This window comes from Tiliqua scincoides, chromosome 2 (genome assembly GCF_035046505.1).
Source record: "Tiliqua scincoides isolate rTilSci1 chromosome 2, rTilSci1.hap2, whole genome shotgun sequence".
NCBI classification, from domain to species: domain Eukaryota; kingdom Metazoa; phylum Chordata; class Lepidosauria; order Squamata; family Scincidae; genus Tiliqua; species Tiliqua scincoides.
The window spans coordinates 249,606,613-249,668,310 of NC_089822.1; the positions used below are offsets into that span (position 1 = coordinate 249,606,613).

General features: G+C 44.7%; 7 protein-coding genes across 7 annotated transcripts; 3 read left to right on the forward strand and 4 right to left on the reverse strand.

The window, feature by feature from the left end:
* Positions 1 to 4,237: 4,237 nt before the first annotated feature.
* LOC136639010 (olfactory receptor 2T10-like) lies at positions 4,238 to 5,089 on the reverse strand. Its single transcript, XM_066613037.1, has one exon. It carries the CDS (start codon positions 5,087 to 5,089, stop codon positions 4,238 to 4,240), a length of 852 nt encoding a protein of 283 aa, XP_066469134.1.
* Positions 5,090 to 15,533: 10,444 nt separating this feature from the next.
* On the reverse strand, positions 15,534 to 16,406 carry LOC136639011 (olfactory receptor 2T11-like). Its single transcript, XM_066613038.1, has one exon. It carries the CDS (start codon positions 16,404 to 16,406, stop codon positions 15,534 to 15,536), a length of 873 nt encoding a protein of 290 aa, XP_066469135.1.
* Positions 16,407 to 18,448: 2,042 nt separating this feature from the next.
* On the forward strand, positions 18,449 to 21,663 carry LOC136639012 (zinc finger protein with KRAB and SCAN domains 8-like). The gene is given in 4 exon segments (XM_066613040.1): positions 18,449 to 18,538; positions 20,053 to 20,126; positions 21,026 to 21,346; positions 21,348 to 21,663. Coding segments are annotated over 4 exon segments (801 nt in total).
* A 10,252-nt stretch (positions 21,664 to 31,915) lies between these two features.
* LOC136639013 (olfactory receptor 2AJ1-like) lies at positions 31,916 to 34,708 on the forward strand. The gene is made up of 2 exons (XM_066613041.1): positions 31,916 to 31,955; positions 33,921 to 34,708. Exons 1-2 carry the CDS (start codon positions 31,916 to 31,918, stop codon positions 34,706 to 34,708), a joined length of 828 nt encoding a protein of 275 aa, XP_066469138.1.
* A 10,705-nt stretch (positions 34,709 to 45,413) lies between these two features.
* Positions 45,414 to 46,352, forward strand: LOC136639014 (olfactory receptor 2A1/2A42-like). The gene has a single exon (XM_066613042.1). The coding sequence runs from the start codon at positions 45,414 to 45,416 to the stop codon at positions 46,350 to 46,352; it is 939 nt and encodes a 312-aa protein (XP_066469139.1).
* Positions 46,353 to 52,766: 6,414 nt separating this feature from the next.
* LOC136639015 (olfactory receptor 2V1-like) lies at positions 52,767 to 53,647 on the reverse strand. Its single transcript, XM_066613043.1, is given in 2 exon segments — positions 52,767 to 53,456; positions 53,459 to 53,647. Coding segments are annotated over 2 exon segments (879 nt in total).
* Positions 53,648 to 60,963: 7,316 nt separating this feature from the next.
* LOC136641902 (olfactory receptor 2Z1-like) lies at positions 60,964 to 61,515 on the reverse strand. The gene has a single exon (XM_066618003.1). It carries the CDS (start codon positions 61,498 to 61,500, stop codon positions 60,964 to 60,966), a length of 537 nt encoding a protein of 178 aa, XP_066474100.1. The 5' UTR covers positions 61,501 to 61,515.
* Between the last annotated feature and the right edge of the window lie 183 nt (positions 61,516 to 61,698).

A 61,698-nucleotide genomic window follows, 5' to 3' on the forward strand; every position in this document is an offset into this window, starting at 1 on the left:
AGGGGAGGCCAGGATTGGGCTGCCCCAGAGCCATTCTATGCATATTTACTCAGAAGTAAGTCCCAGAGTATTCAATGGAGCTAATTCTCAGGAAAGTGTGCATAGGACTACAGTCTTAATTTATATAAATGAATGGCTTGCCTATTCCACTAATCTATTCTTGCAATCAGCTTTGCACAGCACACTGAAGGCCTAATCCTAGCCAACTTTCTGGCACCAATGCAGTCACAATGCAGCCCCAAGGAACAGGAACTAATGTTCCCTTACCTTGAGGAGGCCTCAAGGCTCTGTTTGCATGGCTGCATCTGTGCTGGAAAGTTGCACAGGATTGGGCCCTGAATATTTTTCATGAGAAATGGTATATGCTGTCATGACGCCCTGTGGAATGGGCTCTGCCAGCTTCTAGGAAGGAACTGAAACTGCGATCCTATGTGTACTTTCCTGGGAGTAAGCTCCACTCTAAAAATGGGACTTACTTCTGAGTATATCTGCATAGGATTGCAGTGTAAGTATCCCTCCCAATGTTTCCTTTCCGCTTACATATTCAGTGAAGGTCAAAGGGCTTTTGAGATCTGTGGTACCATCTCCAGTTTTTTCATCGACAATATTTTCAAAGTCCCATCACCTACATGTCCCGGACATGAGCAGAACACAAATAAACTGAGTGCTTAATGAGCTAAGTCTCCAGTCAGAAATGGATAAATAATACCCAGGATACTTTATTTCCAATTAGTAAAAGTTTTGCACCAGTGAAAATATATGGACCAAACTCGTATTAGTGAAATGACAGCTATTTGCATCAGTCACTGAGTTTGTTCTGTCTTTATTCTCTGGGGTGTGAACTTTTCAGACAATTAAACAACACAAGCTGAACAAACAAAATAAGTTGTGCTTCCTTATTGGGCAGCCCAATGCTACCTAAATCTCCATGCAGTGATGAAGCTGCACTGGTGTGGCTTTGCTGCATCTTTAGGTATGCGCATCTGGTTATCACTGAATACAACATCATCTCCAAAGCTTTTATAACTGTTTTTTAACAAGCAGTACACATGTGGAAACCCAGATGAAACAAAATAAGCAAGGGTGGTATCAGTGGCATCACTAGGGTTCAAGTCACCAGGTGCGGGATGCCAGCGTGTCAACCCCCCCATGCAGTGGGTGGGGCAACACCCCAGGTGGTGGGTGTGGTGATGTACCATCACTCCGCCCCAACTGGTTTTTTGACTGTACCTTTTGATACAACAAAGATAGAACACATTCTGCATGAAATTATGCATTGATTGATATATAACATGATGGTATTATTCCTCCAAACTGTGATTTTGGTCACTAGTAGTGTCACACACACCCCGGGTGTCAACTTACTATCAACTTATTGCAGCAGTTCTCAAACTTTTAGCACTGGGACCAACTTTTTAGAATGACAATCTGTCCAAGACCCACCAGAAGTGATATCATGGTGGAAGTGACATCATCAGGCAAAAATCAGGCAAATTAAAATAAATAAGTATAAATAATTAAAGTAAAACAAATAATTAAATAAGTAGAAGCCAGCCCTGTTCCACCAAGTGAAGTTCCTCTGTAGCCTGCCTGCAATAACACCCCCCCCCCCCAAAAAAAAAATCAGTAAGGTTTTCAGCCCTACCCAGTGCCCAGTTCAATTTAAGAACTTCTGTTTAAACCAGATCATTGTCAGGATCCACCTGGCTTTGCAAGTCTCAAAAAAGGTTCACCTTATGAGCTGAAGCCTCTGTTTTGATCCTTTTTAGTGGGGGGGGACGGGGACTGCCTTCTGGAGCACTTGTTTAGCTGCAGGTGCATAGGATCAGGACCATTCTGGTAGTCTTGCACTCTCCTTCACCTGATTTTCCACACCAGCCAAGGCACTGGTGTTTGCTTACTCACGAGTAAACATGACCGTGAGGCTTAGTTTTGTCTTCCATAAGGCTCAAAACATTCATCTACTTGGAGGGAGGGACTTTCTTCTCAGGTGTTTTTGGGGGCTGCATTCATTGGATCAGGACCATTCTGGTGTTGTTGGATTCCTCTCAGCCTGCCCTTTCCAACGGACTAAGGCTGTAGTACTCAAACTTTTCTGGCCAGTGGCTCCGTTGACCCCCGTGGCTATTGGCCATGACTCCCCATCATGTTCCTGAGGGCTGGAAGTGACATCATTAAACAGGAAGCGGCCAGAAATACTAACTATATTAATATTAATTATATTAATCATATCATTAATTAAATGCAGATCTTAAAAATATGTTATTAATACACAGCAATATACACGCTTTATAAATGATCAGCTACTGATCACTGTTGGAGACAGGATACTGGAGTAGGCAGATTTTGTCTGGTTTGGGAAGACTCATTTTTTTTAACTTTGTGAGCATACCAATAGAATTGTTTTATCAAATGAACTTTGTGAACAATCAGTCTGACCAACATTACACACACACACACACACACACACACACACACACACACACACACACACACACACCCCGTGGACCCCAATCCAACTAGTCATTTCTCCCATTCTCCTTGGATAGGATTGAACCCTTTATTAATTAAATTAAATAAAATTTTTCCAGCAGCTGGTGGGGAAAACAAAAATAGACCCTGAAAATATATCAGAGCTGATAAGGGTTTGGTTATGAGGCTGATTTGTCTCCTATACTAGGAGATGCACAGCTCAAGCCTATGCATGTCTACTCAGAAGCAAGTCCTATTAGAGTCAATGGGGCTTACTCCCAGGAAAGTGTGGATAGGATTGGGCTGGCAATCACTTCATCAATGGCTGATAAGTATTCCCTTCAAATAGTAAGATTCATCACTTTGAAAGTACAGCCTCTCCTCTTCAGTCAAACAACAAGATTAATAAATCACTTTAAAAACAGTACCCTTTTTCTGCTCCTGGCCAAGTAAAGCGTGTGCTTGTTTCTCCCCTCCCCCTTTGCCAACTGCATGGAAACAACTTTAAGGGGAGGGGGAGGAAGGTGGGAAGGTTTGGAGATCAAAAAGGGGGAGTGGAAGAGGGAGGGGGTTGAAAACAGAGATTTCACTCTGATGAGAAGGCGATCCCAGGCTGGGAACTAGGAACCAACCAGACAAGGATCAAGGAGGGTTTCTTTCTGACGGTCAGCAAGGACAAGGACTGCAAAATGAGCATGCTTGGTACTTGCCAGATGGGGGCTGGAGTGGAAGAGCTTTGCAAACAACATGCAGCAAACACAGAAGGTGGCAGCCTCTGAGTGGAGGGAGAAGAGGGCGGGGCAGTAGCAGCCACTCTCGCAGCTGAGCAACTCCTGATTCTTCTGCTTTAAAAAAAAGCACAGAGACGGGCAGAAGACAGGCTCGTATTCTGCCCAGGGGTGTGACTGTATCGCTGCGAGAGGACATCCCGCGCCTCCCCTTTCAGTTCCTGGCGCCTCCCTAACGAGCCGCGCCTCACAGTTTGAATAACACTGGACTAAGGCAAGTTCGCCTGCGCGATACGGCTCACTTTCACTTTCCATAGGGCTCTATGCATTTTTTGTTCTCCAGCTTTTTGGCCATAACTTTTGATAGAAAGGAGATATTTCATTCAGGTGTTTTGCATTGCATTCCGCTGAAAATTCCGCATACAATGGTATATAACATGATGGGGTTACTCCTAACCAACGCGATTTTAGCATGTCACCCCTCCAGTGCGCGTCATTCCCCGTGTGTGTCACCTGCTGCGGCCCGCAACTCCCGCACCCCCTACTGACGCCACTGGGTGGCATGTGCTTAAAATTAAGCTGACTTGATTCCTCGCTCTTCCAGCCTGCTACCTCCACCGCCTTACAGTCTGCCTTGCCTACTTTGTCACCCGGTATGTTGCTGGCCAGCTGCTGCAGCTGCTTCTCCACTTGCTTGGCTGGCAGCCCAAATTCTGCTGAATGTCACCGAATGTGCTGCTCTCTGTTAAGAGATTTCATGTCACTGCATATGACCTCGAACAAAATGCTTCTGACTGGGGCAGGTTCAGCTTCACATCATACAGTGGAATCTAGAAACAGCAACTAAAGGGACATTGAGAGTTCTGTTCTGTATGAAGAAGATCAAAATCTCTTCCTGGGAAATCAACAGTGTTCTTCCTGAAAGGAGTTCCGTTGTTTTGAATTGGCTCAGTGCGTGTCTGATGATGAAGGTGATTATTCATGTTTCTGTTAGGGTACAACCAGGGGAATCTTTGTCAAATTTCCTATGACATTCTTTACGTAATATTTTTCTTGAACAATTTCTTCAGTGCTGTTAACACATCCCGATTCCTTAGGCTGTAGATGATCGGGTTCAGCACAGGAGTGACAATGACACAAAACAATGAAACCATATCATTTTGATAAGATGTTTGGTAGGATCTGGGCCTCAAATACTTGAATAAAGCTGCCCCATAGAAGAGTCCCACCACAGTCAAGTGAGACAAGCAAGTGCTGAGTGCCTTGTGACTCCTCTCAGTTGAGCGCACCCACAAGACAGTCACAAGAATGTAAATGTAGGAGGTCATGATGATTGCAGAAGGACTGATAAGCAAGATAAAGCCACTCAATATCAATGTCTTTTCAAAGTGAGATGTATCCGTACAGGACAACTTCAGTATTGATGGAAGGTCACAGAAGATATGGTGAATCATGTTGGAGTTGCAATAGGACAGGGGCAACACATAAACACTGGGCACCAAGGCAAGTAGGAAGGCACCAAACCAAACCACTGCTGTCAGGTTGAGACAGATATTCCTCCTCAGAAGGACTGGATACCGCAAAGGGTGGCATATAGCCACATACCTGTCATATGACATTGCAGCAAGAAGGAGGCATTCTGCTTCACCCATTATCAGTATAAAAAAAATCTGGGCTGAACATCCTGTCAGAGAAATGGTGCTCCTCTTCATGAAAAAGTCCACAGTCATTTTTGGGCCAATGGCGAAAGTTTGACACATATCCATGAATGACAATTGGCTAAGAAAAAAATACATTGGGGAATGAAGACCAGAGTCCACATGGATCAAATAGAGCAGGAGACCATTTTCAGAAAGGGCCATAAGGAACATAAAGATGAGCAGAGTCATCACAACGTTGGGTGTCTTTGATTGGTTTAGAAATCCCACAATAATAAATTCCTTCCATGAAACGGAATTGTTCCTTCCCATTTTCTCTTCAGCTGGCTTGACTGGATCTAAAGAAACATGGATACATTTATTGGAACGGGGAAGGAATTGAATTTGATGGGGCAGGGCAAAGTGGACCCCTAAAAGGTGGGGTAGAAAACTTTTAAATGAATGAATGAAGAATCACCATTTAGCCATGAAGTTCACTGGATGACCCTTGTCCAGGCATTATCTCTAAACCAACCACACAGAATTGCTATGATAAATGTGGGCAGACATACTATCTATTCAAACCTGTACTTCTTTGCAGAAGGATGGGATTAAAAATAAATAAATGTAAGAAGATGATCTTAGGATGCCCTGCTTGCACGGAGCTTTTCTCTTTGAAAGGCTGGGTTTCTGATTATTGACTTTCTGCATGAGAGAGAGAATAATGAGTTGTGGATTTGAAAATTAGATTGAAAGGGATAGAGAACATTAATCTGAAATAATAATCTTAGATGGTCTTCTTTTCTTCAAACAGATGAAAAGAGAAAATATGTGATGAATACATGAAGTCTGAGAGGAGGTGAGGGCTTGTATTATTACAAACATTTTTGTAGGGAGGGCACCAGGATGCAGGTCTCTTGTTATCTGGTGTGCTCCCTTGTTATCTGGTGTGGCCAGCTCTCCGCAGAGTGATTGAAGTCCAAGTACTTGGTGAGTAGAGGTCTGATATCAGAATCACACCATAACACACGTGGGTGGGGTGTGATGTATATTTGTATGTGAGACTGAAAATTTGTGGCGCCTGAAGTGTCAATCTCGGAAAGAGTTCAAGACACCCCTTCATCCTCTGTCTGAGGGTTGCAAAGAAAGCAAGTGGGGCTCTTCCCATTGAGGCACTTTCTACAGGTCCAGAGTGACAGAGGCTGACCTAGGCATGTAGCAGCACTATGCTACTTTGGGAAGCACACATTGCTTAGAATCTTGTTGCTTGAGGGAGTGCAGAGAGCAGAAGCACTGAAGGGGGTTGAGAGTTAGAAAGGGGGCTTTTCCGGGGGCTACATTGGCTGCCCATTCATTTCCGGGCCCAATTCAAGGTGCTGGTTTTGACCTTTAAAGCCCTATACTGCTCTGGGCCAGGATATCTTAGAGACCGCCTACTCCCGTACAATCCGGCTCGCCATCTCAGGTCATCAGAGAAGGCCTTTTTGCAAGTGCCGCCACCCAAGGAGGTCCGGGGGGGGGGGGTGGCTGCAAGAAATAGGGCCTTCTCGGTAGTGGCACCAACATTATGGAACTCCCTTCCCCTTGATTTGAGAATGGCTCCCTCTCTTGAGAGTTTTCGGCGAGGCCTGAAAACACTGTTGTTTAAACAAGCCTTCTGATTTCTGGCCTTCTTAACATTTTTATACATCTTTTAGTTTTTTACAGGCTTGATTCCTCGGTGACTTGCTCTTTTATTCTGTCTTTTAATCTGACTACTGTTTTTATGGCCTCTGTAATGTGTTTTTAAATGTTTTTATCTGCTATGTATTAATGTTTTTAAAATCTGTTTTTTTTAAATATGTTGTTAGCCGCCCTGGGTCCCGTTAGGGAGAAGGGCGGGATAAAAATAAAGTTTTATTATTATTATTATTATTATTATTATTATTATTATTATTATTATTATTATTATTAGAACTGGAGCAGCAAGGAGTTAGAGCAATGAATGAGACCGCAGACTGGTTTTAAATGTAGATGCAGGGAGGAAGCTGGAAGCGGAACGGAGTGAGATCGAGTGAGAGTCCTTTTTATCTAGCTTCCTCCAAGCCTTTATTGACTTTCAAACACATGAAGCAATACTGATAAGCTTCTAGCTACAACTAGCTGACTTTTAGCTAACCACAACACATTCTTAGATAATGACCGCTTAACATCCTGTTGTTTACAGCACTGGGCTTGGACACTCAGCAGAATTCCAAGGCTAGCAGAGTGTGCTCTGCACAGACGCAGATGTGTCTGCCTGTGCTGCCAAGTCTTGCTTAAAGCTTCAAAGCCCAGTGCCTCTGCATATGCTACATAGGCAGTTGGACCCCATGCGTCCAGAACTCCTAAACCAGCAGTCTGAGACTTGTTTCTGTGTTGTCTGTCTCCTAGTGTTAGGTACACAATGGGACAGGGTGGTAGTATACCATAGGACCAAAATCCACTCAAATGTATTTTGCAGAATTTTAGAAAATTTGGTGAAGGCGATCCAACCACAAAGCAGGGATTGATTAGGAGATGTACTGTGGAGTGGGTTTTGTACTATCCAAAGCCAGACTTTCAGTGACCTTAGTCTGGAACACTGGACTATAATACTCTGATGACCCTTTCAGAGTGGTTCCAAGCAGTTGGTAAAGACTTGGACATAGAGTATTTACAGCTCTTTTTTGAACTCAGAAGGAGGCCAGAGGTACGTTGAAAAAACCAAGTGTCCCTGCCTGACCCTGTAAACCCTTCAATGAGACTAAGGGCTACGGCACCCCACACACCAACATCTCCAGATAGTATGCCTGCCCCATCACTCCCTTCATTCCCACCACCTGCCTATGGTGCATCAACAACTCCTCCAATAGACAACCGAACAAAGCCAAGCTTTGCAGTTTATCCCCTAGTCTCTCAAATAATGTACAATGGGACTGGTCCAGTATCAGTTCAAGTGGCATGACCCTGGTCACCTGCAGACCTACTGTCCTTCAAGGAAAAAGCGGGACACTTTGGGACAGATCCGAAGGGAGTCATTTCATTCCTTCGTGCTCTTTTCCAAACCCCTCTTGGGAAGACATTAAAGTAATGCTGCCCCTTGTCTTCAGCAAAGTCCAAATTTCTATGATGGTATAAAAGGCCCATGAAGAGGCTACGCAAAGACACCAAGCAGGAGCCCATCAGAATCCCAATCACATCCCAAACCCCGCTGAAGCATTCCCATGGCCAGATTCACCTCAGTGGGAGTACAATAGCCCACAACAGAGAACATTACTGGAGGGATTCAAAAACTTTGTCCTGTTTGGGCTTGAGGCAACTGGGATAAAGTGGCAGAGGTACATCAGGAGGATAAAGAGGCCCCCATGTCTTATCTTCAAAGGATAAGAAATGCAATTAGGAAGCACACTTCAGTTGATCCAGACAATGCTGAAATCCAAATATTACTGAAACAACACTTCCTAACTCACTTTTGCCAAGCTGAGTAAGATGCAAAGCGGAATAGGGGAACCCCTCCCTTCAGTGTTGGAGGAAGCTATGAAAGTCTATCAGAGATGGCCAGTCGTTAAAGAAAAATGACAGGCAAAAGCCATGGCAGTCGCAATGCAAGGGGACTCTCAAGGCAAGGGAAGGGAAGAGCCCTAATCAGAAACAGAGATTAGGGAAAGATGAATGCTGAAATTGTGGAGAAACTGGACACTGGTTGTTCGAATGTCCTAAAAGGAAAGAGAATGAAAGAGGGGGGAGAGCGATGGAAGTAGAAGACAGTCTGTGAAGGCGTCGGGGCAAGAGGTTGCCCTCACCACCTGAACCCCTGAGTAAAACTTAAGGTGGGGGAACCAGAAAAGGAAAGGTTCATGGACTTTCTAATTGACACAGGAGCCTCATGTACAGCAGTAAATATCCCTTTGGAACTACCCGTTAACAGTGAACTTTCAGTATAGGGAGCCACTGGCACAACCACCACTCGTTCCTATCGGTCAGTTCCCTGTACTATAGGAGAGACTGGCTTTGAAGAAGAACTTGTTTTCTACCAGAGGCTGCCTCAAACCTCTTGGGCCGAGGAACTCTTTGTAAATTAGGAGCTATTATAGCCTGTAATCTAAATGGAACAATAGAAGTGTCCTTTTCTGCTCCAGATGACTTCAGGACACGGAAAATCATGATGACCAAAACTAGTTTGATAGACAGTGAAAAAATAGACCCAACAGTATGGGAAAAGGGTATCCCAGGACTGGCTGTGGGGAACCCACCCATGCAGATCAAACTAAAGCCAGGCATAACACCAGTATTTGTGAAACAATCCCCACTGCCCAAAGCGGCAAGAGAAGAATTAACCCCAGTAATCCAGAGACTGCTTGACAATCACATAATTCGGCCCTACAAATCTCTGTGGAACATCTCTGTGAAATCTTGGGAGTTCCCAAGAAAGATGGAACATACAGACTGGTCCAAGACCTCAATAAATGGTGACATGTTTTCCTCCTTAAGTTTCGTGCCTTTGAGTCTATACGCATCTCACACATTCATAAAGACTAATTTCCCTTTGGGAACAGGTGTGTTAAGCCAGAAGCTCTACATACAACATACAATCCATAACACATAACTGAGAGTGTGCAATTCAATTCACAGCAGAGAGATGCAGCTGCATATATTTGCAACCCTTTTTACTGAGAAGTAGACCGACTGCTTTCCATGGGAGTTATTCTGAAATAATGGTGCACTGAATTGTAGGCTGGGACTTTATTTCTAATGGAAAAGAGGATCCCATCTTGGTGTTGAAAAAAAGGACTTCTGCCAAATGCATGCATTTGCAGAAAGGAACCCGGTTGCAGCAGCATTTGCAAAAGGGGAGAATGAAAGGTTAACTTTGGCTGGAATTTCCCAGGAAAGTTACTCTAGAAACAAATGATCTCTGCTTTGCTTCTCATGAGCCTGCTTTAGCAAGAAAAGTTGAAAGGCTCTGCCCTCTGATTGACCTGGAGATAAGGCGAAGTGAGAATTTGAGCTTGATCACTTGGCAAAAATGTTAGGTACTATAGGCAAGTATCTACAGTACTTCAGCAGAGGGAAAGGATGAAGTTACAAAAGAGCAGCACTTACTCACAGACCTCTGAATCACTCAATCAAAGTAACACATAGCCTGCACACATGCACATGGGTATATGTAGTGGAGGCAGATGGAGGCATATAGGGTTGTATTTAGGTTTATTGCAAATTTCCATGAACTCCTGCATTCTAATTCTTTTTGTATGTTTCCTTGGACAATGCTTCTAACAGAACACCAGTTAGTATATTTAATAAATAACATAAGCAAATATGTAGACTTTTTTGTGGTAATAATATGCACAGGCACTGAGCTTGGCCTTAGTATGTTGGCAACAACGACAACAGTCGTGCCTGCGCAAGAGCAAACTCTTGGCCTTGGTAATATGCTGAGTGTCTGAAGCCCAGTGGAGTAAACAACGGGAAGTCTTTATCTCAAGAATGTTGTGGTTAGCTAGAAAGTCAGCTAGTTATGGCCAGTGTAAATCTCAGCAACCTTCAGTAATTTTCTTTATTGCCTCATGTGTTTTGAGACTCAATAAAAGCCTGAGCAGGCTGGCCGGGGGAAGAACTTCTCTCTTGATCTCACTTCATTCCGCTTCCGGCTCAGCTCTCTTGGCATCTCTACATTTCAAACCTGTCTGCCATGTCTCATTGATTGCTCTGTGCCTCACTGTCCTTGTTTATAGTCTTAACTTTCTCAGTGCACTCTGCACTCCCAAAGCAGTGCAGAACCGCTACACTTTTTGAGTCATTGGAATTAGAGCCAAGTAAGCAAAAAACCTGGTGCCTCAGATACACAGTTTTGAAAACCCCCTTGACCAAAACCACTGACAATACAATCCTAGGCATGTCTACTTAGGAGTAAGTCTCATTCTGTTCAATGGAGCTGACCCCCAGGAAAGTGTGGATAGGACTGCAGTCTGACAAAACTTGTCTTTCTCATTTTGGAGCCATACAAAATTTAAAATAATATACAAAATTCAAAAAAAGAAACTTCATTTGCTCACCTGTATGCAGTGGCGTCACTAGGATCGAGTCACCCAGTGCGGGAGGCCTGCGCATCACCCCATGTAGTGGGTGGGGCAATGCCCCAGGTGGGCATGGTGATGTACCATTGCCCTGCCCCCACCGGTTTTTTGGCTGTACCTTTTGTTATAACACAGATATTTCAATGTGGTTTGTTTCATTGCATTCTGCATGAAATTATGCATTGATTGATATATGACATGATGGTATTATTCCTCCAAACACTGATTTTAGTGATTTTGAGAAATTGTAGAGTCACACACACACACACCCCTGTGTCAGCTTACTAACACCTTATTGCAGCAGCTCTCAGACTTTTAGCACTGGGACCCATTGTCATTTTTAGAATGACAATCTGTCCAGGACCCATTGGAAGTGATGTCATGACCAGAAGTGACAACATCAAGCAAATTAAAATAAATAATTATAAATAATTAAATTAAAATACAATAATTACATAAGGGGGAGCCAGTTCTGTTCCACCATGTGAATCTACTCTGAAGTAAGTCCCATAGTGGTCAATGGGGCTTAGGAAAGTATGGGGAGGATTGCAACCTGTGAACCCAATCCTATGCATGTCTACTCTGAAGTAAGTCCCATAGTGGTCAATGGGGCTTACTCTCAGGAATGTGTGGGTAGGATTGCAGCCTGTGAGCCCAATCCTAGGCATGTCTACTCTGAAGTAAGTTCTATAGTGGTCAATGGAGCTTACTCTGTAGTCTGCCTGCAATAACAACCCCCCCATAAAGAATCAGTGAGATTTCCAGCCTTCCCAGTGCCCAGTTTAAAGTTTTTCTGTTTCAAGCATATCAAGACAAAGACCCCCCTGGCTTTGCAGGTGCAAAATCGAAAACTTCCCCTTACCAGTTCAAGCCACTTTTTTGTCCTTTTTAGTGGGGGGGACGGGGGACTGGACGCTGCCTTCTGGAGCATTTGTTACACTCCAGCTCCATGGATTGGGACCATTCCAGTGTCCTCACATTCCCCTTTGCCTGACCACCAGCCAAGGACGTCTGCCTACTCAACGCAAGGCTGCTTCACTTTCCATAGAGCTCCATAGACTCGCAGCTGGGAGGGGGGACCTCCTTCTCCTGTTTTTGGGGGCTGCATTCATTGGATCAGGACCATTCCAACATCCTTGGAGCCTCTCAGCCTGCCTTGACTAAGGCAAGTCCGCCTACTTGTGAGTAAATGCGACCACATGGCCTTGTTTCGGGCTCAGACTCGGAACTGGAAGGAGGGAGCTTCTCGGGTGTTTTTTGGGGGGCTGCATTCATTGGATGGGGACCATTCTGGTGTCGTTGGATTCCTCTCAGCCTTCCCTTTCCGATGGACTATGGCAAGTATGCCTACTCGCGAGTAAACATGCGCTACGGCTCATTCACTTTCCATAGGGCTCCATGCATTTTTTCCTTCTGGTTTTTTGGCCATAACTTTTGAATGAAAGGAGCTATTTCAATTCTGGTTTTTGCATTGCACTCTGCCAGCCATTCCGCATCCAACAGTGTATGGCATGACAGGGTAGCCTCTGAAGCCGCGATGTTAGCGCGTCTTCCCTGCAGGGCACGTCACCCCCCTGGTGCGTCACCTGGTGTGGCCCACACCCCCCGCAGCCCCTTGTGACGCCAGTGCCTGTACGCTCCTGAGTACACTTCTTTCTTGAAGGATACATAAAGCTTGTTCATCACTAGCATTTTTTTTAATGATTAAGCTTTAAATAACAATCCTAAGGAACAGTCTTAGAAAAACTATGAATGTTGTACCTTCTTCTCCTGGATGGCGATCAAGCAGGAAACATAATTTGGATTAAACATTTTTTCCCAATTGCCTACTACAAATGAACTTTTTCAAAATAAAAGTAGGTCTGACCTCATTTCTGACTGTTAGTACTTGTAACCAATGCTTGGTTACAGAATGATGGGAAACTTTGCTTCAGGTGAACAAGATGAAAAAATACAGATCTGTTGTCCCAGTAATAGTCAGTGAGTCAAATAAAGGCATTAAAATTTAATCTCTAGTAGATGTAATAACTATGTCACCCCACTTTCACTTTGATTAAATTATTAGATGTAAATTTCTAAATGGCTAGATAAATTTACAAAACCTTTACACCAAAAACACAATCCACTTCATGTAGAGGTCAGGTATGAGCAAAAAAAATTAAATCCTTGTGCTGTTTTTTGTCAGTGTGTGCAGGCTCCTGGAACAAAGGCATACCTGTCTCATTTTTAATCCCGAGTACTACCATGTGAACTCCCAACATCACAACAGGTTCCTGGAAATTGTTCCGCTTGGGTGGGGGGGATCGGCTTTACAGCTTTGCTTAAATAATAGCATTCAGCTCCTTGATTCATTGTATCACTGTGTACGGTGTGTTGGTTAGATATGCCAAATTCTGTTTGCATCATCCAAAGGAAAGTTTCACATGCTTTAGGGAATACAGTCCTAAGAGGCTGTAATTTAATTAAGAGGCTGACAGCAGAAGCAAAAGGCCCATGAGCAAAGTTTTGCATGGGCAGGTTTAGCATCTTTGTGTTTCTGGATATTCCTATGCATTTTTCTGAGAAGTTCATATTATTTTGAACTATTATCTTTTATTATTCACTGTGGGCCCAATCCTAAGCTTGTGCTCTGGCTCGCCGCTGGCATGCACTGTTGTAAACATGCCATATGGCACATTTGCAGGTCCTAGCACCAGTGCTCTGCCACTGCTAGCCCAGTGCTGGCTGGTGCGGACTGCCGAGCAGCGGAGAGGTAGGTAGGGGCGTGGGGGGAAGCGGGGAGGAGACATTCTGGGGTGGGGGAGGCAGAGGGAGTGAGGGACAGGGCAGGGAGGGGAAAGGAGTGGTGCGGGGGAGGGAGTGGTGTGGGAGGGAGGTGGGACCAGTAGAGCTTTGCTTCACTGGATCCTGCGCCTGTGTGTTGGGCTGGACAATGTAGAATTGATTAGCACCATTGCGGGGCTACTCAGTTTAGCTGGGGGAAGGGGACAAAAGTCCCCTTTCCCATGGAGGAGGCGGTGACTTCCTGGATTTTAGAAATGGGCTACGTCAGAATACCAGATGCAAGGGAGGGCACCAGGATACAGGTCTCTTGTTGTCTTGCGTGCTCCCTGAGGCATCTGGTGGGCCACTGTGAGATACATGAAGCTGGACTAGATGGGCCTATGGCCTGATCCAGCGGGGCTGTTCTTACATTCTTATAAGCACGCAGGATGTGGCGGCAGCCATTTTTGGTGTGGTTGCAGCCCCGCTTGCTTGGGCAGATCGGGCTGTTATTCATTCACAGTCAGGATGACCAGATGTCATCACTGCAAAAGAGGACAAGGCACCCCAAAATGTAGGGCATCCAAGAAAAATGTAGGGCATGTCTAAATAAAAACCGAAAACACTCGTATATTGATTTCATGTGGTTCTTTCTAGGACATGAGGCTAAAACAGAGGATATATCCTGGAAAAAAGAGGGCGTCTGGTCACTCTGTTCACAGTCTTCTGTTATCAGCATGGGAGTCAATATGTATCTGTGCCTTTAAGAAGAGATTGCCACAGGTCACTCCCTCTTGCTCATGTTGCCCATCTCTTCTTTCTCAGAGGCGGTGTTCTTTTTTTTTAACCTAGAAAAAGTGACGTCTCCAGCATGCTCCTAGCATGCTTCCGGCACATTTATGTTAAAAATGGAAAAATGTCATTCCCTCATTGAAATCTATTGTATGGAGGTTGCCGTGTTGTCACCATACATTGCATACAGCAGCCAGGTTTGTGATGGGTTCCTCCACTCACTTTAATAGAAAATAGGCGGAAGCGACATAAGCACGGTGGCAGCCATCTTTTCCAGCTCCCAGCTCACTCAGAGAAATTCTAGCGTGCCGACCACACCAGAACCTAAAAGGCGCGCTGTAAGCGGAAAAAAAGCTCTCTGGTGCTTCTAGCGCTAGAAACTAAAAAAAGAACTCAGCCAGATGTGAGTATCAGGATGTTGAATCCCTGAAAGAGTGTTCAGTGTAGCGACTGCCCTCCCCTGTCAGCACTTTGGAAGTGGGCTGAGCATATTGATCTCTCGCTCTCTCCTTCAATCAGAATAGCTAAGTTTTTCTGAGCCCAGATTAGATGTCATCATGCGCTGAATTAGATAACTGAGAATGCAGTAGAGGTCTGAACCCCCCCTCCTGTGAACCCCCAAGTCTCTGAATGTTGTCTCTCATTACATGATGTAGCCAAATGCCATTTTTATCAAATATAAGGCATAACATCTAGGGCCCAGTGCTATCCAACTTTGAAGCACTGATGCAGCTGCAACACAGCCCCAAGGTAAGGGAACAAATGTTCCCTATCCTTGAGGAGGCCTTTGTGACTGTCCCCCCACTGCAAGATGCAGCACATGCCCCATTGGCATGGCTGCATCAGCACAGGAAATTTGGATGAGATTTTTCAAGCCCTTTGTCAAGTTATCATCTTCACCAACAGATGGTTCATTTACTGTCCTTATCATGGAAAATTCTTTATAGTAAATACTTAAGAGAGAGGGGATTTAACAACAGGCTAGTGAAGAATTTATTTCATCTTAAAGATTTCCACTTAAATCTGAATCCCATTATCACAGGAAGAGTACAGTTCTTTTGACATCATTTAACAACGGTGTATTTGCAGAACAATTTTTTAAATGCTGCTAAAACATCCTGATTCCTCAAACTGTAAATGAGCGGATTTAGCATGGGAGTGACAATGGTACAAAACACTGAAACAACATCGTCCTGATAAGGTGTGCGATATGACCTGGGCCTCAGATACTTGAGCATAGCTGCCCCATAGAAGAAGATCACCACAGTCAAGTGGGAAAAGCAAGTGCCAAGGGCTTTGTGACTCTTTCCCACAGATTGGAGGGCTGTACGCAGAATGTAACTGTATGAAACCAGAATGATTAACAAAGGGACGAGAAGCATCTGAATGCTGCTAAAGATACCAATTCTTTCAAATACAGAGACGTCAGAGCAGGACAACTTCATCATGGATGGGAGATCACAAAAGAAGTGCTGAATCACGTTTGAGCCACAGTAGTGTAGCAGGAGCACATAAACACCAGGCACGAAAGCTTGCAGAGAGGCTCCCAACCAGACCCACGTAGTCAGAGCAAGCTGGATATTCCTCCTCATCAGGACGGGATACTGCAAAGGCTTACAAATAGCAACGTACCTGTCATATGACATCACGGCCAGGAGGTAGCATTCTGCCATGCCCATCGTCAGTGTGACAAATATTTGGGCCGAACATCCAATCAAAGAGATGATGTTCTGCCTCATTAAAAAATCAGCAATCATTTTGGGGCCAATGGCAAGAGTTTGACAGACATCCATGAAGGACAATTGGCTAAGAAAAAAATACATTGGGGAGTGAAGGCTCGAGTTCACTTGGATCACATAAAGAAGGAAACTGTTTTCAGAGAGGATTGTCAAGAACACCAAGATCAACAGAGCCAAGATAATACTGGGTGTCTTCATGTGGCTTAAAAACCCCACCAGGATAAATTCTGCCCATGAGGTTGAATTGCCCATTTCCATTTTCTCTTCACTTGTCTGACTTGAATCTGAAAAGATAAGGATATATAGACACAGAATGTGGTGTAGTTTCCCTGACCAGTGCTGGTAACAGAAAGGTGATTAGTCTCTTACCCTAACAAAGCTATGTAATTAGCCTTTCAATTGTCAATATCAGAGTTCAGAAAGCCCAAGAACCTATATCGCCAAGTTACACTGTGTTCAAGAAGCACCACCCTCCCTACCAAGACTATGGACATTGATTCATAAATGCTGTTAGCCTCTTTTTAGAGATGCAAAAGCTAATTTGCCTTATTAAAAGGTGAACCTTCAGCTTTGCTCTCCAATGAATTTCTGGGTCCATTACTTCCTTATAGACCACTCAACGTAACTAGCTAGTGTTTTTAAATATAAACTGAGCCTATGTAAAATCCTATTAAACTATGGGGGGGGAGGGGGTAGAGAGAAAAATACTGCTTTTCATTTGCCTAGTACTCTTGAACTTTTCAAAACAGAACATTGGACTGCATTATTTGACCTTATTTTTTATCTCTTGGTCCTCTCAACTACAGCTGAATTATTGGATGATGGAATGAATTACACGAAGATAAGCAAGGTCCCAGCAATACTTACTGACTGAAATAAATTTATTGAAAAATGCATATTTATTAGTCTTCTCACCTTAGTTTTGATAAAGACACAATGTTACAACTCTTACAGGAAAGAGTCAGATCAAAGTCTGATTTTGAACCTGTTCTTCACAAAAGTACACTATAGCAACATGTAATTTGGCCCTGATACTAAGCCATTTTGGGATGGACAGCCATCTTCTCATTCTTTTTCCTACGTAAACAGCTTCAAAAGACTGTTTCTTGCCGAATGATATAAAATTATTCTAAACAATAAAAAGTCCTCATTCTTACGCAAACTAATAGATTTCAAAAGGCTGCATTTCAAAGGCTGTCCGTTTCATTAGAGGAAATTATAAAGGCAAAAAAGAAAAAAAGAAAAAAAGAAATTCTGTTCTTTCTCTGTTCTCTTTTGCAGCAATGTTTGCAGATTCCTGAAACAATCGTACCTGTATCATTGTGGAACCTGAGTGTGACAATGTGAGCATCCAACATCACAATAAGCTCTCTGAAAGTGGTTGTCGTTTTGGGTCTGGTGTTTGCGTCCTTTACATCTCAGTTTTGGTCACGTGATTTAACTCTCTCACTCATGACCTCAGTGTCTAAAGGCAGCTTTAGTTAGTCACCAATTTCAAACTCAGCTTCCATCATCCAAGGGAAAATGTCTCATGCTTTAGGGGAGGTATTCCCAAGGCTAATTAAGTGGCCGATAGCAGAAGCATAGTGTCTGTGGCAGTTCTGCAAAGGCAGGTTCAGCACCTTTGTGCTTCTGACAACTCTGGTGATTCTTTCCAAGAGGTGACAGACTGATAGCCTCCTTTCCCTGGCGGCACTGCTGCTGGGGCAGTGGCACCAAAATGGCTACCACCCCATCCAGCTGCATCACCGGGGCTGCCGGAGATCTCCTTAGGGGAAGGGGACTTTTGTCCAAAGAAGGGGCCCCCAAAATTGGCTGGGATCTTACCAGGTGGAATTTTCCAATCTCACCAGTGCCTAGGAGGGGGAGTGCAGGGGGCAAATCGTACCTGGGCCCATGGTCAAAAAGGGGCTCAGAAGCCAAAAGGGGAGCAGGGATTTTTGTGGGGTCTCAGAAAACATTTGCATGTATTGTCTGAAGACTTTTGTGTAAACCTACATGGTTTTATATATATATTGTAATTTGTGGAAATTCTGATCCAGTGGAGGTGGGAAGGGGCCCAAAAGAAACTTTGTACCCCCTGATAAAATTCCCCTCAGAGGCCTTGCAGTTTCCCATCCCCAAGCAGGGCAGCCTCTTGCAAGGTCTGTGGGTAAAGAGACCTGGAGACAAGGGGCAGACCAGCAGCCTGCTCTGGGGTCACTGGCAACAGAGGCCAAGGCCATCCATTTTTCCATCACATGCCTGCTGGGCTCTGCACCAGGGAGAAGGCAGCCAGGGAGTCACAGCTGAAGGGCTTTGCCGCCAACAGACTCCAGGAGAGCACGGCTGTGCTGGGGCACCCACTCCCAGGAGGAAAGCCCACCAGGCACCCAGAGGGTGGGCAGAGGCATCAATAACAGCTGCTGCTCTCGCAGTGCTCAGGTGGCCCATATATGGGATGGGGGGAGCCTTGGTTCTGTTCCCCCCTCCTTTGCCACTCCTGGGAACCTCTCCCAAGACTTCTCAGGGGAAGGACAGGGCTGAAGGGACCAGGACTGAGCAAAGGCTTCCTGGAATAGGAACTCTCAGCCCCAGGAACTGCATTTCCCAGCAGGCCCTGCGGTGCTCTGGGACTCTGGCCCTGGAAGGGGAGGCCTTGCACAGGCCGGGCAGTGGGAGGCCTGAGCCCAGTGAGGGGCACATGGGAGCAGGTGTGTGGAGGCCCCTCGAGGCCTACAAGTGGCAGTTCCTGCCTGGGGGAGAGAGGGAGAGGCGGAGGAGGCTCTGTGGCTGCACTGGGAGCCCCGCAAAGAAGGGCCTCCTGGACTCTCCTGCAGCTGGGAAGGGGCCTGGCTGGACTGGCAGCCCCAGCGCCTGGCTCAGGACCCCCTGCAGCCCCCTGTGACTGCAGCCCCCCTGCGTGGCTTGGCCCACTGAACCGTCTGTTCTGAGCCATATCTCGGGGGGATTGCTGGACCCCCCAGTGTCAGTGCAGCCAGGCAAAGCTCCTCTCCCAGCCACCTCCCAGCCAAGACTACAGCTGCATTCCTTGTTTGGTTAGATAGAAAATAGCTGGATGGGAAGTCACTAGCAGGCTCCATTTAGCTAATGTTAGCATCCAGCTAATCATATTTAGCTTCTAGGCATCAGGACTGGAGGTGTAGAAAGAGGATGGATGGTCAGGAGGGGGCAGTCCTGAGTGCCGGGCTGCAGGGGGGTGTCCAATAGCCCATCTCAAGATGGCACTGGCAACAGGGGTGACCCTGGCTGAAGCCATGATTTGACTAGCGCTGGCTGCAGCTGCCCACAAGAAAAGAATGTTTATTGGTATGGTTATATATACAGTTACAACTTATATATAAATATTCAAGTACAGGGGGACCTCCGTATCTGCGGATCCTGTATCTGTAGTTTTACTTAACCGCAGGTCGAGTCCGCAGTCCTCCCCCATGTGCATCCCTGTGTGTGCTACCTGTAGAGGTGAGGGGAGCTGGGGTCGCCTTACCTCCGGAGGGTCTTCTGACGCCCGCAGAGGCTGCACAAGACCACCTGTTGCGACTCTGGGCCTCAGAGTGACCTAAAAAGCAAAAAAAAATAATAATAATAAATCCTGCTACTTCTAGTTTCACGATAAAACCAGAAGTGATATTTTAGATGCCTTATAAGGCAAAAAGGTATGTGCCTTGGGTGCCAAATGACCTTGATACGCCACTGCTCAGGACTAACAGCCATGATGTTCTTCTGTGAATCTGCCCAATCCCTCTGTGGCCAATACCTCAAATAGCGGAAAGGAATTCTATGTACGTGAAGCAGGTATACAAGGTTAAGTAACTCATACAGGTCTCCTTTCTGTTCCTGACAGATAGTAGAGAAACTGAATCAAAGCAGAGCAAGCTCTGTTTGGGAAGAGAAATGGCTGCTGCTCCTTCAGGCCAGGTAAGGGGGATTTTCAGCTTGGGCTTCTCCTGCTGTAACATTCCCAGTCGCAGCCTCTTTGTCTCAGTCTGGATTATATGGATTGTCCTTGTTTCCTTCCTACTAACCTCCCTGATGTTCTCCTTTCCCTGGTCCCTAAAATGTTCCCTTCCTTCTTGAGGGATCCTCTGGAAAACCTGGCTCATATACCTACATCTCTTTTCCCCCTTCATTTTCCTCTTCTCTGGACCTCTCCTTCAGAGCAGTTTCTCTCTCTTCCCCTCTCCTTTTCCCCACTTTTTAGCTAATTTCCTTAAGGCTCCACTGTGTGTGCATATTGGTGGTCGGAGACCCCCTGTATAGTTTAAGAGTGAGTGTGTCAGAATAGTGAGTCCCAGATGAAACCCCATTTTGGTTCTTAAGCCCTTTCAGTGGTACACCTTCATTCTTGCTAAAGTACATAAACTGGCCATTATCTTCAACCCCAGATCCCTGCACACCATTGCTTTCTTCCTCATGTTGGATGTGTTTGTAAAAAGTGCTGCTGGTCACATAGTGTATGGGCTCAGGTGGGCAAATACCCACCTGGACAAGCTTCTGCCAGAAAGTGACATCATGTGTTTTTTTAATGTGGGGAAAGTGATGGGGATAGAATGTGTGAAAGTAGCTACACAATGCACAAGGTTCTCAGTCCTGGGTGTGCTTTCCTGGGAATATGCCCTGTTGGAAGCAGTGGGACTTACATCTGGACTTGTGTGCTCAGAATTGTGGTGTCAGTCCTGGGAATATGCCCCATTGGAAGCAGTGGGGCTCAATTCTGGGCTTGTGTGCATAGGACTGTGGTGTCTGTTTGGAAACTGGAATGGAAGGAAATGATCCTCTGAACCTCCTTTCAGGAAACTTGGGAATCTTCTTTGAAGCTGGAAGTCCCGAAGATGGCGATGCAGAGTTAGGGCGGAATGTTCCCACAGAAGCGGGAAGCTCTATAACTGTGGGAAGGCCTTCAGTCAGAGTGATAGTCTTATTATCCACCAGAGAACCCACACAGGGGAGAAAATCTACAAGTGCCAGGAGTGTGGAAAGGCCTTCGGTCACAGAGGTAGTCTCATTAGCCACCTGAGATCCCACACAGGGGAGAAACCTTATAAGTGCCAGGAGTGTGGAAAGGCCTTCAGTCATAGTGGTCATCTTATAAGCCATCATAGAATCCACACAGGAGAGAAACCCTATAATTGCCAGGAGTGGAATGACCTTGAGTGGTCATCTTATTAGACACCAGAGAACCCACACAGGGGAGAAACCCTGCAAGTGCCAGGAGTGTGGAAAGGCCTTCAGTCAGAGTGGTAATCTTATAAGCCATCACAGAACCCACACAGGAGAGAAACCCTATAATTGCCAGGAGTGTGGAATGACTTTCAACTATAATGGTAATCTTATTAGGCACCAGAGAACCCATACAGAGGAGAAACCCCATAAGTGCCAGGAGTGTGGAAAGGCCTTCAGTCACAGTGGTAATCTTATTAGACACCAGAGAACCCACAGGGGAGAAACCCTCTAAGTAGTGTCAGTCCAAATTGGTAAATGTGAAATATCGTAGTTTACCACGAAATGGAGCACTTACAGCAAGTAAAAACCTAATCTTCTTTGATCCACGAAATACCACAAAAGCCCGCTAAATACCGCCTGCAAAGCCTTTTCCCCCCATTCCTCTATAAGATGGAGCTCCAGTGTCTTCTTCCAATGCTCCTGAGTTTGTGACCAGGAAGTGCCTTGCATGTAGCATGAGCACCAGTAAAACGCCTGTGTCTGGCACTCCTCCTCATTTGCAGTATTTATAACCTTTGTTGTTGGAGGCCTCCTGCTTGTTTGCAGCCTATCCTTGTTTGTACTTTACCTATTTGCGTTTTGCTTGTCTCCAGATCGCCTTTGCAGATCGCTATTTGCAGTGCTTCATTGTTTCCCTCCTGGGATCCTGTTGGCACATTTAACCAGCAAGCCTACCTGCAAGGTGTTTAACCCAGTCTAGCCTTAACCCTGCTATGAAGTGCTTGTTTAACGTTTTAATTTGCAATGAATCCTACTTGGAAGTAGAACCAGTTTAGTAAGCCCTTTGTGCTGTTTTGTAATATCCTCCACTGAGCCCTTTTCAGCATTCCTAACCCTTAGGCGCATACCCTAACCTTGGGAGTAATCGCCAGGGTACAACAAATTACAGGGTATGGAAATTCAAACACTTACCATTATTTCTGTATTCCTGTTTCCACGTTTGGAACCAATTCACAAGTCTACTGGATTTGGACTGCACCTGATTCAAATAAGAGTACTTATTTACCCCTCCCTCACAACTTACTTCAGTTCCCAAGCTCCCAGAGAACTTGGAAACCGCTGGGCTACTATGTTTTATGTTTTTAACCGTGATCATCAATGGAGCTTACTCCCGGGTAAGTGTGAATAGGATTGAAGCCTTTGGGCTGTTTAGGGCATTTTAAAAAAAATAAACAGCAACTGCTTGGGAGGTTTCTTCTTTATTTTAAATAAATTCTTTAACTTTACACTTATTGTAAATGTTTACTTAATTGATTTGATTTTTATCGTATGGGTGGTTCTGCTTGATGATGTCACTTCTGACCATATCATCACTTTCAGGTTAATGACATCACTTCCAGTGGGTCCTAACAGATTGTTAGGACAACAGATTGTTGTCCTAACAGATTGTCATTCTAAAGAGTGGTCCCTGAGCTAAAAGGTTTGAGAACCACTGTCCTAGAGTCTATGGACGGGGTTTTGCTCAGTCATTGTCCAAGTTGGGGTCCAGCACTGATCACTATGATACAGTGAACCCTCAATTTACCAGAGCTTCACAGATTTCATAAATGGACACTTTCTGCTCCATGGAAAATGGCTTCTGTACATTTTGCAGACGTGCATCTCCATTTACTTCAATGCATTTGATTTCATTGACTTTCCATGTTAACTGAACCCCTACCTATTATTCCATTACAATGACTGTACTGTACTACCAGCCTCGTTTTCCATCCTTATTAGAAAAAATTATAACATTTCGATATTTGTCTAATAAATACTTGCCTACAATTTTGCTTGGTTTGCACAATCAGAATAACGCTAAACTCTGTAGAAAGTTGAGTTGTAGAAAGGATCACATTTGATCCTTTCCTAAATTATTACGCAAGCAATGCCCCACCCAAGCCAGATTGTACCAGTGCCGTTAATGTCCTTCAGGAAGCATAACAGAAGACATTGACCACAAAGCACAGATGGTGGTCTGGGAATTGTCACCCCAAGTCCATGTCAGTTTGGAATCAGCCAAGTTGGGTAGTTGCCTGTTCAGTAAAGGTATATGGATGAGGGAGGAGGATTTGGAACAAGTTTAGTCATCAGGTACCTATGGTCCAGTACAATTCACTGCTGGTGCACAGAGTGCCAATATAGCAGCCACTTGTATTATGTGTGCTAGCAGAGGACCAATCAGGCTGGGAGAGGTAAGTAAAGAAAAAAATTTACTTACCTCTCTGGTGGCTGCCTGGTTCTCTAGGGGATTTCTCAGATCAACATCAGCTGCTTTGCTGGCATAGATCTGAAGAGTGGCAAGGGGTTTGTTCAGGCCAGGACAGGGAGATAGGATTTGGCAACCGCTGCTCCCAGCAAGATCTCCCTATTCACCCTTGATCCATCCCTGTTGCCAGCTGACACCAGTTGAAGGCCAGTCTGTGGAGTGCTGCTGCTGACGTGAGATTCAGAGGATCTTACACCATCAGCTGCTCCACAGAATGGCAGAGGGGTTGCCACGATGGTGGCCCACAGGATATGCCGGCGGACCTTGTCTTCATCAGTGTATCCATGGATAGTATTGGGCCATTGGTTCTTTTAAAATATATATCCCGCCTTTCCCCTCCACTCTGATGTTGTTCAAGGTGCTAACAACACAAACCAGTGTCAAAATATGACGACCAAACAGCAGCATAACATGCATTGGGAATAGTCCAAATGTAAAAACCAGAGGAAGTCAGAGAGTCCTTTTGTCTGCACACCCCCAAAACTGCATGAGACAAGGTATTGTGGGTGTTTTGCACACAAATCTGTGTGAGGACTGTGTAACCTAAAACTCAGCCCCAGGAAGTGTAGGTTCCTAAACTGTTGGAGTAAACAGCTCCTGTCCCTACGCCTTTTTTCCTACCAGAGGTGATTTCTGGAATTATTTTTTATCATTCCCTTTAATAATCATAGACTGCGTATGCACTTATGCCAAGCAGCACTGTTGAAGTCAGGCCTGCCTGCTTATGCTAGTGTTACAATGCATTCTGGACTATTTGTGAGTCAATGGACACTGTTTGGATTGAGACATTCAAGGCCCCTGACTTCTGCTGCTACCTTGCAAGTTGTACACCCAGAGGAAGAAAAGGCTATGAAACACCAGCTTGTGGGTGCAAGATGGTCGTGCCATCCGACCTGCCAGACCACCCTTTTCAGAGACATTAGTCTATGGCAATATTTCTCAACGAGTGGTGCTCGTCCCACAGGTGGTACTTGAGGTGGTGACTGGTGGTAAGTAGAACCCCCAGCAAGACCAGCAATGCAACATGACGAGCAGCGTACACTTTTCGCACACTCAAAAAGCCTTCCTGTCTGCCCTGAGCCTTCCTGTGTTTGTTGATTGCATCTGGCCTCCCAATTCCACTGATGATGACATCATCACCACTTACTTCCAGTGGCACTTCCAATAGGTGGACCAAGCAAAGTGGTACACTGGGGAACAAACGTTGAGAAACGCTGCTTTATGGGTTTGGGAAAATGAACAGAACATCCTTTACACATCCCCAAATAATCACTGCCAATCTCAGACATGCATCTGGTTAGGATCCCCCAGCTTGCCTCCCCCAGTCAATACCTAAGCATTCTCCCAGCATCCAATAAATACTGGGGGCCAGTCTAAGTGTCTTTGTGACTCCTGGTGACAGGCAGAGACCCCCTTTATCTTTGCTTCATTTTCAGGCCTCCAAAGCACCACATGGAGCTGCGCACCAAGGCTTGGCAAGGTGTCTTCAGGGTGATTGGTATCATTGTCTTTCTTTCCCTTGCAACTTCCCTTTGTCAATCCCTCCTCCCTTCATGGTAGCCTAGGAGAAGGGACCAAAGAATCAAGCACTACTAACCCTCCTTCCCCCCCCCCAAAAAAATAATTCCCTTTTCCTTTCTTATCGGTGCACCAAATACGAGCACATACACACTTCTTGAGCCACTAGTGAAGCACCTTATTTTTCATGTTTGTTTTTTGACAATAAATCTCATGGCCCAATCTTACTGAAGAGTTGAACATTTGTTCTGGAGGCACAACACATTTTCTGGTACTCACAAACATGACTCTCTGGAGAGCGTGGGCTGGCCCCTCTGCCGGACGTGTCGAGTGGCCAGCTCTGTGCTGGCTTACCCAGGTAGGATCACACTGGGGGCTTGAGGGAGGTGGGGAGGGGATGGAACGGGGCTAGGAGGAACAGGAAGGCAACAGAGGCAGGGAGGAGGGTGGATTGGGCCTGGAAAAGAGACCGGATCAGCAGCAATTGTGCCCACCAAATCCTGACTTCTTTCCCAAGCCCAATCTTTGTGGGATCACATGGACTTGCCCCAAGGACATAGCTGGTGCAGGTCTGAGATGACCCATGGATAGAGGTGTTTGTCAAACACCTCTATCCATAGGTAATAAGTAAGGAGCACCGGAATTGTGTAATCAGCTGTGAATAAAAACACAAAACACCACATTTTGCATTTTAATTCAACAATTTAAAAAAACCGTCCCATTTTCAAACACCTCTACCCATTGGACTGGCAGGGACATTGTTGCTCTTTTGTCAGGATCTGCCACTCTACTGCCCCTTCGGTTGGACCTGAGGATCTCTTATGGGCCTTGCAAGGCTTTCTTGCCGAAACTGAGAAACCTAGTCTTCAGTCATGGCAAGGGTTGATTAATGGTTACTGCTTATTGCATGAACTCTTGAACTCAGAAAAGAGTTCCCCACCACCATGGCGGGGGATAGGATAGGACTGGGCTGTTTAAAAAGTCCAGAGTTGCATCATCTCTAGATGTTCTTAACTAATTCTCAAAGCTGCCACAACTCCCTCAACAGCAAATAAGGGATTGGGGTGGGTCATCTGATATCCTGTTTGAGTTGTGGGTCCAAGAGAAGTACCTTCTAAAATCGGCCTTATGGAAGAATGGCAGGATATGAAATGCATACAGAACAATAGTATATAATTTCAGTGTCCATCAAAATGTCCCATTTTAGTAGAGCTTCTGATCCACCACCCATTATTTGTGCACTGTTACAAAAATACTGCACTAATCAGACAACAAAGTATGTCCTCTCATCAGATGTTTTAAACTTTTAAACTTTTAAAACAAGTTTTCATTCACTAATTAGTAATCAGTTTGTTTCTCATTAAAAAGTTCTTTAATTATATCTTAGGAAAAACATCATCTTCAACAAGGCCCATTGGTCCTTGTTAACTAGGCTCATTAAAGTGCTGTTGTTTAAGCAAACAAAAATTATTTTTAAAAGCTCAAGGGGGAAGTTTCAGTTAATGAAGGATTTTGCTTCTGGGAGATGATTATCTTCTGAAAAAAAGTACTTCTGGGAACTCTGAGATATTTTGAGGTCCTCAAAATCTTATCCTTGAAACGTCCAAGGATGAATTCTTAAAAGATTTTGAGTGCAATCCTATGCATGTCTACTCAGAAGTATGTCCTACTGTATATACAATGGGGCTTACTCCCAGGACAGCGTGTATAGGATTGCAGCCTTAGAGTTTGTGTCTCTTTTCTGATTAGATGACTCATTTGTTGTGCAGAGAACCATCATTGGCCTTTCAGAACATGAGATGTATCATGCATACTCTGAAACAGATGAAAATAATCACTTACTCATAGAAACTGATTACATGATTGATAAAATTTGCTGCTGTGTGCCATTTGGGTGCAACTCAGTGTCCACTGTAGTTGCTGCATCCACAGCTGCAACAGGAGCAGACACCTTCCAAGCGACAGTGAACACTGAGGGCAGTGAGAATGTTCCCCATGACTGTTCTCCAAAGGGTAAAGAATATGACCTTAATCAAGAATGTCAGGATGACTGTCCCATCACTGCCAGAAGAATGAAAAGAGAGAGCTTGGGGAGACGTGTCTGAGCTGGCTTCCACACCAGCCACCGTTTCCATTCAAAAGGGATCTACTTCGTTCATTCAGTTTTCAAAGAAAGTCTAGGTAGTGTCTTTACTGCTTTCTAGCATTTTTCATGATGTCTTCCAGTCTTCTGAAAGACCTGATTTATAGTGGTATTTTGGTCTCAAAATTGAGTTGCAGCACCTGAGTTGCAGCCTGTCCAGTGCAGACTGGCAAAGTGTTATTGAGGTTTTTCAGAAGTACTGCCTTTAATTAAGAGCTTCCATTTTTGCTGCTTTCATTGAAAGTCACAACTTGTTGCTTCCTGTCTGTTGCTCTTAGTAAGTCCTTGCAAAGGATGGCAATTTTGTTACTGGTTTCTGTAATGGAAGATCAGAAGATCATCAGGTGGATGTTGTGGTGTTGACAGCGATTCCTATGTTTTGACAGCTGTTTGACAGCTCTGGGAAGGGCAGGGCTGGCTCCACAGCTGTAGTCAATCAAGGCCAATGAAGACTCTGATGGACACCTGAGCTTCATTTGACCTTGATGGGACTTTGAATGGACATGGACTGAAGAGATGGCTCACCTGAGCCTAATTTTGACTTAATGGGACAAACAAGGATAAAAGGCAGCTTCAGAAGGAGCAAAGCTACCTGACCCAGAGGGAACCTGACCAAGAGGCTACCTGACCCCAGACCTACGGGACAGACATATGGGAGAAGGGGACTGCCAGGACTTTGCTGGAGGACACAGAAGAGAGGACTGCCAGGACCCTGCTGGAGAGGAGGGACACTGCTGGAGAGGACACTGCTGGAGAGGAGGGACTCTGCTGCAGAAGACTGGACTGGGAAGATAGGACTGTGCTTTGGAGACTGGATTGGACTTGGACTGGAGGCTTCAGACCTTTACCCACTGAGTTAAGTGGAGTTTTGGGGAGGGAAAGCCTCTGGACAAGAGGACTTGTAGGGAGTGTATGTGTTTGTAGCAATAAATTCTTGTTAATTGCTCAACTGATAAGGAGTTCTGTTCATTTCTTTGCACACCACAGCTGTTGTTTCTGGAGATAAAGAGGGTGTTAATTAGCCAAAAGTGGGCATTGGAAGGGAGTTGGGATATTTGGACGGGACAAATTGGTGTAGTCAGCAGGATTCAACAAATTGGGATAGGACAGTTTCTTCTTTGCAGCCAGAGCAAAGCTTTCTCGCCAGCACCATTTTGCAATGTCATGATTGCGGTCATGAAAACTAAAATAATAAGCAGTTGTCTACCTGCAGAGAGGAAACTAATAAAGAAAGCCCCTCCCTTTTTCCTTGAAACAAAATCAAGTCCATTGAGGGCAGTTCGGGAAGCTTCCCCTCGCCTTTGGAGGCTTCTTATAGCATCAAGCCCTGCTTGACCACAGGGATACCGGTCTGCATCCCTGTCATTAAGTGGCGCATGACTGTACTTATACATAGTGTCTTTTCATGTTTGATGAAGTTTCTGGATTTCATACATCTGTTTTGCTCACCCCGCCTGGAATGACACTGAAAGGGAGGGAGAGGGGACCCTTGCATGCTGCGGTGAGGCTCCCTGCAAGACTAACTACACCCTCTAACCCCCTCTAACTACACCACTGCATCTATATACAGATATGGTACTGTTTATCTCTGGATAAAACTTGCATCTGTTTGAACCAGATCTGTGGCAGTGGCGGAACACGCAATACAAACAGGCCACCAGATCAGATTAATGTCGAGGATAAAGATGCTTTCTGTATGTTCTGCTGGGAAATCTAACGTTGGTTTTCAGAAAGTGCAATCACACTCTCCAGTAAGTGCAGGGACCAGGATTCTTTGAACAAAGTAAATAAAGACTGTAATCCTAAGTAGAGAATTATTTTATTTTTGCTTTGATGTTTTGTTCCTTTCACTCCAAGCCAGCATTCAAACTTTATTGGTTTAGCACCCATAAGAACCCTGCTGGATCAGGCCAAAGGCCCATCTATTACAGCTTCAGCTTCCTGTATCTCACAGTGGCCCACCAAATGCATCTGGGAGCACACGTGACAGCAAGACACAACCTGTGTCCTGGTGCCCTCCCCTGCATCTGGCATTCTAAAGTACGTCTGGCACCCAGAAGCACTGTGGAGGGTTTGTATGCTATGATCTTGGGTAGCGTCCCAGTTCCATCTGCTGGGCATGGTGTGTTCCTGTACCTATTGGGTCAAACTGTGTGTGTGTGTGTGTGTGTGTGTGTGTCCATCTAACCAACAATGTTTATGACTTTGTTCAATTCAACAGCATCGTACCTGAGATTCTGTGTGCCTTCATTCACATCCCCTTGGCAATGGCTTCAACTTCTACAGCCAAACTTTAATTAAGCTTTGGGATTTGAGATTGAAGTCCCCAAAGCCTGGTGCATTGCAGAATATTTCCCCCCCCCCCCAAAGATGTCAGACTTTGAGCTCCCTGGATGATGCAAAATTATAGCCATAGCTTTAAAGTAGCATAATTAATTATCTCCCAACAATTAGTATGGATACCTTGGGGCTAAAACAACTATTTTGCTGCATGGTTGCAGGTATAAAGCTGAGCATCAGAGCAAAAATATAAATCCTATTCCTGCACGTCTGAAGATGCATCCACATGTGACGATAAGAATGATAGGATCTAGGCATGTATTATATTTAAATTTCTAAAAAACACCAGACATGTTGGTGTGAAACCACGTTGTGGTTCATCTCTGGTTATCTTCATGCCAAGCATTTTTTTTTCTCTCAACTTCTTTAGGGAATAAAAATGAAAATTTGTTTTTTAAAGTCTTCATGGCAAATATTCTATTGTCATAATGAGCCCGGCTGCATGAATTAATCCGTTTTCCAAATGCGAGTGTGTGGAGACTGAATACGGAGAAGTTATTAAGTGATAAGAGTCATCACCACATGAAAGAAAATCCAGATTTCCAAAATCGACCTTGTTCGTGTTTGACATCCAGATTTTAGGCTCTTCTGTAAGTATTATGGGATATATTGGGCTACATGACTCTCATTCTGGCTGCTACTTGCTTCTCAAAAATTATTCGGAATCCCCCAAATTGTGCATCTGATCCACTCAGTTCATTCTTTTTTTTCCTGTTCTGGTTGTATCATTGCTAAGTGCATCATCGTTAACCGTAAATTTAGAGTTAATAGGTTGCTTTGAATTATATTGGCAATAATTGTGAATAGCAACAGAAACACTATATCTACACTAACTTCATGATCTTTCGTTGCTAACAAGTATTATCAGGCCCATCAAATTGTTGCTGTTGACTTAAATGTAGTTATTTTGCCATCAAAGCAAAATGTGCTTGCAAAACAATGGGCGGAAGGTAAGAAGAAGAATTAACAATGTGCTTTGAGTTCATTAGGGGCACACATTTTTCCCTGCAGTAAATGCCATAGTGTGTGATTCTATTTCCATTGGCATTTCTTCTGTTATGTTTGTATACTGCTAAAGCACTCTTTCCACATTCTCATTGATACCACTGCCAAAACGGCCCCTCTGGAATAAGGAATTAAGGGCACAGTTCTAACCAACTTTCCCATACCAAGATAAGGGCAGTGCAGTTCTGAGGTAAGGAAATAAACATTGCCCTAGATTAAGGAGGCCTCTGTGACTGACCCCCAACTGCAGGATGCAGCACATGCCCCACTGGCACAGCTATGCCAGTGCTGGAAAGTTGGTTAGGATTACACCTTAAGTCAGAGGTTAAAAGAGAAGACATTACTTTAAAAATCAATGTCACCGGGTCCAGATGGGATCCACACAAGAGTTATTATGGAATTGAAGAATGATGTTGCTGATCTCTTGACTAAAATATGCAACTTGTCCCTTAAAATAGCCACGGTGCCAGAGGACTGAAGGATAGCAAATGTCACAGTGATCTTTAAAAAAGGAAGGAGAGGGGACCTGGGAAACTATACGCCAGTCAGCCTAATGTCTGTTCCAGGTAAGATGGTGGAATGCCTCATCAAAGATAAAACACATAGATGAACAAGCCTTGCTGAGGGAGAATCAGCATGGCTTCTGTACGGGTAAGTCTTGCCTCATGAACCTTTTAGGATTCTTTGAAAAAGTCAACAGGCATGTGGATGCGGGAGAACCTGTGGATATTCTATATCTGGACTTTCAGAAGGCATTTGACATGGTCCCTCACCAAAGGTTGCTGAGGAAACTCCACAGCCAGGAAATAGAGGGCAGGCCCTCTCCTGGATTAGGAACTGACCAGGAAGCAGAGCATAGGTGTCAGTGGACAATTTTCACAATGGAGAGAGGTGAAAAGTGGAGTGCCCCAAGGATCTGTCATGGAACTGGTGCTTTTCAACCTGTTCATAAATGACCTGGAGACAAGGTTAAGCAGAGAGGTGGCCAAGTTTGTGAATGACACCAAACTTTTCTGAGTGGTGAAGACCAAAAGAGATTGTGAAGAGCTCCAAAAGGATCTCTCCAAACTGGGAGACTGGGCAGCAAAATGGCAGATGTGTTTCAATGTAAGTAAATGTAAAGTCAAGCACATTGGGGCAAAGAATCAAAACTTTACCTAAAGGCTAATGGGATCTGAGCTGTCTGTGACAGATCAGGAGAGAGATCTTGGCATACTGGCGGACAACTCGATGAACGAGTTGGCCCAATGTGTGGTGGCAGTGAAGAAGGGTAATTTCATGCTTGGGCTCCTTAGAAAATGTATTGTGAATAAGACAGCTAATATTATAATACTGTTGTACAAATCGATGGTAAGGCCACACCTGGAGTATTGTGTCCAGTTCTGGTAGCCACATCTCAAAAAGGATATAGTGGAAATGGGAAAGATGCAGAAGAGAGTGACCAAATTGATTACTGGACTGCGTTTGGGGCTCTTCAGTCTAGAAAAGAGGTACCTGAGGGGGGATATGATTGAGACATACAAAATCATGCAGGGGATGGACAGAGTGGATAGAAAGATATGCTCTTTTCCCTCTCACATAAAATGAGAACCAGGGGACATCCACTAAAGTTGAGTGTTGGGAGAGTTAGGACAGACAAAAGAAAATATTTCTTTACCCAGTGTGTAATTAGTCTGTGGAACTCTTTGCCACAGGAAGTAGTGATAGCATCTTGCTTGGATGCCTTGGACAAATTTCTGGAGGAAAAGTTCATCACGGGTTACAAGTAATGGTAGGTATGTGCAAGCTCTCAGCTTTAGAAGTAGGGTACCTCAGGTTGCCAGATGCAGGGGAGGGCACCAGGATGCAGGTTGTGTCTTGTTGTCTTGTGTGCTCCCTGGGGCATTTGGTGGGGTATTGTGAGATACAGGAAGCTGGAGTAGATGGGCCTTTGGCCTGTTCCAGTGGGGCATTCTTATATTATGTTCATTGGTTTCTATGGCATTTGAAATTCCTGTTGGATCTTTCAGCAGTGTTTAATTCCTCAGATTTCAACAAAAAATACTGAGGAGGATGTACAAATGCTATGGCTGCAATCCGGCACACATTGCTTTTGTGGTTTCAACTTCAGTACAGGGCCTGGGGGTGGGGGGTAAAGGGGGTAATTTGTACCCAGGCCCAGAAGACAAAGAAGGGTGTCCAGAAATTTCCTGGGATCACACACTTTCCTATCGCACCTGTACTCACTGCCCTCATGGGATGCTGGGTATGCAGCAGCTGCTGCTACCGAAAGCCATACGTGCTGGGCCAAGGAATGCTTACATGACACTCCTGAACACAGTGTGAAATTTGGGAGGAAACTGGCCTGCTACAGTAGCTCCTTGGCTTGTGGATCTGCTTACTATGAAGGAGTATATGGGAGCTCTGGGACACAGCTGCGGGACTACAGCTGCTGCAGAACTAGGTTCTGGTACACAAAGGACACTTTCCATTCTAGAGTGATCCTAAATACTATGATGCTAATTTTCTGCAATCGTTTCCTATATTTAAAAGATTTTAGAGAGACTTATGAATGGTTTTTCATATTAATGTGCATAGCTGCCAACGCAGCAAGGATAGCTACACCTGGGCTCTTCACTGGGAAGCTCAGTAGATCTGGGTTGCAAAGACTTTTCCAGCTGTTGCCACTGTTCCCTACCCTGTTTTTCCCCCTTTGTCGTTACACAACCCCACCTATCCCCTCCAGTCCCTTTTTGGGAAGGGACCCAATGGAAACTGTGTACCACCTGATAAAATCCTCTTGGAGGCCTTGCTTCAGTTTACCATATCATGATTGAGCAGAAGCTGCATGTATGACTCGAATTCTCTTTCAGGTGCTCCTCCCAGGATCTCAGACAAGATGGCAAAATAGGTTTACTGATGACTTTTTAAACCTGATCGCTAGTGGGAACTGCTTCAGCAAGGCCTTTTGAGACACTTGCAGCCTCACCATGTGTGTGTGAACACACATATTCTTCTTGCCTATCTCTTCCCTTGTTGACCCCATCGGTTCTGCTCTCCTCCATCAATTCCATATTTTTTCGACTTTTGGTTGACACTGACATGGAAAGAGTAAATGAAACTTCGTGGACTGAGTTTGTTCTTCTTGGGATACTGCACCACACAACAATACACATGGTTTTCTTTGGTACAATTCTGCTTACCTTCTTTCTTAGCCTTTCTGGGAACTGTCTCTATCTTTTCCTGTTTCACACAGGTTCTTCTGATTTTCAGACCCCCATGTACTTTTTCCTTAGCCAGTTGTCCTTCATGGACATTTGTCAGCTCTTCGCCATTGTCCCCAAGATGTCAATGGACTTCTTATTCAAGAAGAACACAATTTCATTGGCTGGGTGTGGAATCCAGGTTTTTTTCACGTTGACCATGGGAGGAGCAGAATGTCTCCTGCTGACTGTCATGTCATATGACAGGTATGTGGCAATATGCAAGCCTTTGCAATATCCTGTTCTCATGAGCAGGAGGACTTGCCTAGTCATGTCAGCAGGGGTCTGGTTCGGTGCTTCTTTTCATGCTTTGATATACACCATTAGTGTAGTTCAACTGCCCTATTGTCGTTTGAATAGGATTGACCAATTCTTTTGCACGGTCCCAGCTCTGCTGAAGTTGTCATGTTCTGAGACCCACACCTATGAAAATGGATTATTCCTAAGTGGCATTATTTTCTTTCTCTGTCCTTTCTCACTCATCATAGCCTCCTATATTTCCATCCTGTCCATAGTCCTAGGAATGCACTCAGTTGAAGGAAAGCACAAGGCATTTGGTACCTGCTTATCCCATCTCTGTGTTGTGGGGATCTTCTATGGAGCTGCCGGTTTTAAGTATTTGAGACCCAAATCCTACAGAACACCACAACAGGATAAGATAGCCTCAGTGTTCTTTGACATTGTCACCCCTATGCTGAATCCCCTCGTATACAGTCTGAGGAACCAAGATGTGTTACTAATATTGAGAAAATGGATTGTAAAACGTCCACTGACTACATAATACAGAAATCTTCAGCCTGATCAGAGCCACACCACAGGTTGTTCACTGGAGGCTACCGCTGTCCACCACTGAACCCTGATGTGGTCATCAGAGAATGCCACGAGGAAGCCAAAGAGGCATGGGGGATGATAGAATTGGGCAGGCATGTGGTTGCCAAGTGGCTCTCAGAGCCTTTTGTGGGTCCAGGTCAGAATTTTTTGTGGCTTTCTGTGTATAGAATCTGCTGCTGTCGTTTGATTTTAGTTGGTTTGCTCCTTCATCTTCTTATCTTCATATAGTGACACTCAGAGGTGTGGTGGACATCAATAGCCTCCAATCAGTGGAACAGCTATGTCATTTGACACCTGGAGCCCATCGGTTTTTGTCACCCCCTATATGACATAGTTAATTTTTTCACATTTTATAACATCCTTCCTATATGGAGCTCAAGGTGGTTCGTACGGTTCCCCTTACTTTTGTCCTGCCAACAACGCTGTGAGGTAGGTGAGACTGAGAGATAATAATAGACATGACCTGAAATGAATCATGATAATGGTCAGAAAATAAATGCAGTGAATCTTTCCCCACACCAATGGAAGAAATTCTGCATGAAATGGTTTATATCATGATGGTATTATTCCTAAAAGCCACAAATTCCAGAATTTTGGTCACTAGCAGCCCAATCCTATCCACACTTTCCTGGGAGAAAGCCCACTAACACTAATGGGACTTACTTCTAAGTAGATGTGCACAGGATTGGTGCCGTAGGGTGTCACTCCCCAGGATGTCTCATTGGTCCATTTTGAGTTCAGGCAGTGGTTCTCAAACTTTTAGCATTGGGACTCATTTTTTAGAATGACAGTCTTTTCAGGACCCACCGGGACCGGGAAGTGATGTCATGTCAGAAGTGACATCCTCAAGCAAATGAAAATAAGTAATTATAAATAAGTAAATTAAAGAAAAACAAAAAATTAAATAAGGGAAAGCCAGCCCTGTTCCATGAAGTGAATTTTCTCTGTAACCTGCCTGCAATAACACCCTCCCCCCCAAAAAAAAATAATCAGTAAGATTTGCAGCCCTACCCAGTGCCCAGTTCAATTTAGGTTCTTATATTTAAAGCGTATCACTATCACGACCCACCTAGGCTTTAGGCATTACAAGTCTAAAATAGAAAAAATTCACCTTACCAGCTCAAGCCTGTTTTATTCTTTTTATTGGGGGGGGGGGGGCTGTCTTCTGGACATCGATTGAGCTCTACTTTCATCAGATCAAGACCATTCTGGTGATCTTGCATTTCTCTTTGCCTGACCTGAACACAAGCCAAGGCAAATGTGCAGCTGTGTTTCAATTGCCATAAGGCTCAATACATTGGTCACCTTGGAGGGAAGGACTTCCTTCTCGGGTGTTTTGGGGGGCTGTGTTCATTGGGTCCAGACCTTCTCATGTTGTTGGATTTCTCTCAGCCTGCCCCTTCCGATGAACTAAGGCAAGTTTGCCTACTCACGAGTAAACATGTGAAATGGCTCAATTTCACTTTCCAGAGGGCATTTTTGTTTTCTTGTCTTTTGACCATAACTTTTGGTAGAATGGAAATTTCACTCCGTTTTATTTTTCACTGCATTCTGCTGTAAATTCTGCTTCAAATGGTTTATGGCATGCTGGTGGTATTCCTAAAAAATGCGAATTTAGTTATTTTGTTCACTTGTGGTGTTACCCCCACCAGGCTGGCACCTAGGTGGACCACCCATCCCACCCCTCACTTGCTACACCGCTGGCTACAGTATCTGATTTTTCAGTAGCCTCAGGGCTTGAGACAATTAGTTATCTGAACTTTCCATTACCCTTTGGCAACCCACCAAAAATCAAGTTGCGACCCACCAGTGGGTCCCAACCCACAGTTTGGGAACCACTGACTTAGACTGTAAACTTAACTTACCGGAAACCAACACCTCTACTCATGGCAACTCCCCCCTCCATTTAGGCAAACTCCAAAGGGGCAAACTCCAAAGGGGCAACTCCCCCCTCCATTTAGGCATTGCCCTGTTTGGTAGCAGCCCACCTGTGGATTTGTTATGTGAAAATCCCCTTTTGCCTTTTAGTTGTGATTTTCTCTCTATCTGCTTATGTTACTATGGACTAAAATATCATGCAGGCTAAACTTCTCACACAGGTCACATTTCCAAAACTCTGGTCAAGTCGCAGGCTCATGGTTACACAACCACCACCTCCCTATGGTCACACATTATGGGACGAAGTCTGGCATCCTAAATCATCGTTTAAGTGTCTCCTACATTACTGTACTCATTGTATTGTTTTAACCCAATCACTGGTTAAGAACTGTATGCAAACTTGAACTGTCTTCTTGTGTTGCTGATTCATTGTATTGTTTAAGTTCCCCCATCTAGGAAGCCAGCCATAGACCCCATTAAATTTTGCTGATAATGGACATCCTGATCCTTTCAATGTTTTCCCTGCTGTGTGGTAGTAACGAAGCTACTAGCACTGTCTGCAAACCCCTTTTTAAGAGAGGGCTTCCTCTCACATGCTCTCTCTGGCTCTCTCTCCAAGGACCAACACATCTGTGTTGTGTCAGAGGGTCCTCTTTACAGGACTCTCCCCCCGCTCCAACTGCTCTACAGGACAGGTAACTATCTTGCAACTGGAACTCTTTCCCTTCTCCCCCCCTTTTTCTCCCCTTCTCTCCCCATCTTTAGTTAGCAGCTGGGTTTGGCAGACCAGGGACCCCTAAAATCCTTCCCTACAACCTTTCACTTTTCTAATTTCCTTGGATGCACCAAATATTCTTTACACACAACCACCATGGAAGCTAGATACACTAGATTCAAGTATTAGGACCAAGAAACACACACTTATCATTTCTCCATGTGCATTATGTTTACCTTTGTGCTTTTGTAATAAAACTATAATCTTTTATTAGAAGTTATCTTTCTCTCAGCCTCCTCTTTAAGCAAAAGGGAATTTCTCTGCATTACGCCATCTTGTTATCCAGCCTGCGATCCTAAGTTTCCAATAAGGGCAGTGTAATAATTCCCCTAAACAAAACAGCCCTTTTGGTAACAGATTGGCCCTAGGGCAGTGGTGTCCAAACTTGCCATGGTCACAGCGCCCTTCTTTTGTGGTGACCTCTTCTTCCCAGCTCTCCCGAGCACTGCCATCTGGGATCTTCTGAGATCTTGTGCAATCCAAGATGGCAACATCGAGGCTCATGCGATAGATAGATAGATGCATTTTATACATGGTTTATAAAAAACGAATATGTATAAAACTGCCCTGCAAAGGTCAGTGCTGTGCCCCTCTGAGGTCTGTGCCCTAGGGGCTTGCCTAGTTGGCCTAATGACAGCGCCGGCCCTCCTCCTCCCCCATCAAAATGGCCAGAGGTCAGAACTTTGTCACATTCCCTTGGGGTGGGACTTCTCACAAGGCCACATCCAACCTCTTGCTGTTGATTCTTTGCTCTCTTCCCCTTAATCCAGCAACCCTGGTGGGGGGGGGGGGGAGGGAGTTGGAAAAGGAAAACCTCCCTTATGTGATAAGTGTACTGCTGCAGTTTGCACCGGACAGAAGGCCTGAAGGGAATACCCTCAGGGAATACCCACCCTCAGAAACGGCCCAGAGGCCATTGTTCACCCTGCCTCATTCACTGTTTTAGTGAAGGAATGAGCATGGGAAACAATCTACAGCAGTCCACCTCTGGCAGGCAGAGTCTCTCTAGGGCAGTGATTTTCAACCTTTTTCATCTTATGGCACACTGAGAAGATGCTAAAATTCTCCTGGCACCATCAGTTTTTTTGACAATCAACAAGGCTCCCCACATCATTGGCTGGGGACTCACATTCCCAATGGGACTACTAATATATGACCCTTCCCCAAACTCCGGCGGCACGGCAAGGCTCCCCTTAGCAGAAGTGAAAGTGGATCGATCACACTCTATTTCTGGTTTTGCAGAAGTGGAGTGCAATCGCTCCATTTTCACTTCTGCTGACCAGGGGAGCCCTACAGACGCTCATGCAGGGCTCCCCACACCCCAGGACAGCTGCTGCAGGGACTGGTGAGTGCATCCCAGTCCCTGCAGCCCCCTGAGCGGTGCAATCCTGGGGATCACGTCTCTGCCTTCCCCCCGCGCCCGCTGCCTCCCTCCCCACAAGGACCCACTGCGAGTTTCAAACTCTGGGGAGAGTTTGAAAACTGCAGCCTTAGAAGGGATTCTGAGTGTCAGGGAGGCTGCTCACAGCCTCCCAGTGCTTGGAGCACCCTCTGGAGGCAATGGAAGCGCAGGTCCCCTTGTCTCTGGAGGGTTAAAGGCAGGGATGGGAAGGTCCAGCAAGGTGCGACTCAACTCGTGACTAGAGTCTCCAGCCCCTGCAATTTGACTCAAATACTAGTAATAACGGAGGCACTTTCTGAGTTGCTGAGTTACTCTTTTGCAATTCTAAAGGTCTCCAGTTGAGTTACCCCCTTTAAAAAGCCTGCTGTGGGAAAAAATGGGGCTGCTGCCAGGGTGTGTGTATTGAAGTTCACTTTAAACACTTTCCTGATGTCCCCACCCATCTGTAAACAGGGGAGGAAGGGGGTGAGAGGGACAGCGTGAGAGTGCGAACAGAAGCGGCAAGAGGGAGGCAGGTCATGTGCAGCAGCTGCAAGGCTTACCAGGATGATTCAATCCTTGGCAGCTCTACTCAGAAGTAGTCCCACTTCAGTGAGTCATTCAATGAGGGTTCTTCCCCCTCCCCAAGTAACAATGGAGTCATGCCATGCAGGGGAAAGTGTGATCACTATTAACTGCCTCCCCCTTCCATGCCTTCTCTCCCTCCCTGGGCTTCTCCACCCAATAGTAAGGCAAGAACCCCCTTAGCTCCTCCTCCTGTCCTCCTGTCCTCCCTTAGCCAAAGAAAATATCAGAATGCCCAATTATCATTGGTTCCTTCCTTCCTGTCAGAGATGGGGAAAAGAGCTTTCTCCTGCCTCCCTCCCCTTCCCTGGTCTTCTCCAACCAATCGTAAGGCAAGAACGCCCTTGGCTCCTCCTCCTGCCCTCCCTCAGCCAAAGATAATATCAGAATGCCCATCCTTTGTCCAATTAGCATTTGTTCTTTCCTTCCTTTCAGAGATTGGCAAAGCAGCTCACTCCCCCCTCCCCCTTCACACTCCATGCAAAAGGAAAGCATTACCCTTCCCTACCTCCTGCTGGAACCTCCTTGATGCTCACCCAGTCTGAATGATGGCCCTATGAGGCTTTTCATGCCATCAAAACAGTAAGCAAGGGCACTGAGTCATAGGCAAACTTGAGCCTGCATGCGTGTGGACGAGTACCAAGTCAGGGTCAGAATGTTGAACCAGAGTGCCGACTCATGTTTTTCCGAATCTTCCACACATGCGACTTCACAAGTCAGCAAAAAATGTGCATTTTTGCTACTCGAGTCCAAGTCTTCTGAGTCAAGTTCCCAACCCTGGTTAAAGGTGCCTTAAACCGCACGTTTCATTACCCATGAAAGTTTTCTGTATTCGCGGGGGTTCCAGGAATGGAACCCCCATGGATAACAAGGGTCCACCTGTAGTTCACTTCTTTGTTAAAGGAAAAGGGCAGGATTGTCCACACTTGTCCACTGAAATGTTAATCGGTGGATCTTTTGTCCCGAGGGTAAAGGTTTCTTAATCTCAAGGGAAACAGGCAATTAAATTTTTTTTCTCCTATAAACAGTGAATGGAGGGGTGAGCAATCATGATCAGTACTGTGAGGGGGCAAAGTTCTGAAGTCCACTCTGTTCCAAAGTTTCACCACTTCACTTGCACACACGCCCCATGTACCATCACATCTCGTTAAAGCAAAGGCCTTTCACGACTGCCCAGTAAGGCTTAGCAGAGCTTGGAGATGTTCACACATGCTCTGAGATATGCTACCTAATCAACAATGTCAAAAATCTGGTGATGCTCTGGAAGCCTCCATACACATACTCCTGACACAGCTTTTGGCCACCCCCATGGCATTCTGGGCTTCACTGCCCTGCATGGGTGCCTCTAAAATATATTTGGGTTAGTACAATAGACAATATGCTGGAAGCCTCCACCTGTACATTTAGAGGCCTAGTTTTTCAGAATTGGGATGGGCACCTGAGATTCTGCACTCAGGTCTGCTGAAGACAGCCACATTCTTACAATACAATGATGTCAAGCCAATATTTTTCAAGCAATAGAGGAGCACTGTGAACAATTATGTCATAGCTAATGTTCTGGACCAAGGCAAAATTCATCTGAGTCATTCTCCTTACAAGCGTTGGTCACACAATGCAGGGGTGTCAAACATCATGCCCACAGAACAAATGTGGCCCCTGGAAGCTGTTTATCTTGTCCCCCCTTTTATAATTAGGCTCTCCCACCATGATAATTGGGCTCTCATATCTTGAAATTAGGAACAAGATTGGTGCATTGTCTCTTTACTAGCTGCTAATGAGTTTCTCTGAGAGAACAAAGTGCTTAATTCTGGTCATTATCTACTTAATGATGTCACTTCCTGCTTAACGATGGCACTTCCAGCCCTCAGAAGCTGTGATAAATGCTATTTGGCTCACTATATGAAACAAGTTTGACACCCCTGACATAATGGGCTTATTAAACATACTTCCTTGGCCAGAATCTTCACTACGTCTGAATACATATATACAGGTTGAGTCTCGTTATTCACAAGGGTCCTGTTCCCAGAACTCACAATGATGGCAAAAATCAGGCTAAAGCAAATCCATTAAAAAAATAATGTCCTTTTGCTAGGTAATTTAAATACAGCCTTGCTGACCTTTGTGATGTAAAACAGAGACATTAGGCAGACAATCGATCAATCAGTCTCTCTCCAGGCACTTAGAAAGGCTTCACTCCCGAGCCAGTGAGCCCTCCTTTCACCAACGCAAAATGATTGTCTTTCTTTCATGTGCTCAGGGGGAAGATAGGAGTTGCTTGCCTGAGAGTGAAGCTAGAGAGAGAATGATTGATGGATTGTCAGCCGGCTGCCCTCTCTCACATTAAGGAGGCTATCGTTAAACAACTGTTTTCCTTTAATTTAAAGGGCCCTTCTCATCATGCATTGAGATAAAACCATGGGTGAAAAATCCATGGATAATTAGGTTATACCTTTATCGCTTGCATGACTGTCTCTCTACAATAGCAAGAAAAGCGGTTTTTTTAAACTGTGATTTTAAAGGGATGCATTTTTCCCCTTTTCCAGGGATCAGCACATTCCTTCTCATTTGCAGTGGACATTTGTGTTGAGTCAAATTCATGTATAAAAATATCCGTGGACAACAAGGTTGGACCTGTACTGTTAGAACATTCTAATAACATGAAACAGCAGCAAAATCATCTCCAGATCATAAACAATTGATTTTTGAAAAAGTCTTATCCCTTCCTTACTACTTTTCTCCCTCACCCACCCCCTTCTCTCTCCCTATCTTGTATATGATTATAAAAGCCTTAGTGATCCAGAAATACCAAGTGATGCAATGAGTCACAGAACAGAATGCTTCTGGGACAGAAAGACATCCTTGCAGCATATAAAAGCATTTTTGAACTCCCCCCCCCCCCAGTTCATTATTGAATGAGTAGCAGAAGATCAAAGGCAATTATCCTCTTTCCTGCCTTTGTTGATCTTCTCATTCATTGGAATCTACACTTACATCATCATCTTCATTATTCCATCAGACAAATTGTGGAAGACGCCTGTTTTGCTCGTCAGAACATACCTCTGTCTGAACAGGAGGATCATATTGTCTGTGTTAATCATTTTTGAAAACATATTATTTTCAGTTGCAGGGGTAGTTGGTACACGGAGATCAACCCTGATATCTGAAGAAGACTTGATAGTGAAGGAATCAACAGAGTGGGTTTGCATCACCAGCTGAATCAAGCATAAGCAGCATAGGAGAGAGATGAATGAATGAAGGGGGCAAAAGCCTTTTCCTGATGTAGAGACGAAGAATGAAGGTGAGCAAATCTCATGGTTGTCAGACATGGCAGATTATCAGGACTGAATATATTAATGAACACTACATAATGTAACTGAACTGATATTCATCAAGAACAATTAAATGCTTTAAGGAGACATAAGGAGATATAAATAACTCAAAATATGTGATTTTAGTTGTATCTTTTCACAGGTATAGTATACATAGTGTATGTCACAGACAGTATGCAGCCCAGGGCAGTTCTGTTTGTAAAAACTGCTGGGAGAAGCATAGAACTAAAATGATAAAGAAGATTGCTGTTCTTTGCTATGGTGATCAATGTGTACAGTTCTGGTCCTTTAAAATCTTTGGCCCCAAAAGAATCCTGATGGCCTTGGATATGCACTAAAATATTTGACTGACTGTAAACTTTAACATGTCTTTAAGGTGCAGAATCACCAGGATGGGAGGATCCTGAAGTCCAATGCTTTGAAAACAGCAGTGTTAGTGCCTTAATATATTTTCTTGTCGTGCATTCATGAAGGTTCCAAGTCCATATCCGCCACAGTAAAATGTGCTATCAGCAGTCAATGGAAGGCACAAAAAGGTGCATAATCAAAGGTGCCTGTAAGGAACAGTTTAATTACACTACTACAGATGGTTGAAGCAAGTGAGCTCACCACAGTGAGGAGTTTGGTGGTAAGTAAATAGAATTGCTACCCAAGCAAATCTCGAGCAGAAAAGTCTTTCCTGCTTCCATATATAATGATCATTTAAATCTGAAAATGAAAACCCAGACACCTTTTTTTTTCCAGACATCTCCCCCCCCCTTACCTTAAGTAAATTTCAATTGTGCATTATTTCATATGAAGATTATAAACACCAATCCATGGAGGTGGGGTCCCCTATGGGGAACCGTGGCAGGAGGGAGGCGGGACCAGCAGAGCTCTGCTGCACTGTATCATGAACTCTGTGTCGGGCTGGAAGGTCCAACATGGAGTCTCTCACTTCCGCACTGACTAAATAACTGGCGCAGACTTGAGAAGCCCCGTTGCGGGGTTGGGGTCAAAAGTCCCCTTCCCCTGAGGAGATCTCCAGCTGCTTCCGGGTGCCCGCTGGATACAGTGGTAGCCTCTTTGGTTCCTGTGCTCCTGCAGGCACTGGAAAGCTGAGGATTGGGCTGTAACTTCTGAGTGAGTCACTATTCCTCAACAGCTCTTGCTATCTGTTGTGATAGGGGCACTGCATTGCATGTTCTAAGGTACACACTGAGTACAGATTCAATGCTTTTAGCCTTGCTTTCCTTGGTCAAACAGGTTTTTCAACTTTTCAAAGCACAGCACACACAAAAAAGAAGTAAAACCTGTGAGATTCAGAGTACGTCAAACCGGACATTAGGAAAAATTAGGAAAAATTTTGTGAATTATTTTAAGCATCTGCAGCTTACTGAAACAGCACCATCAGATCAGCAAAAAAACAGTGCTTTTTGGAACATTGTACTTACTGCACCACTGCCTAGTTTATATTTAAATCTCAGACTACTCAATGCAGTCAGTGATGTACTCAATTTTTGTTTGTTGTAAAATAATTTATTTTCACACAGCCCTTCCTCCAAGGAGCTCAGGGTGGTGTACATCGTGCCTCCCCTCTTTTTGTCCTCACAACAGCCCAATGAAGTAGGTGAGGTGGAGAGATTGTGACTGACCAAAGGTCACTCAGGAAGTCTGAGCAGGGATTTGAACCTGGATCTTCCAAGTGTAAGTTCAACTCCCAAACCATGACACCTTCCTGTTTTGTGATGATGATGAGTTTTGAGGTGGAAATCTGATAGCACTTTTGTTCTTCGTGTGACTTTTTTAAAAACAAAAACTTCAATTCATTTATTTTAGACTGAGGTCCTTACATAGAAAAACCAAAGTTCTTTCTCCTAATTCATCCTTCTGGGCTTCTCATGCCCACCCAAGATATAGTGGCTGCTGTTTGTGGCCTTCCTTGGTCAAACCTTCAACGCAGCCTTCCTTGGTCAAACAGTTTTCAAAGTACAGCAAAAAGATCAGCAAAAACATGCGAGATTCAGCGGGTCAAACTGGACATGATAATGGCAGCCACGTTTGTTTAATCACATTCTCCTTTACATTTTTTTAAAACAATTTTTAGGAGTTGTGGTGAAAATCCCTGATATTCTCCTTATTATCCACCTATTTTTGGACCTTCCTGTCACCAAGGAGGCCACTGGAATGGCTTTGCATCCTGAAGGGGCTGAGGAGTCATTTGGATGCAGTTGCCATTGTTCCCTTGTTGTTGTAGTGGTGGTTGTTGCTGTTTTGGGGGTCAAAGCTCATTGCAGCTTATCTAATTTCCAGCTTCGGCTGGTGTGCCAACTGCAACTGTACTTGAGTCAATCAGACCTGGTCATGGTTGTCCATGCTTGAGTGACGTCATGATTGGATTACTGAAATGCAGCCCTGGCCTCTATATGATGCTTGTCGCTATTCCTCCCCTTTTCTTTGTTTACTACCTCAATTGGTTTTACTAATTGTTTTACTTATTGTTCTATTTCTTGCTTTTTATTTATTGGAGGCCTCGTTATTTTTTGTGAAACTTGTAATGCCGCCTCGGGCATTTGCCTTGGCAAAGGAAAGGTGGGGTTTGCATTTCTTTAATAACAATAGTAACAACAATAATTTAAAAATGACACAATTTTTAGGTGCGAAAACCGATAACACTTTTGATAGTGTGGTTTCTTTTAAACTTCCATTCATTTATTTTAGGCTAAGAATGGCTGAGGGCCTTGCACAGGAAAACCAGAGCTCTGTCTCTGAATTCGTCCTGCTGGGCTTCTCGTGCCCACCTAAGATGCAATGGCTTCTGTTTGTGACCTTCCTGATCTTATACCTGATGATCCTGTTGGGGAATGGGGTCATGATTACTCTCATTCGAACAGACTGTCAGCTCCACACTCCTATGTACTTCTTCTTGGCCAACCTTGCCTTCTTGGACATTAGCTATACCACCACCACCATGCCCCAGATGTTGACGCACCTCCTCTCCAAGAGGAAAGCAATATCTTACGCTCGCTGTGCAGCCCAGATGTACATCTTCCTGTCCCTGGGGATCACCGAGTGTGTCCTCTATGCTGTGATGGCTTATGACAGGTATGTTGCCATCTGCCAGCCATTGCGCTACACCATTGTCATGAGTAGGCCTGTGTGCATCAGCATGGCTGCTGGGACTTGGGCCTGTGGCTTTCTTTTTGCCATGATGCACACTGGTTTCACCATGAGTTTGCCATACTGTGGCCCCAATGAGATCAACCACTTCTTCTGCGAGGTGCCAGCCATCCTGAAACTGGCCTGTGCGGATCCATGGGTCAATGAGATGGTGGACTTTGCGCTCGGCGTGATACTGCTCATGACCCCACTGTCTTTGATTGTGCTGTCTTACGTTTTCATCTTGGCTGCCATCCTGAGGATTCACTCTACTGGTGGGAAGCATAAGGCGCTTTCCACTTGCACCTCGCACATAACAGTGGTGACTTTCTTTTATGGCGCAGCCATGTTCATGTACATGCGCCCAGCCTCCAGCTATGAGCCAGAGAGGGACAAGAAGTTTTCTCTCTTCTACAATGTGGTATCTGCTCTTCTCAATCCATTTATCTACGGCCTGAGAAACAAAGAAGTTAAAGGAGCTTTCTTCAAACTGGTTTGCAAACAGTGAAGGGTAATATACAAATGTTGATCAGAAGTCCCTTAAAACTACTTTGCATGATCCATGATGCATAAATTAACATGAGGGACAAAGGATGGCTATCCAGGACCTTTTTTGCAGTTCTGACTCAATGCCGGGGTGATATGAGGAGTTGACCCGAGCAGACATTGTCCAAAGGCCCGCATTCATCAGAGGGCCCACATGGCCAGGCCAATCTCTAAGAAGCCCTCTGTTCTGGAGGCAGTGGTATCATCCCGTACACCACTGGGGATAGGCAGGGGGGATCCATAAGGGCCTACCTAGTGCAGGGGTTTGCCTCAGGACACCCAGCAACCTGGTGCTGGTTGTGGCTGCAAAGCCCAGCTAGGTGTGCAGAAGGTAGCAACCATCTGGATATGCCCCCAGGCACAGCTTCCTGTTTATAATAAGCACATAGGAATAGTGGCTAAACTGTCACACCGAGTTGGGAGAATCAATAAGGAATTTGCTTGTGAGTGTTTTTAAAGGGTTGACATATAATAATCCTTGTACCCCAATAAAGATGCCAGACAGAGGCCTGGAGTTTGACTGGACCACTTTATTTAAACATCAGTGTCAACTGCAGCAGAGCAGATGACTAACAAAAACCCAACATGTGGGGAACTAAGCGGTGACCTTTCTTGCCTCAGATTGGACACCAAGCTCTGACTCCTACCTACCCATGCCCCATACAAAACCTGTCAAAGCAACCCAAAGCAATGGGGTAACCCTAATCCAACCACACCAAGCCTTAGAGTAGGCAAAAAAACTACCAGCCAAAGGCATCAGGATGTTAGTGAAAAATTCCTACCCGGCCCTCAAATGAGCGACCAGCTACTCTCTGATTGAATGCAGGGCGCATGGGCTTGATCGCCGGCTGAGGAAGAACTGCACAGTTGGGAGCTCATGACTTCCAACATGTGCACGTGTCCTGCCTTCCCCTTGCAGCCCAGCCAATCAATTTCAAGCCTCTGTAGTGGATAAGCAATGTGAAGGCAGGGCAAGCTCAGGTGCACTCAATAGCGTGCTACTGATCTTCTCCAGGTGTGGACTTAGTGTAGTTAGTAATCATCTTGTTGGATGGCAACCTTCAGTCTCGAAAGACTATGGTATAAGCCTATAGCACCCGGTATTCCCAGGAGGTCTCCCATCCAAGTACTAACCAGGCCTGACCCTGCTTAGCTTCCAAGACCAGACGAGATTGGGCATGTGCAAGATGTGCAGGCTAGGATTCCCACTTTGGACCATGAGGCCTGCAAAACAGAGGTTTACAAACAGAGAGTAAGGATGTGTTTTTCACCCATAACACTACAAGCACCTTTGAATTTTTCTACGCATAGGACAGAAAGTGGAAAACACTTTTTTTTTAAATGTACAATACTAGACCAAGTAAATTCTATGTATAAATTCCAAGTGCCAGAGATGCAAAAGGGATTTGAAGCATTGCTTGTGAAAACAGTCAAAGTCTGCTGAACTGACATGCACTAACAAATCTTTCAGTCCAATCTGACCTAAATTCACCCATCCTGATGCAGTGGCACCAGCACGGTTTCTACTGCATCCTGTGGGAGACTTTTGGCTGCTGGAAGTCTCCTTAGGGTAAGGGGACATTTGTCCATTTGCCCCCTTGGTGAGTCCCAACAGCTGCAATGGGTCAACCAAGGATTGTCAGGAAGACAAGGCCACTGGGGACATCTCACAGAGGCTCTTGAGATGATAGATAGATAGTCAGTCAGTCGGTCAGTGGCATTTTTTATATGGGTTATAAAAAATGAATCTGTATAAAACCCCTCAAAGGTCAGTGCTGTGCCTCTCTGAGGTTTGTGCCCTAGTGGGTGCCTAGGCCTAATGTTTGCCTAATGATAGCACTGGTCCTTTTCCTCCCCTATCAAAATGGCCAGAGGCCAGAACTTTCGTTCCCTAGGGGTGGGACTTTTCACAAAGCCGCACTGACCCTCCTGCTGTTGCTCCTTTGCTCTCTTCCCCTTAATCCAGGAGCCCTTTATCAGGTTAATAAATAAAAATGTATCATGATCTTTTACTATGTTTTTATTAGAGACTGTACAGTTCTTAGGTAACAATTACTGGTAGGTTATGTTACAGGATCTTGGGTCTAATCAGACAAAACTACAGTCAGACAGCCCCCTAAATTTAACCCTACCCCCTGACTTATCGGGGGGGGGTCACAGAAAATTCCATGATTTTTGGCTCAGAACCTGAAGAACCTTTATTAGTCCCCAGGCTGGATAGTAACTACCTTGAAAATCCATTGGAACAAAGAATGGTGGATGCCTGTTCCTGTCAGTGTGTTAAGCTAGACGGACCTTTGGTCAGAGCCAGGGAGCATGGGTGTTCACTTGAGCAGGGAGCATGGGTGTTCACTGAGCACAGATTTGGCAGGCAAACGCAAATCCTTTGAGAGTCTGGGTGAGTCTCCCATCTTGATGGGAGTCCTGATGGGAATTGCTCCCATTCCTGGTGCAGTTCTACAAAACAAACTAAAATCATATAACACTGAATTCGTCTGGTTTGCGCATGGATATACATTGCTTAATTTTTCCCAAATTGTTTACTCAGTGCTTGATGAGTTGCTGCTGACTCTAATGAAAAACATTGTCTTCAAAGCACTAGGACAGTTCTGTCTGCAGTCATCTCAAGACGGGATGTACAAAATTGGCTGTGTTGATCTCAGGATGGAATACAAGCATGAACAAGTTTCTGTTTGTAGGTCTTCGGAAGAATATATGTAGGGAAGGGACCAGATGATGTGTCACAAATGTTATCATTTGTGAAAGGTCAGGCATGAGACTCGGATAGTGGTCTTGCAAAGAGGACTTCTCTTCATGTTATTCTAGTCATGTTATTTAACAGACACACACACGTCTTCCCTCATGCCACAATTTCAATCCAGATCAGCTCACCCCCCACTGCTATTTTAAACAGCCTATTGAAAAATATATATTAAAGAGACGAAAATGTGACAATGCCCCCTTTGAATGTTCAAGGAGACACGCAGATCTCTCCCCTTGCAGAGCTGCAGACAGACACTCTCCCTGGCATAGAGGGAGAGGGTAGGTGTAGCTAATGAGAATATTTATGTACCACTTTTCAACAAGGCAATTCACAAAGCTGTTCATATAATTCCCGTGGCATGTGAGTTAACGTGCCATCAGCGTTTGCCCCGCCCCCTCATGAGGCACAGCAGGGCTATCCCTCAGCGGATTGGCCGGGGGCTAAGTGGAAGCAGGGCCACATGGGAGCTGCAACCTGAGACCCCTCAGTTGGAAGCAATTGGCGATCCCCTGCCCGCCCACACTTCTGCAGTCTGATGGCTAGCTGGTTGCCATTTGGGGCCGGGTAGGAATTTTTTTACCATCACCCAATTGGCCTCTAGGTTGGTGGTTTTTTCGCCTACCCCAGACTGTGATGGTGGGAATTTTTTGAGCATTAAATAGTTAATTCTTGGTCACTTTAGACATGTGTCGTGCGGGTTTGGGTAGGTAAGGCAATCTTGGTGTACACCGCGGGGTGGCAAGGGCTGGGAGGACTCCATGCTCGGTCGTGCTGGCATAACCGGCTGGGTGACACGGGCTGGCCAAATCTCAGCCTGGTGGCAAAGGTGCACCATGGGTTTGCTCAGTGGCCTGCGCTAGCCAGCCACCCTGACCCCTTTGGGGTGACAAGGAAGGGGGTGGCAGGCATTGTCCTGATGCAGCCTGGAGTTGGGTGTGGTCGCCCAAAATGGGTTTACGGGGAGGTAGACGGGCAGCTCCGTTTCCCCCACGTAGAACCCGCACGACTTAGTCCCTGTTGCAATTTGAGCTGTAATTTAAATAGTTAATAAAGTGACCCTTTCTACCATAGACCTTTGCCTGTGTCTTTATTGTGGGGTGCGGGGCAAATAAATAAATAGCTCCTAGTTTCGAAATGACTCAATATCTGAAAACTACTTGACAAAACACCAGGAATTAATTTACATTTCAAATTTGAAAAAATTTACATAAATGAATACATTAGAGACAAAACTTATATGAATGAATGAATTTTACTGAGCTGATTTAGAATTCACATGAGAACTATAATACAGGCACTCAAAACCACATGAGAACTATGAACTTTTGACACACACCTCTTGCACAGCGTAAACATACAGGCCAAGCCAGAAACACATGAAGACATGTCCAGAGGCAATGGGGGGTTTAAAATAATGCCCAGGGAAAAGCAGAAAACACATGGAGACTATAAAAGGTCTTGCTCTCACTCGGCCTGCAGTTTGCGTCTGGGGGTCACGACCAGCAGTTGCAGGCCAGGGCGGCCTACAATAGTCTCCGACGGGCTGGAGGCTCATTGCAGACTGGGGGCTCCCTGCAGGTTGGATAGGGGGTCCCTGAGAGTTCCTGAGGGCTGCAAATGGCCTGTGGGCTGGAGTTTGCCCACCCCTGCTCTAAAGGAACGATTCCTTTTGCTGCTGCCGTCTTTAGTTCTGACCCAAATAGGTCCCTCTGTTTTGCAGGCAGTGAAAGTGGAGGGTTCTGTTTGGCATTACATGGAGAAAGGAGGTGACATGTCTCATAATTTTGGCAGGGGCTTACCAGAGTCAGTGGTGGCCCCCTTTCTTTCTTCCTTAAACATTTTAACTTGACAGCACTGCAGGATGAAGCAGAAGTTAGTAGTATTGGAAGCACTGAAAATCTTCCCCATGATTGGTTCCTACTTGAACTGGTTTCAGGACAGGGAGGTGGAAGGCAGGGGGTGGAGAGGTCAAGGGAGGGTGTGTATCCCAATGTGTGTGCCAAGATACTATCCTCCCTTTCTGAACCTGCTTCACCCTTTTTCTCATCTTGGACTTACGCCAGCCCTATGACAGGCTTAGGCTTTAAACCAATCATTCCTCTATTCCATTGTTTCCCAAACTTTGGGTTGGAATCCAAGGGGGTCATGATCCAATTTCTGGTGGGGTCCCACAGAGCCTCCAAAAAATCACAGGTGATGGAAGGATCAGATAACTAAAAAAACTCAAGCCCTGAGGCTATTCAAAAATCAGACGGCTGCTACTGGCCTGCAAAGAGCTGAGCTCCTGGAGTTTGCAACATAGCTGCTAATTGTGTTGCAAACAGCTGTGCTCCTGCAGTCTGAAATCTTGTGTAAATTAAAGGAGATAAAGGTTTGAGCATCTTTTTTTGGGTGTGCTTTTTTCCATGTCCCTCAATGACAAGTAGTGCAGACAGGTGAAGACTGGGTTACCTAACTAAGCCCCTCAAGCCTTGGGGCTATTCATTTAGGCTGTCTCATTATGATAAATGGATAGCAGTTTTTTAAAATAAATAAATAAATAAAATATTCTTTGTATACAAATAAAAACATTCTTTCTAGATCACCTTTTTTAAAAGTCTCATAAAGCTAGGTGGGACCCGATCGAGAGCTGTTTTAGAAAGTGGGTCCCAGTGCTAAAATGTTTGAGAACCACTGCTCTATTCTTAAATGTAAGATATACATGACCTTTCTATACGTATGGTGCACACGCACAGTTATTCGTGCATTCTGTTTGACTCACATGGAGCAGAATGCACAATCTCTACCCTACACTAGAGGGGTCCAGTCTCCAGATTCATTTTTAGAATGAATGCATGTTCAGACATGGGCACCAGAACAAATATCCATGTACAGGCATTTGTACCACATATGTGAACAGCACATGACAGCAGATGATTCTGAATTCAGCTAGAGAATGTTTTCCTTAACAAACCTTCCAAAAATAACAAAACTGGATACATGGAATGCAACTCGCAAGATCACTGGGGTAATCTGGGAAATGGTCTCTTTTTCACAATGGCTTGAACCTTGGGATCAGCAGCAGTTCATGAAGTGATTCATTGGAGGCTATAGTTGTCCACCACACCCCTGAGTGTCACGACATGGAGAAAGGAAGACGAGACAACCTTGTTGTGAGTAGACAGATGTGGCAAAGAAACTGTTAACTCTGGACCATGTAGGTGGGCATTTCTTGACTTGCGGATGTCACTTACTTACTATTTTTAAAATGCTTAATATTTAGAAACGGCAAGAGAGCGTGCAAAAAAAAAAAAAAGAACCTGTGATAAAAGCATACACTATAAGAACATCACCCAGTAAGAACACCAGCAAACTCAAAAAGGAGCAAACCAACTAAGATCAAACAGCAGTATGTTCTCTATATAGAAAACCACAACAAATTCTGGCCTAGGCCCACACAGGGCTCGGACAGTCACTTAGCAACCACACACTTGCACAATTCTATAAGCCCTGATGCCTCTGTGGCTTCCATGTGGCATTCTCTGATGACCACATCAGGGTTCAGTGGTGGACAGCGGTAGCCTCCAGTGAACAACCTGTGGTGTGCCTCTGATCAGGCTGATGATTTTTGTATTACGTAGTCAGTGGACATTTAACAATCCATTTCCTCAGTACTAATAACACATCTCGGTTCCTCAGACTATATATGAGGGGATTCAGCATAGGGGTGACAATGTCACAGAACACTGAGGCTATCTTATCCTGTGGTGGTGTTCTGTAGGATTTGGGTCTTAAATACTTAAAACCGGCAGCTCCATAGAAGATCCCCACAACACAGAGATGGGATAAGCATGTACCAAATGCCTTGTGCTTTCCTTCCATCGAGTGCATTCCTAGGACTGTGGCAAGGATGGAAATATAGGAGGCTAGGATGACCGAGAAGGGGCAGAGAAGGAAAACAATGCCACCTAAGAATAATCCATTTTCATAGGTGTGGGTCTCAGAACATGACAACTTCAGCAGAGCTGGGACTGTGCAAAAGAACTGGTCAATGCCATTTGAACCACAGTAGGACAATTGAAGTACACTAATGGTTTGCATCAAAGCATGAAAACAAGTACCAAACCAGACCCCTGCTGACATGACTAGGCAAGTCTTCCTGCTCATGAGAACAGGATATTGCAAAGGCTTGCATATTGCCACGTACCTGTCATATGACATGACGGTCAGCAGGAGACATTCTGCTACTCCCATGGTCAATGTGAAAAAAACCTGGATTCCACACCCAGCCAATGAAATTGTGTTCTTTTCGATTGACATCAAAATGTCAAGTCCATTGACATCTTGGGGACAATGGTGAAGAGCTGACAAATGTCCACGAAGGACAATTGGCTGAGGAAGAAGTACATGGGGGTCTGAAAATCAGAGGTACCTCTGTGAAACAGGAAAAGATAGAGACAGTTCCCAGACAGGCCAAGAAAGAAGATAAGCAGAATCGCAGCAAAGAAAACCATGTGTGTTGTTGTGTGGTGCAGTATCCCAAGAAGAACAAACTCAGTCCATGAAGTTTCATTTACTCTACCCATGCCAGTGTCACCCAAAAGTTGAAAGGATATGGAATTGATGGAGAAGAGAAGGGGAGGCAGAACTGACAGGGTCAACAAGGGAAGAGACAGGCAAGAAGAATACGCGTGTTCACACACACATGGTGAGGCTGGAAGTGTCTCGAAAGTCCTTGCTGAAGCAGGTCCCGCTAGCGATCGGGTTTCAAAAGCCATCAGTAAATCTATTTTGCCATCTTGTCCAAGATCCTGGGAGGAGCACCTGAAAGAAAAATCAAGTCATATATGCAGCTTCTGCTCAAGCATGAAACTAATATAGTGAAGCAAGGCCTCCAAGAGGAATTTTATCAGGGGGTAGAAGGTTTCTGTTGGGACCCTTCCAAGAAAGGGACTGAACGGGACAAAACAGAATGGGGCAGGGTGTTGACAAAGGGGGCAAAACAGGGCAAGGAAGGGTGGCAACAGCCGAAAAACTCTTTGGAGCCCAGATATACTGGGCTTCCCAATGAACAGCCAGGTCTACCTGCCCAGGCTGCATTGGCAGCTTGATACAGCAATATGAGAAATGACTGCCAAGTCTCTCTAAAATCTTTTAAATAGAGAAGGTAATTGCAGAAAATTAGCATCATAGTGTTTAGGATCACTCTAGAATGGAGAGTGTCCTTTGTGTACCAAAGCATACTTCTGCAGCGCGCAGCTGTTCCCCTGAACTCTTATCCACTCCTTCATGGCATGCGGATCAACACACCAAAGAGCTACTGTTTCCTCCCAGATCTGACACTGTGTTCAGGAGTCTCATGTATACATTCCTTGGCCTAGCACATATGGCTTTTGGTAGCAGCAGTAGCTGCACACCCAGCATGCCATGTGGGCAGTGAGTACAGATGAGAGAAGAAAATGGAAATTTCCCAGGAAATTTTTGAGGCCCCTTTTCGGACCCTGGGCCTGAGTATTAATAACCCCCTTTACTCACCTCTTCTTGGCCCTGTTCTGAAGTTGAAACCACAAAAGCAATGTGTGCTGGACTGCAGTCATAGCTTTGTATATCTTCCTCACTATTTTTTGTTGAAATCGAGGGATTGCTGAAAGATCCACCAGGAGCTTCAAGTGCCATAGAAACCAGTGGGGAAAAGAGAAAGATGACATTAGCAGCATACAAAAACAGCAGAAGTATAGTCCATGAAAATAGAATCACATACTATGGTATTTTCTTCAGGCAAAAATGTGTGCCCCTGATGAACTCAAAGCACATTGTTAATTTTTCTTCATACTTTCCTCCCATTGTTTTGTAAGTACAATTTGCCTTTATGGCAAAATAACTGCAGTTGAATCAACAGCAACAAGTTGATGGGCCTGATAGTACTTGTTAGCATCAAGAGATCATGAAATTAGTGCAGGTTTTTGTTTGTATTTGCAATTATTGGCAATATAATTCAAAGCAACTCTAAATTTACGGTCAACAATGATGCACTTAGCAACGATACAACCGGAACAGAAAAATAAATGAACTAAGTGGATCAGATGCACCTAGCAATGATAGAACCAGAACAAAAAAAGAGAATGAACTGAGTGGATCAGATACACAATTTGGCAGATTCCGAATAATTTTTGAGCAGCAAGTAATGAGAGTCATGTAGCCCAATATACCCCACAATACTTACAGAAGAGCCTAAAATCTGGATGTCAAACACAAGCCAGGTGGGTTTTGGAAGTCTTGATTTTCTTCCATGTGGTGATGGCTCTTATCACTTAATAACCTCTCCATCTCCAGTCTCCATACACTAGCATTAGGAAAAGGGATTAATGCGTGCAGCCGGGTTCATTGTGACAATACAATATTTGCCATGAAGACTTTTCAAAATAAATTTTCAGTTTTTATTCCCTAATAAAGATGAGAGAGAAAAATATCTGGCATGATGATAACCGGAGATGAACCACAACATGGTTTCACACAAACATGTCTGGTGTTTATAGAAATTCAAATATAAGACTTGCCTAGATTCTGTCATACGTATCATCACCTGTGGATGCATCTTCAGACATGCAGGAATAGGTTTTTATATTTTTCTCTGATGTTCAGCTTTATACCTGCAACCATGCAACAAAATACTGTACTAATTGAACAAGTTGGGAGTTAACTAATTATGTTATTTTAAAACTATATTTTGCATCATCCAGGAAGTTCAAAGTCTGACATCTTTGAGGTGAAAATATTCTGCAAGGCACCAGGCGTTGGGGACTTCAGTCTCAAATCCCAAAGCTTAATTACAGTTTGGCTGTAGAAGTTGAAGCCACTGCCAAGGGGATGTGAACGAAGACACACAAAATCTCAGGTATGACGCTGTTGTAGTTGAAGCATGGTAATATAATCAGGTGTGTAAGGTAATTCCATTGTTGTGTGTAAGGGTAAGCTTGGTGGTTTCTTATGTTTTCTGTAATCATCATCTGTAATCATCATCCATGACTGCCGTTTTCATTCCTAACTGAGAAAACCTGAATACGCATTTAATGGTGAAAATATTTTATATATTGACTGTAACTGTTAGGTATTTTATGATTCTTGCCCAGGTGTCAACAAACTGTACTCTTGTGAAGGAGAAATATGACAGGTTTTCCCACTCAGATAAGAGGAGTGAATCTTTGCTTGTTTCTGATGTAAAATCTATTCTGGTCTCCTATAAACTATAGATACTCACCTATAAGGCAAGAAATCTCTGCCAATAAATCAAACTTAGATCATCTCCTTGCCTTATCTTTGAGGTCACTCAGGGATCACTCAGGGATCAGGCAAGTGCAGCACCAGGAGAAACAAGAGGACATTGCAGAGATAAATTAGATGGCTATTTGTCTCCACCGTAACCCCTCCAAAGCAAGCTGCAGGCAAAGTTAACTTTTGAATTAACTTTCTGTCTTTTTGTAAGACAGTTAGAGTTATTTTTTTGTAAGTTATTTTAGAGGTTTTTTTTTGTCTTTTTGTAAGACAGTTAGACAATAAGAGTTATTAAGGAATTGAAGAATGAAGTTGCAGATCTCTTGACTAAGGTATGCAACTTGTCCCTCAAAACGGCCACGGTGCCAGAAGATTGGAGGATAGCAAATGTCATGCCTATCTTTAAAAAGGGAAAGAGGGGGGACCCGGGAAACTATAGGCCGGTCAGCCTAACATCCATACCGGGTAAGATGGTGGAATGCCTCATCAAAGATAGGATCTCAAAACACATAGATGAACAGGCCTTGCTGAGGGAGAGTCAGCATGGCTTCTGTAAGGGTAAGTCTTGCCTCACGAACCTTATAGAATTCTTTGAAAAGGTCAACAGGCATGTGGATGTGGGAGAACCCATGGCCATTATATATCTGGACTTTCAGAAGGCGTTTGACACGGTCCCTCACCAAAGGCTACTGAAAAAACTCCACAGTCAGGGAATTAGAGGACCGGTTCTCTCATGAATTGAGAACTGGTTGGAGGCCAGGAAGCAGAGAGTGGGTGTCAATGGGCAATTTTCACAATGGAGAGAGGTGAAAAGCGGTGTGCCCCAAGGATCTGTCCTGGGACCGGTGCTTTGCAACCTCTTCATAAATGACCTGGAGACAGGGTTGAGCAGTGGGGTGGCAAAGTTTGCAGACGACACCAACCTTTTCCGAGTGGTGAAGACCAGAAGTGATTATGAGGAGCTCCAGAAGGATCTCTCCAGACTGGCAGAATGGGCAGCAAAATGGCAGATGCGCTTCAATGTCAGTAAGTGTAAAGTCATGCACATTGGGGCAAAAAATCAAAACTTTAGATATAGGCTGATGGGTTCTGAGCTGTCTGTGACAGATCAGGAGAGAGATCTTGGGGTGGTGGTGGACAGGTCAATGAAAGTGTCGACCCAATGTGCGGCGGCAGTGAAGAAGGCCAATTCTATGCTTGGGATCATTAGGAAGGGTATTGAGAACAAAACGGCTAATATTATAATGCCGTTGTACAAATCTATGGTAAGGCCACACCTGGAGTATTGTGTCCAGTTCTGGTCGCCGCATCTCAAAAAGACATAGTGGAAATGGAAAAGGTGCAAAAGAGAGCGACTAAGATGATTACGGGGCTGGGGCACCTTCCTTATGAGGAAAGGCTACGGTGTTTGGGCCTCTTCAGCCTAGAAAAGAGACGCCTGAGGGGGGACATGATTGAGACATACAAAATTATGCAGGGGATGGACAGAGTGGATAGGGAGATGCTCCTTACACTCTCACATAATACCAGAACCAGGGGACATCCACTAAAATGGAGTGTTGGGCGGGTTAGGACAGACAAAAGAAAATATTTCTTTACTCAGCATGTGGTTGGTCTGTGGAACTCCTTGCCACAGGATGTGGTGCTGGCGTCTAGCCTAGACACCTTTAAAAGGGGATTGGACAAGTTTCTGGAGGAAAAATCCATTACAGGGTACAAGCCATGATGTGTATGTGCAACCTCCTGATTTTAGAAATGGGTTATGTCAGAATGCCAGATGCAAGGGAGGGCATCAGGATGAGGTCTCTTGTTATCTGGTGTGCTCCCTGGGGCATTTGGTGGGCTGCTGTGAGATACAGGAAGCTGGACTAGATGGGCCTATGGCCTGATCCAGTGGGGCTGTTCTTATGTTCTTATGAATTCTCCTCCTGAGGAAAAAAAAGTAAGCCAGGGCTCAAGGCTTCCATTTAAATCAAGCAAGCCACGTTTTCTTTAACAGACGCTTCTGCACCTTCCTCCTTTGACAGAGGTCTGGTTTGACAAGATGTAATCTCATTTCCATCTGAAACAAAGTCCCATGCTACAATTCAGTGCACCATTACTTAAGAATAACACCCATGGGAAGCTACTTCTGGGTAAATCAGGCTACAACTATGTGTAGCTGCACTTGCTCATACTCATTCCTTGTTGCTTGTTTCTCCACTGTGAACTGAATTGCACCCTCCCAGTTATATATTATGAGAAGAAAACACACGTCATGGTTCAAGATGCGGACTCACCTCCCTGCATTACAATCTCTGCGCATGAACTGGAGGTTGTCCATGACTTTGTGTACCTTGGCTCAACAATCTCCGACACTCTTTCTCTCGATACCGAGCTAAACAAACTCATCGGTAAAGCAGCTACCATGTTTTCCAGACTCACAAAGAGAGTCTGGTCCAACAAGAAGCTGACGGAACATACCAAGATCCAGGTCTACAGAGCTTGTGTCTTGAGTATACTTCTGTATTTGCCATGACTTAGCGAGTCATGGACTCTTCACTGACAAAAGGAGAGGAAACTGAACGCTTTCCACATGCGTTGCCTCCAACACATCCTCGGTATCACCTGGCAGGACAAAGTTCCAAACACCACAGTCCTGGAATGAGCTGGAATTCCTAGCATGTACGCACTGCTGAAACAGACGCCTGCGTTGGCTTGGTCAGGTCGTGAGAATGGGCGATGGCCGGATCCCAAAGGATCTCCTCTATGGAGAACTTGTGCAGGGAAAGTGCCCTACAGGTAGACCACAGCTGCGATACAAGGACATCTGCAAGAGGGATCTGAAGGCCTTAGGAATGGACCTCAAAAGATGGGAAACCTTGGCCTCTGAGCATCCCACTTGGAGGCAGGCTATACAGCTTGTCCTCTCCCAGTTTGAAGAGGCACTTGCCCAACAGACTGGGGCAAAGAGGCTAAGAAGAAAGGCCCACAGCCAGGGAGACACACCAGGGACAGACTACATTTGCTCCCAGTGTGGAAGGGAATATCACTCCCAAATTGGCCTTTTCAGTCACACTAGACGCTGTTCGAGAACCACTTTTCAGAGCGCGATACCAGAGTCTCCCGAGACTGAAGGATACCAATGATGTATGTTATATGTTGAGCCCCTGGCTTAACATACCAGGCACGTTAAAGAAGGATCACCTTAATGATTCTACTGGTATGTTGTTTTCAGTGCACTTATAGTGCTTACGAAAAGGTTGTGAAGACCAGAATTTATCAAGTTAATAAGTAAAAATGTATCATGATCTTTTACTATGTTTTTATTAGAGACTGTACAGTTCTTAAGTAACAATTACTGGTAGGTTATTTTACAGGATCTTGGGTCTAATCAGACAAAACTACAGTCAGACAGCTCCCTAAATTTAACCCTACCCCCTGACTTATCGGGGGGGGGGGTCACAGAAAATTCCATGATTTTTGGCTCAGAACCTGAAGAACCTTTATTAGTCCCCAGGCTGGATAGCAACTACCTTGAAAATCCATTGGAACAAAGAATGGTGGATGCCTGTTCCTGTCAGTGTGTTAAGCTAGATGGACCTTTGGTCAGAGCCAGGGGTGTTCACTTGAGCATGGGACCGTGGGTGTTCACTGAGCACAGATTTGGCAGGCAAACGCAAATCCTTTGAGAGTCTGAGTGAGTCTCCCATCTTGATGGGAATCCTGATGGGAATTGCTCCCATTCCTGGTGCAGTTCTACAAAACAAACTAAAATCATATAACACTGAAGTAGTCTGGTTTGCACATGGATATACATTGCTTAATTTTTTTCCCAATTGTTTACTCTGTGCTTGATGAGTTGTTGCTGACTCTAATGAAAAACATTGCCTTCAAAGCACTAGGACAGTTCTGTCTGCAGTCATCTCAAAGTGGGATGTACAAAATTGGCTGTTTTGAGCCAATTATTAAAATTGGGTCCACTACACCCCTGAGTGTCACGACATGGAGAAAGGAAGACGAGACAACCTTGTTGTGAGTAGACAGATGTGGCAAAGAAACTGTTAACTCTGGACCATGTAGGTGGGCATTTCTTGAGTTGCGGATCTCACTTACTTACTATTTTTAAAATGCTTAATATTTAGAAACGGCAAGAGAGCTTGCAAAAAAAAAAAAAAAGAATCTGTGATAAAAGCATACACTATAAGAACATCACCCAGTAAGAACACCAGCAAACTCAAAAAGGAGCAAACCAACTAAGATCAAACAGCAGTATGTTCTCTATATAGAAAACCACAACAAATTCTGGCCTAGGCCCACACAGGGCTCGGACAGTCACTTAGCAACCACACACTTGCACAATTCTATAAGCCCTGATGCCTCTGTGGCTTCCATGTGGCATTCTCTGATGACCACATCAGGGTTCAGTGGTGGACAGCGGTAGCCTCCAGTGAACAACCTGTGGTGTGCCTCTGATCAGGCTGATGATTTTTGTATTACGTAGTCAGTGGACATTTAACAATCCATTTCCTCAGTACTAATAACACATCTCGGTTCCTCAGACTATATATGAGGGGATTCAGCATGGGGTGACAATGTCACAGAACACTGAGGCTATCTTATCCTGTTGTGGTGTTCTGTAGGATTTGGGTCTTAAATACTTAAAACCGGCAGCTCCATAGAAGATCCCCACAACACAGAGATGGGATAAGCATGTACCAAATGCCTTGTGCTTTCCTTCCATCGAGTGCATTCCTAGGACTGTGGACAGGATGGAAATATAGGAGGCTAGGATGACCGAGAAGGGGCAGAGAAGGAAAACAATGCCACTTAAGAATAATCCTTTTTCATAGGTGTGGGTCTCAGAACATGACAACTTCAGCAGAGCTGGGACTGTGCAAAAGAACTGGTCAATGCCATTTGAACCACAGTAGGACAATTGAAGTACACTAATGGTTTGTATCAAAGCATGAAAAGAAGTACCAAACCAGACCCCTGCTGACATGACTAGGCAAGTCTTCCTGCTCATGAGAACAGGATATTGCAAAGGCTTGCATATTGCCACGTACCTGTCATATGACATGACGGTCAGCAGGAGACATTCTGCTACTCCCATGGTCAATGTGAAAAAAACCTGGATTCCACACCCAGCCAATGAAATTGTGTTCTTTTCGATTGACATCAAAATGTCAAGTCCATTGACATCTTGGGGACAATGGTGAAGAGCTGACAAATGTCCACGAAGGACAATTGGCTGAGGAAGAAGTACATGGGGGTCTGAAAATCAGAGGTACCTCTGTGAAACAGGAAAAGA

Bases quoted from the DNA above. Each gene is read 5' to 3' on its own strand.
- LOC136639010 (XM_066613037.1), bottom strand. From the start codon at position 5,089: ATGACTCTGCTCATCTTTATGTTCCTTATGGCCCTTTCTGAAAATGGT.
- LOC136639011 (XM_066613038.1), bottom strand. From the start codon at position 16,406: ATGAAGACACCCAGTATTATCTTGGCTCTGTTGATCTTGGTGTTCTTG.
- LOC136639013 (XM_066613041.1), top strand. From the start codon at position 31,916: ATGAACGAGTTGGCCCAATGTGTGGTGGCAGTGAAGAAGG. The intron at 31,956-33,920 runs GTAATTTCATGC...TGTTTCACACAG, and splicing joins TGTGGTGGCAGTGAAGAAGG to GTTCTTCTGATTTTCAGACC.
- LOC136639014 (XM_066613042.1), top strand. From the start codon at position 45,414: ATGGCTGAGGGCCTTGCACAGGAAAACCAGAGCTCTGTCTCTGAATTC.
- LOC136641902 (XM_066618003.1), bottom strand. From the start codon at position 61,500: ATGGGAGTAGCAGAATGTCTCCTGCTGACCGTCATGTCATATGACAGG.